At 43.7% G+C, this 72089-nt stretch overlaps 2 protein-coding genes across 2 annotated transcripts; both read left to right on the plus strand.

Moving 5' to 3' along the window:
- The first annotated feature begins 34726 nt into the window (after positions 1-34726).
- Positions 34727-36368, plus strand: LOC125534595 (E3 ubiquitin-protein ligase PUB23-like). Its single transcript, XM_048697778.2, has one exon. The coding sequence runs from the start codon at positions 34965-34967 to the stop codon at positions 36246-36248; it is 1284 nt and encodes a 427-aa protein (XP_048553735.1). The 5' UTR covers positions 34727-34964; the 3' UTR covers positions 36249-36368.
- Positions 36369-53226: 16858 nt separating this feature from the next.
- LOC125534594 (uncharacterized) lies at positions 53227-58220 on the plus strand. Its single transcript, XM_048697777.2, has 2 exons — positions 53227-53484; positions 54851-58220. The coding sequence occupies exon 2, from the start codon at positions 54865-54867 to the stop codon at positions 57733-57735; it is 2871 nt and encodes a 956-aa protein (XP_048553734.1). The 5' UTR covers positions 53227-53484; positions 54851-54864; the 3' UTR covers positions 57736-58220.
- The last annotated feature ends 13869 nt before the right edge of the window (positions 58221-72089 follow it).

The raw sequence follows: 72089 nt of genomic DNA on the forward strand, positions 1-72089 counted from the left end.
GCGGTTATGCCTCTAAGTCATGCTTCGACACGTGGGAGATATAGCCGCATCGAGGGCGTTACAAGTTGGTAATCAGAGCCTTCCCCGACCTTAGGAGCCCCCACTGTTTGATCGAATTAGCTGTCGTTGTTGAGTCTAGAAAAATGTTTTGAGTCATTTAGGAATTATATATCGGAGAGTTTAGGAATTCTTTTTACTCCCCAGTCCCTTCATCGCTCTGGTAAGGCATCCTGACGTAGAGTTTTGACTCTTCTCTTCTCAAATTTCACTAAAAAAATATTTTAGGATCACACGGGTATCTTGGAATCGTTCCGATGGTTTTGTGACGAGAACATTGTCTTGGTGCCTCCTGTCAGGGGTTTTGTGGATGTGTCCCGGGGAGTTGAGCTCTGAGGTGTTGTCGTCATAATTTTATCGTTGCAGTTCTGGAATACCTGAGTTTAGTACGCCGACATTGAAAATCTCTTTTATGCAGTTCGTTGGTGAGATAACCTCGACGCCACCCAGTACTGGGGCGGGAGTTCGGGAGTATTGCCATAACTTGTATAACGGATGATTTTCGAAGGTTGAGGTAGATGATTTCCGAAGGTTTCTTGGTTATGTGTTGAAGGATGGATACAGCTGGATGTAGGATTTGCTAGTTTTGGGTGAGATATTATGCTTCCCCTGTATCCCCAACACCTGATTGCATAACTGGGAAAATTTCTGGAGTTTATAAGTGGGAATTCAAGTAGCTCTTAGGATATCTTTCCGACAGATGTATGATATGAAATTGGGGTTCGACGTCTAGTGGTCCGCCTATTCACGGTCGGTTTTACAGTGGTCTCGTTGTGTCTTAAAGAGTCCTTGGCTATGCCGACTCGGGGACGCTTCGTATGTCATGTGCACTGCCTTGTACATGATGGTGCTGTACGATCGAGCCCGTGTAGGCCCCACAACGAAAACTTCGGACGAAATCTCTATCATATGTTTGTTCCGGCTTATTCTGCAAGCCACTCCTTTGTTTTTGTTTTGGTTTGTGGTATTCGAGTTGCTTCGAAGTCAAATGTTGATTCCATACCTTCCCGAAGCGGTGTTCTCATATTCCTATGTGGATACCAATCCTTCTTGATCATCAAGATTGTCTCGTCAATCCTTTTTAACCGGTGTACTCCTCCTCAAGTGGATCCAATCATTTCAACATCCGCAAGATCAATTATCACTTCTTCTCAACAGTGTTTGTTTCATCCGTCTCCAAGTTGCCTTTGTTTTCCCCACCCTCCCTCCCTTTGTTTTTCTCCAAGGATTCAGATCTCTTAATTGAGTATCCTTCTTATTGATGTGAAAACTCTCCATTATTTTCTATCAATATTCTTATCCGGTGATTCTCATGAAGATTCTAACGGAGCTTCAAGTTCGTCACTCTTCACTCGTTTTCTTCTCCGATGGATTCAAATCAAGATTTCGGTGTTGGTCTCATATCCCTTTTTCCTTGTTTCAAATATCTTCTCATGCCAGTGCTCTTCTTTTGTCATTCCATTTCTCGCTATTCATTGGTTCCGGAGTGCTAAAGATATCTCAAGGCTCGTCTTGTCATTCAAGATCCGTTAATCCTATTTTGAGGATGTTTATCTCATTCAAGCCGTTTAATTCAACCGGTGCAATCTCTCTTTTATTCATTTCAACGGTGTTTCATTTCAGTGGGCCCTAACCCACATGTCTTTTTCCGGGATCTTACCTGACTCCTCTTATTTTCCCGGAGGTATTCGCAAATTCTTTTCAAAGTTTGACGTAAGAATGAATCGTCATCAGTCAAATGCCTTTCTCCAAGATCTTTCAAATTCTTTTTATCGTTGGCTCAACTTTTCCATTTTTTTTATTCCGGTGTGCCTCAATAATTCTTGGTGGTTTCTCGTCGTCATTCTCAGAGTTTGAAAACCGAAGAAGAGTTTTACCTCCATATCTTATCCGTTCTCTCAGAGATTCGCGATTCGAGTTCGAGCCCATCCTCTCATAATTGTTTTTGATTGTCAGAATTCTTTTCACCTATCCAGAGCAATTCAAGATTCTGTTCATTTTGATTATCCGAAGCCCATCTTCGAAGATTTATTCATTCCAGCTTTCAGCTCTCATACTCTAAATCATACCGGTGCTTAAATCAAGGATTCTCTAATCAGCTTGTAATCTCTTCGTTCTCATGGATCTAAATTCTCTCAAGCATCTTCGTTTATTTGCTAATCCTTCCTGGTGTTTCTTCATGTTTTATTCATTTTTTTTCAATTCTTACGGTGGTTCGTTCAAGATTTTTCTTCTTTCTTATCATATCAATTCATTTGTTGTTCCAATCCTACCGGTGGTTCGTTGAAGACGTTCTCAAGTTTTGATATATCTCTTTTAATCCTTTCTACGAGAATAAGTAGTATGCCAAATCCATTGATTGTCATCAATTTAATTGGTGAAGGATAAGCATAATGTAATTCTCATTCTTGTGTCATCGAGTAAATTCAATTCCTTATTCCGGAGCCTCATCAAAACTCTCGGTTTCACTTGTTTAATCTTTCTTTCCGGAGCTGAAAGTTATTTAATTATATCATTCCAAAGATCTATCTAATCATTGCAAGGATTCACCTTGTGTTTCCAACTTCTCTTTCTTTCCGTTTGATCATTCTTTTTGTTTACCGGAGTGCTTCATGAAGGTTCTACATGATGGTTCATCAAGGATTTTATCCCTTCTCGAAGTTTTCATCGAGATTCTTTTCTAACGAGCTCAATCATTCTTCATTTTGTAATCCGGAGTGCAATTCTTCCTTCCGTACCATTGGAGGTGATATTACGTCATTCTTGATAATTTGAGTTCATGTTTCATGATTCACACATTGTTAAGAATGAGGTATTTTAAATCCATCAACCTCTTTGTTGGAGTTATCTTGTGTCATGTTTCACCTAAAGCCTTCCCTAAGGATCGTTGCTACTTGTGGTACTCATAAATGATCCAAGTTCTTCATTTATCCTCCCAGTGAGATACTTTCTCGTCTCCTTGTCCATATCAATTCAATTCTTCTTCCTGTGAGTGGCAGGTTGTCACCTCATAATTTGAGATGTATTCCATAAGACCATATCAAGCTTATTATTTTCGTTGTTGGTTTTCCAACATCTCCGTTCGACCCTTCTCATAAGGATGTCTTCTCAACCTCTTTTGGCAGAAGTTGGCATTTTCTTCTCCATTCTTTTATTTCAATTATCTAACTTCTATTCTTTTCTTCCGGAGGCATTGTGATGTTGCTCTCTTCAACCCATCTTTTCATTTTGTCAAGTTCATATTCTTTTCCTTGCTTATCCCATTTAACCGGAGTGTTGTGCCCTTTTGCTCAAGTTCTTTTCGCCTTATCAAGTCTTGCATAACTTCGCAACCGGAGTGCTACTCAAAGTTGTTCTTCCTTGTCCCTCTTTTCTAACGGAGTGTTTTCAACTTCGTTCGTCTCCGTTGTATTCTTTCTTTCAATTTTTGTAACTTTTGCAACGTTCTTTGGTTTCACTCATTGGTCAAAGGAGCAACTTAGTTTTACCTCTTCTCTTTCTCTTCTGTTTTTTCCCTCCGGTGCCATTCTAGATCTCGGGACGAGATCCTCTCATAGTGGTGGAGTGTTGTGACGCCCCGAGACCGATGTGCCAGGTGTTCTCCAGTTATTCGCCGTCGTTGCCATGTCATTTGCTTGCATGTTGCATCTTATCATGTCATCATGTGCATTGCATCATCATGTTTTCAAAACTTGCATCCGTCCGGGTTCCCCCAGTTCCGTCCGTTGTCCATTCTGAGCCTAGACAGACTTGCACGCACCCGCGGCACGTCCGAAATATTATTTTATAAGTGGCCGGGAAATGTTCTCGGAATGGGTTGAAAGTTGACGTGTGGTCTTATTATAGTGTAGATAGACCGTCTGTCAAGTTTCATCGCATTCGGCGTTCGTTTGATAGCCCAACCGTTAAACTATAGCGGCATTATAGCCGGTCTAACGTCGGACGTTTTCGGTTTCCAAAATCAGTCGCCGGGCCTCCCTCTCTTCTCTTCTCTCAGCTCGAGACCGTCTACACAGCCCACTACCTACCATCAGGCCCAATCCGGGCTCTCTCGTCAGTCCGCGGACCTCCTCGTGCGCGCGTCCGAAAAGTTGTCCCGAACCCGACCCGGACTGTCGTCACCGTTGGATCCGGATCATCCCCAAACGTCTACAAAACATCACCGTTTTCTTATTTGGACTCCCGAGCCTATTTATTCTCGTCCGTCGGATTTCGATCGGATGATCCAGCTTCCCTCTTTTCTTGTATATATAGTCTACCCCTAGTCTATTTTCGGACCAATCCCTAATCCCTAGGGATCCTCCTAGCCGCCGCCACCGCACTGTCTCTTCTCTGTTTTCCGTGTCCGACCAACCTTCGCGCTCCGTTCCTCCATCTCCTCGCCTGACAAACTGCAAGCCGCGGCAGCAGCAGTCCGTGCCCACCTCGCCTTCGCGCTCCCGGAGTCACTCAACGCTCGCAGCTCCTCGCGTCCGCGCACCACAGAGCATCAACATCAATCCTGAGCGCCCCGTCCCCTCGTCTTGTACCTCGATCCGGGATGGATCGGGAGCAGAGATTCTCTCCACTCGTCGTCGGCGGCCCCAACATCTGGATCCGTCGCCTACCCCAGGTCACGCCGCCCAAGCAGTGCAACGCGCCTCCGCTTCTCCTCCTTTCTCCGATGCCCTCCCTCTGCTCTAAGTGCCGCCGCCATTTTCTTGCAGGAGCCAACGCCGAGCTCGTCGCCAGCCTCCTCGGCCTCGTCCTTCGCCGGATCTGGGTTCCCCACGCGCGGATACCTCGTTCCTGTCCTTCCCTGCCTTGCCTCGTCATCGTCCCCACCGAATCACCTTCGCCGGCGCGGCCGTTTCGTCGCGAGCCGCCACCGTCCTCACATCGGCCTCGCTCGACCTCCTGTGCGGGGGAGAGGACCGAGCCGCTGCCTCCCTGGGCCGGCCCCGCGCTCATGGGCCGCGCCAAGGCCCAGCCTCCCGCTGCTAGCTTCCCCTGCAGGCCTCCCTCTTCGTCCAGTGGGCCGTGGCCCATGTGAGCAGCCTTCCCCAGCGCCTGTTTCGGTTGGGCCAGCCAGATCCGGCCCGCTATGTTTTTTTCCCTGTCCAGTGATTTTAGTAATTATCCAGTTGCTACCTGTTTTGCAGAAAAGTCCCCCTAGATCATGCATATAATTACTCATAAACCGTGCATCGGATTAAAATGTTTTAAATATGTAAAATGTCTAGAATTTAGTCTAGTTTAATAATATGCAACTTTCATCTATGTTTAAAATGCTTAAAATGTTGTTTCGTTAAATTTACTCCTATGCCATGCTAAAATGATTTAATTCATAACTAAATAACCGTAGCTCCAAATTTATTAAACTTTATATGTAAATGGGGTAGAAAAATGCCTAGTTTAACATGGTGTACTTGTTTTGCATGTTTAACAACCCTAAAATTGTGTTTAGGACAGAACAGTACCCAACCTAATGTATGCATATGAGGAGTTTTCAGAATTGTTGTTTGTTGTTTCCGGCCTCATTTAAACTTGCCTAAATAGTTAGTTTACTTTGCTTCACCCTCTTGCCATGTTTAACAACATTTAATATTGTTGGGTACATAAATGGGATCAAACTAAATAACTTATCGTGGTGTTTCGTCAATATGCAACTCGTTGCATATTGAGCTCCATTTAATTTGTAGGATTGCTTGTGCACTTTGCCATGTCATGCTTCATTAAACCGGACATGCATCATACTTGATTGTGCATCATGCCATGATTATGTGGTGGTTGTTTACTATGTTGTTTGCTCTTTTCCGGTGTTGCTTCTTCGGGTTGGTTCCGATAACGTTGCATTGTGAGGATCCGTTCGACTACGTCCGTTTATCTTCTTCATGGACTCGTTCTTCTTCCTTGCGGGATTTCAGGCAAGATGACCATACCCTCGAAATCACTTCTATCTTTGCTTGCTAGATGCTCGCTCTTTTGCTATGCCTATGCTGCGATACCTACCACTTGCTTATCATGCCTCCTATATTATTGAACCAAGCCTCTAACCCACCTTGTCCTAGCAAACCGTTGATTGGCTATGTTACCGCTTTGCTCAGCACCTCTTATAGCGTTGTTAGTTGCAGGTGAAGATTGAAGTTTGTTCCTTGTTGGAACATGGAGATGTTGTTCCTCGTTGAACATGTTTACTTGTTGGGATATCGCAATATATCTTATTTAATTAATGCATCTATATACTTGGTAAAGGGTGGAAGGCTCGGCCTTATGCCTGGTGTTTTGTTCCACTCTTGCCGCCCTAGTTTCCGTCATATCGGTGTTATGTTCCCGGATTTTGCGTTCCTTACGCGGTTGGGTTATAATGGAAACCCCTTGACAGTTGGCCTTGAATAAAACTCCTCCAGCAATGCCCAACATTGGTTTTACCATTTGCCACCTACCCTTTTCTTTCCCTTGGGTTCTGCAGACTCAAGGGTCATCTTATTTTAACCCCTCCGGGCCAGTGCTCCTCTGAGTGTTGGTCCACCTGTCAGCTGCCGGTGGCCACCAGGGGCAACTCTGGGCTGGCCTACCCGTACCTAAGACAATCTGAGTGTGCCCTGAGAAAGAGATATGTGCAGCTCCTATCGGGATTTGTCGGCACATTCGGGCGGTGTTGCTGGACTTGTTTTACCATTGTCGAGGATGTTTGAAGAACCGGGATACCGAGTCTGATCGGAATGTCTCGGGAGGAGGTCTATTCCTTCGTTGACCGTGAGAGCTTGTGATGGGCTAAGTTGGGACACCCGTACAGGGATTTGAACTTTCGAAAGCCGTGCCCGCGGTTATGGGCAGATGGGAATTTTTTAATGTCCGGTTGTAGAAAACCTGAAGTTGACCTTAATTAAAATGAATCAACCGTGTGTGTAACCGTGATGGTCTCTTTTCGGCGGAGTCCGGGAAGTGAACACGGTGTTGGAGTTATGCTTGACGTAGGTTGTTCTAGGATCACTTCTTGATCATAGCTTCTCGATCGTGCTTTGCCTTCTCTTCTCGCTCTCTTTGCGTATGTTAGCCACCATATACGCTAGTCGCTTGCTGCAGCTCCACCTCATACCTTTACCTTACCCATAAGCTTAAATAGTTTTGATCGCGAGGGTGTGAGATTGCTGAGTCCCCGTGACTCACAGATACTTCCAAAACCAGCTTGCAGGTGCCGTTGAACCGTGCAGATGACGCAACCAAGCTCAAGGAGGAGCTTGATGAAGACTTTGTTCGTAGTGTTGTTCCGTTTCCAGTTGATCAGTAGTGGAGCCCAGTTGGGGTCGATCGGGGACCTTTGTCACATTTGGGGTTCTTCTTTTATATTGGTTCCGTAGTCAGACCTTGATTGTATTTGGATGTTGTAATGCTTTATTCATGTAATTGTGTGAAGTGGCGATTGTAAGCCAACTATGTATCTCTTTCCCTTATGTATTACATGGGTTTGTGTGAAGATTACCTCACTTGCGACATTGCTTTCAATGCGGTTATGCCTCTAAGTCGTGCTTCGACACGTGGGAGATATAGCCGCATCGAGGGCGTTACACTACGTCTTGACCTTGCGTTGGTTTTCCCCGAAGAGGAAGGGATGATGCAGCAAAGTAGCGTAAGTATTTCCCTCAGTTTTTGAGAACCAAGGTATCAATCCAGTAGGAGGCCACACTCAAGTCCCTCGTACTTGCACAAAGCGATAGCTAATCGCAACCAACACGATTGGGGTTGTCAATCCCTTCACGGTCACTTACGAGAGTGAGATCTAATAGATATAATATTTTTGGTATTTTTGGTATAAAGATGCAAAGTAAAAAGTGAAAGAAAAGTAAAAGCAAAGCAAGATTAAAGTGATGGAGATTGATATGATGACAATAGACCCGGGGGCCATAGGTTTCACTAGTGGCTTCTCTCAAGAGCATAAGTATTCTACGGTGGGTGAACAAATTTCTGTTGAGCAATTGACATAATTGAGCATAGTTATGAGAATATCTAGGCATGATCATGTATATAGGCATCACGTCCGTGACAAGTAGATCGAATTGATTCTGCATCTACTACTATTACTCCACTCATCGACCGCTATCCAGCATGCATCTAGAGTATTAAGTTAAAAATGGAGTAACGCCTTAAGCAAGATGACATGATGTAGAGAGATAAATTCATGCAATATGAAATAAACCCCATCTTGTTATCCTCGATGGCAACGATACAATACGTGCCTTGATACCCCTTCTGTCACTGGGTAAGGACACCGCAAGATCGAACCCAAAGCTAAGCACTTCTCCCATGGCAAGAACTACCAATCTAGTTGGCCAAACCAAACGGATAATTCGAAGAGACTTGCAAAGATAACCAATCATACATAAAAGAATTCAGAGAAGATTCAAATATTATTCATAGATAGACTTGATCATAAACCCACAATTCATCGGTCTCAACAAACACACCGCAAAAAGAAGATTACATCGAATATTGTATTGAGATTCAAAGAGAGAGAAGAAGCCATCTAGCTACTAACTATGGACCCGAAGGTCTGAGGTAAACTACTCACACTTCATCGGAGGGGCTAGGATGATGTAGAAGCCCTCCGTGATGATGGCCCTCTTCCGGCGGAGCTCCGGAACAGGCGCCAAGATGGGATCTCGTGGATACAGAAAGTTGCGGCGGTGTAATTAGGTTTTTGGCTCCTGTTCTGATCATTTGGGGGTACGTGTGTATATATAGGAGGAAGGAGTACGTCGGTGGAGCACCGAGGGGCCCACGAGCCAGGGGGCGCGCCCTAGGGGGGGGCGCCCCCACCCTCGTGACCTCCTCTTTGACCCCCTGGAGTAGGGTCCAAGTCTCCTGGATCACGTTCAGTGAGAAAATCACGTTCCCGAAGATTTTATCCGTTTGGACTCCGTTTGATATTCTGTTTCTCCGAAACACTGAAATAGGCAAAAAAACAACAATTCTGGGCTGGGCCTCCGGTTAATAGGTTAGTCCCAAAAATAATATAAAAGTGGAAAATAAAGCCCAATATAGTCCAAAACAGTAGATAATATAGCATGGAGCAATTAAAAATTATAGATACGTTGGAGAGGTATCATTGAGCAAATGCCTAAGAGTAGTAGTCATATGATGGAAAAATGATGGCTGCTTAGAGAGGACTGATAACCCACAAGTATAGGGGATCGCAACAGCTTTCGAGGGTAGAGTATTCAACCCAAAATTATTGATTTGACACAAGGGGAGCCAAAGAATATTCTCAAGTATTAGCAGCTGAGTTGTCAATTCAACCACACCTGGAAACTTAGTATCTGCAGCAAAGTGTTTAGTAGCAAAGTAATATGATAGTGGTGGTAGCGGCAACAAAAGTAAAGACATCAAAAGTAATGTTTTTGGTATTTTGTAGTGATTGTAACAGTAGCAGCGGGAAAGTAAATAAGCGTAAACCAGTATATGGAAAACTCGCAGGCACCGGATCAGTGATGGATAATTATGCCGGATGCGGTTCATCATGTAATAGTCATAACATAGGGTGACACAAAACTAGCTCCAATTCATCAATGTAATGTAGGCATGTATTCCGTATATAGTCATACGTGCTTATGGAAAAGAACTTGCATGACATCTTTTGTCCTACCCTCCCGTGGCAGCGGGGTCCTATTGGAAACTAAGGGATATTAAGGCCTCCTTTTAGTAGAGAACCGGAACAAAGCATTAGCACATAGTGAATACATGAACTCCTCAAACTATGGTCATCACCGGGAGTGGTCCCGATTATTGTCACTTCGGGGTTGCCGGATCATAACACATAGTAGGTGACTATAGACTTGCAAGATAGGATCAAGAACTCACATATATTCATGAAAACATAATAGGTTCAGATCTGAAATCATGGCACTCGGGCCCTAGTGACAAGCATTAAGCATAGCAAAGTCATAGCCACATCAATCTCAGAACATAATGGATACTAGGGATCAAACTCTAAGAAAACTAACTCGATTACATGATAAATCTCATCCAACCCATCACCATCCAGCAAGCCTACGATGGAATTACTCACGCACGGCAGTGAGCATCATGAAATTGGTGATGGAGGATGGTTGATGATGATGACGGCGACGAATCCCCCTCTCCAGAGCCCCGAACAGACTCCAGATCAGCCCTCCCGAGAGGTTTTAGGGCTTGGCGGCGGCTCCGTATCGTATAACGCGATGATTTCTTCTATCTGATTTTTTTCTCATCGAAACTCAATATATGGAGGTGGAGTTGGAGTCGGAGACGCAACAGGGGGCCCACGAGGTAGGGGCGCGCCCTAGGGGGGGCGCCCCCACCCTCGTGAGAAGGGTGTGGGCCCCCTGGTCTTCATCTTTGGCAAGGATTTTTATTGTTTTTTCTAAGATGTTCCGTGGAGTTTCAGGTCATTCCGGGAATATTTGTTTTCTGCACATAAAACAACATCATGGCAATTCTGCTGAAAACAACGTCAGTCCGGGTTAGTTCCATTCAAATCATACAAGTTAGAGTCCAAAACAAGGGCAAAAGTGTTTGGAAAAGTAGATACGACGAAGACGTATCAACTCCCCCAAGCTTAAACCCTTGCTTGTCCTCAAGCAATTCAGTTGACAAACTGAAAGAAAGAAAAACTTTTACAAACTCTGTTTGCTCTTGTTATTGTAACTATGTCAAGCGAGCATTCAGGTTTTCAACATAGATCATAACTAACCACATTGGCAATAATTCTCAGGTCTCACAATTACTCATATCAATAGCATAATCAACTAGCAAGTCATAATAATAAATCTCGGATGACAACACTTTCTCAAAACAATCATAATATGATATAACAAGATGGTATCTCGCTAGCCCTTTCTGAGACCGCAAAACATAAATGCAGAGCACCTTTAAAGATCAAGGACTGACTAGACATTGTAATTCATGGCAAAAGAGATCCAATCATAGTCATACCCAATATAAATTAACATTGATGAATGCAAATGACGACTGTGCTCTCTAGCTAGTGCTTTTTAATAAGAGGGTGATGAATCAACATAAAAGTAAATGGATAGGCCCTTCGCCGAGGGAAGCAGGGATTTGTAGAGGTGCCAGAGCTCGGTTTTGAAATAGAGATAAATTGTATTTTGAGTGGTATACTTTCATTGTCAACGTAACAACTAAGAGATGGCGATATCTTCCATGCTAAACACATTATAGGCGGTTCCCAAACAGAATGGTAAAGTTTATACTCCCCCTCCACCAACAAGCATCAATCCATGGCTTGCTCGAAACAACGAGTGCCTCCAACATACATCAGGTCCCAGGGGGAGTTTTGTTTGCAATTAATTTTGATTTAGTTTGCATAAAGCATGGGACTGGGCATCCCGGTGACCAGCCATTTTCTCGTGAGTGAGGAGCGGAGTCTACTCCTCTTGAGAATAACCCGCCTAACATGGAAGATAAGGACAACCTTTGTTGATACATGAGCTATTCGAGCATACAAAATAGAATGTTTATTTGAAGGTTTAGAGTTTGGCACATACAAATTTACTTGGAACGACAGGTAGATACCGCATATAGGAAGGTATGGTGGACTCATCTGGAATAACTTTGGGGTTTAAGGGATTGGATGCACAAGCAGTATTCCCGCTTAGTACAAGTGAAGGCTAGCAAAAGACTGGGAAGCGACCAACTAGAGAGCGACAACAACCATGTACATGCATTAAAATTAATAAACATTGGATGCAAGCATGAATAGGATATAATCCACCATGAATATAAATATCGTGAAGGCTATGTTGATTTTGTTTCAACAACATGCGTGAACATGTGCCAAGTCAAGTCACTTAAATCATTCAAAATAGGATACCACCCCATCATACCACATCATAATCATCTCAATAGCATGTTGGCATACAAGGTAAATCATTATAACTCATAGCTAATCAAGCATGGCACAAGCAACTATGATCTCTAATTGTCATTGCAAACATGTTTATTCATAATAAGCTGAATCAAGAACGAGGGACTCATCATATTTACAAAAGAGGTCGAGTTCATACCAGCTTTTCTCATCTCAGTCAGTCCATCATATATCATTATAATTGCCTTTCACTTGCACGACCGAACGGTGTGAATAATAATAAGAGTGCACGTGCATTGGACTAAGCTGGAATCTGCGAGCATTCAATAAACAGGAGAAGACAAGGCAATATGGGCTCTTGGTTAAATCAACAATAATACATATAAGAGCCACTTCAACAATTTAATTATGGTCTTCTCCTACCGACCCCCAAATAAAAGAAAAGAAATAAAATATTTACATGGGAAAGCTCCCAACAAGCAAAAGAAGAATGGGAAATCTTTTTGGGTTTTCTTTTTAATTATTACTACTACAGCAGAAAAATAAACTACTACTAAATTTTTTTGGTTTTTCTTAAGGTTTAACAAACACACAAGAAGAAAGCAGGAAAAAGAAAATAAACTAGCATGGATATTATAGTGAAAAAGTATGAGCACCGACATTTAGCAATGAGTGTGTGTGAGCATAAATGTAATGTCGGTGAGAAATACGTACTCCCCCAAGCTTAGGCTTCTGGCCTAAGTTGGTCTATGGCCACGGCTGGCCTGGCGGATATCCATAATAATAGTTGTTGGGGTCGTACTGTGATGAGGAAGAATAGTTGGGATCATACTGTGATGAAGAAGAAGACTCTGACTGCCACTGGCTGACAGTCATCTCTGGATCCCAAGAATAAACAGATTGTCGTGGAGGCTCATCTTGTGGCTCCTGTTCCGGGGCTGGTGCAGGATTCTTGTAAGCTTGGACGGCAGCCCACGTAACGAGGTAGGGTCCTACAAAATTAAACAAAGAAGGAGCAGGCAGGGTAATAGTCTCAGGATGATGTTTGTTAAAGAACAATTGATATTTAAGCTCTCCCGCCCTATTCTTAACTATAAAATCATGTGCCACCATACTTTTATGATCTAGATAAACACGGGGCAGCACCTTTTCTTCCTTCTCAGCATGCCTAATAGGTATGTTAAAATGTGCAGCTAGGCATGTGGCATAGACGCCTCCAAAGATGGGGCCCTTAGTACGGTTCATACTTAACCGTCTAGCAATAATACTGCCCATACTAAAAGTGTTATCACTGTATAAACCATGGTACAGAATAATTATATCAGGGATACTCAGGTTTCCACTGTTTCCACGTCCAATTAAACAACGACCAGCAAATAATGCAAAGTAACGTAAAACAGGAAAATGTATGCTGGTGATTCATGCATCGGAAACCTTTCTAGTTTCTCCTAAGTGATAGTATCAATAAACCCAGCCACATCACCATGATGTGGTTCTTCTGTCTTGCCCTCAAAAGGGATTAAACAAATCCGACAGAAATCATAAAGTGACATCTCCTTATGCTCATCATATAAATGAAACTCCACCGTAGGTGGTGAGTTCCTAGAATGAAAATGAAAGTTTTGCACAAAAGTATTTGTGAGTAGGAGATACTGATCGCATTGCTCGTGGAGGAAAGCGGTGAGGCCTGCATTGTGAGCCAATTCATGGAAATCTTCATAGATATCGGCTGCTCTCAAGAAATCTTCAGAAGGCCATTCACACGCCCGAATCTCCACGGTGTGCGGCAAATTATACTTAGGCTTCGGGGACTTTTCCTTCGAGCTTTGGCTCGACGAGCCCCTCAAAAATCTCCCATTATTTTTCTGAAACAATCTGATTTTTTTAGTAACTTCAAACAAAAGTGAACCAACTTCAATAATATTGATAGCAACTACTCCTACAAGTGCCTAGAGCCTATATCAAGCATTAGAACTACTTGGAACCATATAAATTTGACATGCAAGCTCAAGAACATGGTCACCTATGCATCACAAATTTGTAAAGAATAAAGCACTAGAACAAAAACTAATTGGACCAATGGAGGAGTCACATACCAAGGAACAATCTCCCCAAGCAGTTTTGTGAGAGGTGCTTTGAGCAAGGAGATCGAAAATCACAGCAAAAGTGGCTGGAACTCGTGCTTGAGTTGGTTTTTTCAGGTTTGTGTGAGATAGAGGAAGAAGATGGGTGCTCGGATAAGTGGAGGAGGGCCACTGTGGGCCCACGAGGCAGGGGGTGCGCCCTATAGGGGGGGCGCCCACCACCCTCGTGACCAGGTGGCAGCTCCTCCCGCGGTAATTTTTGCACAGTAAATCCTCAAATATTCCTGAAAAATCATATTAAATTGGCATGTCATTCTGAGGACTTTTATTTTCGAGATATTTTTATATTGCACGGATAAGTAAGGAAACAGACAGAAAATACTATTTTTACTTTATTTAATATAAATAACAGAAAGTAAAAGTGGGGTACAGAAGTTTTGTGCTTCTAGTTTCATCCATCTCATGCTCATAAAAAAGAATCCACTAACAAGGTTGATCAAGTCTTGTTAACAAACTCGTTCCGATAATCATGAAACCGGAGAAATTTCGAATAACACTAAGTTACCTCAACGGGGATATGCATATCCCCAATAATAAGAATATCATATTTCTTTTTGACAGTAGGAATAGGAAATTCAAAACCTCCAAATATAATCGATGGAATTTTTCTAATAGAATTGATACTATGAACTTGAGGTTGTTTCCTCGGAAAGTGTACCGTATGCTCATTACCATTAACATGAAAAGAGACATTGCCTTTGTTGCAATCAATAATAGCCCCTGCAGTATTAAGAAAAGGTCTTCCAAGAATAATAGACATACTATCATCCTCGGGAATATCAAGTATAACAAAGTCCGTTAAAATAGTAACGTTTGCAACCACAGCAGGCACATCCTCACAAATACCGACAGGTATAGCAGTTGATTTATCAGCCATTTGCAAAGATATTTCAGTAGGTGTCAGCTTATTCAAGTCAAGTCTATGATATAAAGAGAGAGGCATAACACTAACACCGGCTCCAAGATCACATAAAGCAGTTTTAATATAATTTCTTTTAATGGAGCAAGGTATAGTAGGTACTCCAGGGTCTCCAAGTTTCTTTAGTATTCCACCCTTAAAAGTATAATTAGCAAGCATGGTGGAAATTTCAGCTTCCGGTATCTTTCTTTTATTAGTAATGATATCCTTCATATATTTAGCATAAGGATTTGTTTTGAGCACATCAGTTAATTGCATACGCAAAAAGATAGGCCTAATCATTTCAGCAAAGCGCTCAAAATCCTCATCATCCTTTTTCTTGGATGGTTTCGAAGGAAAAGGCATGGGTTTCTGAACCCAAGCTTCCCTTTCTTTACCATGTTTCCTAGCAACAAAGTCTCTTTTATCATAACATTGATTCTTTGATTGTGGGTTATCAAGATCAACAGCAGGTTCAATTTCTACATCTTTATCATTACTAGGTTGAGCATCATCATGAACATCATCATTAATATTTTTACCAGGTTCATGTTCATTACCAGATTGTGTTTCAGCATCAGACATAGAAATATCATTTGGATTATTAGGTGGTTCAGCAATAGGTTCACTAGAAGTTTGCACAGTTCTATCATTTTTCTTCTTCTTCTTTTTAGAAGAACTAGGAACATCAATATTATTTCTTTGAGAATCTTGCTCGATTCTCTTAGGGTGGCCTTCAGGATACAAAGGTTCCTGAGTCATTCTACCAGTTCTAGTAGCCACTCTAACAGCATAATCATTTTTCTTACTATTCATTTCATTAAGCACTTCTTTTTAAGCCTTAAATACTTGTTCTACTTGAGTGGTAACCATAGAAGCATGTTTGCTAACAAGTTTAAGTTCACCTTTAATATTAGCCATATAATCACCCAAGCGTCTAATCATATAAGCATTTTCTTTTAATTGTCTACCAAAATAAGCATTGAAGTCGTCTTGCTTAAACATAAAGTTATCAAACTCATCCAAGCATTGACTAGCAATTTTAGTAGGAGGGACTTCAACTTTATCATATCTATAGAGAGAATTTACCTTTACTACCTGTGTCAGGATATCGGGATCAGGAGGTTCTTCAGTAAATAAATAATTAAGATCATATGTTGCTTCAACAGGCGGTGAATTAAGACCATGTATTTCTTCAATAGGAGGTAAATTCTTAACGTCTTCAGCTTTAATACCTTTCTCTTTCATAGATTTCTTTGCCTCTTGCATATCTTCGGGACTGAGAAATAGAACACCTCTCTTCTTCGGAGTTGGTTTAAGAATAAGCTCAGTAATTGGAGCAGGAGATGGCTCAGGAGCTGGCTCAGGAGGTGCCCAATTATTTTCATTTGTCAACATATTATTCAATAGAATTTCAGCTTCATCCGGTGTTCTTTCCCTGAAAAGAGAACCAGCACAACTATCCAGGTAATCTCTGGAAGCATCGGTTAGTCCATTATAAAAGATATCAAGTATTTTAGGTTTCTCAAGAGGATGATCAGGCAAAGCATTAAGTAACTTGAGAAGCCTCCCCCAAGGTTGTGGGAGACTCTCTTCTTTAATTTGCACGAAGTTGTATATTTCCCTCAAAGAAGCTTGTTTCTTATGAGCAGGGAAATATTTAGCAGAGAAGTAATAAATCATATATCCTGGGGACTACGCACACAACCAGGATCAAGAGAATTAAACCATATCTTAGCATCACCCTTTAATGAGAACGGAAATATTTTGAGTATATAAAATTAACGCGATCTCTCATCATTAGTGAACAGGGCAGCTATATCATTTAACTTAGTAAGATGTGCCACAACAGTTTCAGATTCATAGCCATAAAACGGATCAGATTCAACCAAAGTAATTATATCAGGATCAACAGAGAATTCATAATCTTTATCAGGAACACATATAGGTGAAGTAGCAAAAGCAGGGTCGGGTCTCATTTTATCTCTAAGTGATTCTTTGTTCCATTTAATTAATAACCTCTTAAGCTCATATCTATCTTTGCAAGCAAAAATAGCGGCAGAAGATTCCATATCAAAAAGACAACCCCCAGGAATAACATGCATATTTTCATCATCACTATCATCATCGTATTCAGATTCAATAATTTCTTTTTCTCTAGCCCTAGCAATTTGTTCATCAAGAAATTCACTAAGGGGCACAGTAGTATCAGGCATAGAAGCAGTTTCATCACAAGTATCATGCATAGCAGAAGTGGCATCATCAATAACATGCGACATATCAGAACGAATAGCAGAAGCAGGTGTAGGTGTCGCAAACTTACTCATAACAGAAGGTGAATCAAGTGCAGAGCTAGATGGCAGTTCCTTACCTCCCCTCGTAGTTGAGGGATAGATCTTGGTTTTTGGATCTCTCAAATTCTTCATAGTGTCCAGCAGATATAAATCCCAAGTGACTCAAAGAATAGAGCTATGCTCCCCGGCAACAGCGCCAGAAATTAGTCTTGATAACCCACAAGTATAGCGGATCGCAACAGCTTTCGAGGGTAGAGTATTCAACCCAAATTTATTGATTCGACACAAGGGGAGCCAAAGAATATTCTCAAGTATTAGCAGCTGAGTTGTCAATTCAACCACACCTGGAAACTTAGTATCTGCAGCAAAGTGTTTAGTAGCAAAGTAATATGATAGTGGTGGTAGCGGCAAAAAAAGTGAAGACAGCAAAAGTAATGTTTTTGGTATTTTATAGTGATTGTAACAGTAGCAGCGGGAAAGTAAATAAGCGTAAACCAGTATATGGAAAACTCGTAGGCACCAGATCAGTGATGGATAATTATGCCGGATGCGGTTCATCATGTAACAGTCATAACATAGGGTGACACAGAACTAGCTCCAATTCATCAATGTAATGTAGGCATGTATTCCATATATAGTCATACGTGCTTATGGAAAAGAACTTGCATGACATCTTTTGTCCTACCCTCCCGTGGCAGCGGGGTCCTATTGGAAACTAAGGGATATTAAGGCCTCCTTTTAATAGAGAACCGGAACAAAGCATTAGCACATAGTGAATACATGAACTCCTCAAACTATGGTCATCACCGGGAGTGGTCCCGATTATTGTCACTTCGGGGTTGCCGGATCATAACACATAGTAGGTGACTATAGACTTGCAAGATAGGATCAAGAACTCACATATATTCATGAAAACATAATAGGTTCAGATCTGAAATCATGGCACTCGGGCCCCAGTGACAAGCATTAAGCAAATCAAAGTCATAGCAACATCAATCTCAGAACATAATGGATACTAGGGATCAAACCCTAACAAAACTAACTCGATTACATGATAAATCTCATCCAACCCATCACCGTCCAGCAAGCCTATGATGGAATTACTCACGCACGGCGGTGAGCATCATGAAATTGGTGATGGAGGATGGTTGATGATGACGACGGCGACGAATCCCCCTCTCCGGAGCCCCGAACGGACTCCAGATCAGCCCTCCCGAGAGGTTTTAGGGCTTAGCGGCGGCTCCGTATCGTAAAACGCAATGATTTCTTCTCTCTCATTTTTTCTCATCAAAACTCAATATATGGAGGTGGAGTTGTAGTCGGAGACGCAACAGGGGGCCCACGAGGTAGGGGTGGCGCCCTAGGGGGGGCGCCCCCCACCCTCGTGAGAAGGGTGTGGGCCCCCTGGTCTTCATCTTTGGCGAGGATTTTTTATTGTTTTTTTCTAAGATGTTCCGTGGAGTTTCAGGTCATTCCGAGAATATTTGTTTTCTGCACATAAAACAACATCATGGCAATTCTGCTGAAAACAGCGTCAGTCCGGGTTAGTTCCATTCAAATCATACAAGTTAGAGTCCAAAACAAGGGCAAAAGTGTTTGGAAAAGTAGATACGATGGAGACGTATCAAGGACTTCTCCAAGCTAATTTCCAAAATTTGGAATGAACCCACCCTTAAGGCCAACCCTTTAGACAATTAGCAGGAGAAGATGAGAAAGCTTAGAAGAGTGACCAAAGGTTGGAGCTCTAATGAAGAGGCCCAACTTAGGAGATATAAGAAGATCCTTTTAGAGGACTATGACAAGCTAGACATCAAATCTGAAACATTAGTGCTCTCTGACTCTGAGGCAGCTAGGCTCAAATTCACACATAGTAAGCTCCAGAAAATTTGGCTCCAAGAGGAGATCAAAGCAAAACAGAGATCCAGGGATAGGGACATTAAAGAAGGAGATAGGAATATTGAGTATTTCCATTCAGTGGCAAACCAAAGGAGGAGGAAAACAGCTATCCACTCCTTGGATGGCCCACTTGGACCAGTCACTGACACTAAGGAAATGCCTGGGATTGCTACCAACTTCTATAAAGATCTCTTCAAGAAAGAGGAAAGGGGTGGGATCCAGTTAGACCCAACCTTTTTATCTGATGAAGAGAGAGTTAACTCTGCTGAAAATGAAGCCCTTGAGGCCCCCTTCTTAGAAGAGGAAATCAAGAAGGCTGTGTTTGAATCATATGCAGATGGTGCCTCTGGCCTAGATGGTATCCCCTTCTTTTTTTACCAGCACTTTTGGGAGCTGATAAAAAAAACCTGATAACCATGTTTGAAGTTTTTTATCAGGGGAGATGGCTATTCATAGACTTAACTTTGCTATGCTGACTTTAATTCCAAAATAAGCTGATGCTTCCATCATGAAAAAGTTTAGGCCCATTAGTTTGCTAAATTGTAGTTTCAAGATCTTCACCAAGGTCCTCACAAATAGCTAGCCATGATCCTACAAAGGCTTATTGCTAGTAACCAGTCAGCCTTCCTTAAAGGTAGATATATCTTAGAAAGTGTGGTTACAGCCCATGAGATTCTGCACTCCATCCACTCTACTAAAAGGCAAGGCCTGGTGCTTAAGCTAGACTATGAAAAAGTTTTTGATAAAGTAGATTAGGAATTCCTTGAAGAGCTGCTTAGAAAGAGAGGCTTTGGAGATAAATGGGTCCATTGGATCCTCCAAGTAACTAGAGGTGGATCAGTGGGTGTTAAGCTTAACAACACTGAGAGTGATTTTTTTCTTACAGGAAAAGGTTTAAGGCAGGGGGACCCCATTTCCCCTGTGCTATTCAACCTAGTAGTTGATATTTTAACTAGAATGTTAATGAAAGTATCAAATCATCAGCTGATACAAGGGTTGTGTGCTGAGATTTGCCCTGGAGGGATAGTATGTCTCCAATATGCTGATGATACCATTTTATTCTTAGATAGTAATCTAGAACATACCAGAAACCTTAAAATGGTTCTCTCCAGTTTTGAGATGATCTCTGGTATGAGAATAAACTATAGTAAAAGTGAGCTCATACCAGTTCACATGGATGCAGCTGAGGTGGGAGAGTTCCTAGAGATACTAGAGTGTAGTATAGGTTCCTTCCCCATTAAGTACCTCGGGATATCTTTGCACTATGATAAACTTAAGAGAGAAGATGTTCAACCACTTATTGATAAGATTATGAAAAGAATTGCTGGATGGAGAGGGAAGCTTCTTTCTTACAAGGGAAGGATAATCCTCATCCAAGCATGTTTAGCTAGTATTCCTATGTACTTGCTTTCTTTCTTTAAATTTCCTAAATGGGCAATAGAACTTATTAATGCCCAAATGGCAAATTGTCTATGGAATGATTTTGAGGGACATAGGAAATTGCATTTAGCTAACTGGAAGACGGTCTGTATGAAGAAAGAATTTGGGGGGCTTGGCATCCCAAATCTTCATGAGGTCAACATCCGCCTCTTAGGATCTTGGGTTAAAAGATACTATGAAGGTGAGGGGAAACCCTGGAAGATGATGATAGACCAGAAATATATGAGAGGCAAAACTAATGTTTTTGCCCCTAGCACCTCCACCAATACCTCTAGGTTCTGGAAAGGAGTGAAATCCATCATCTAAACTTTGAAATTTGGGTATAAATGGAAAATAGGGACAGGAGACAAGATTAGGTTTTGGGAAGATACTTGGTTTGGCACCTCCCCCACTAGCAGTCCAATTCTGGCACATCTATATGATTTGTAATGAGCAAAGCAAAAGTGTCAAAGATGTCTGGGATGGTGAAACGCTGAGGTTGACCTTTAGGAGGATTTTTGATAGTAAGTTGATGGAGAGATGGTACCGGCTAATGGAGATTGCCAAAGAAATCATCTTTCGATGGTGACTCTGATGCTCTGATCTTGGAACTTGAGAATAAGGGTGTCTACTCCTCTAGCTCTTTGTACCACGTGATTAACTTTAGAGGGGTGCAACCCCTATTTTTGCCAGCTGTTTGGAAACTGGCAGTGCCCCCAAAGATTCATGTCTTCCTTTGGTTCTTTTCCCAAAATAAGCTGACAAGAGACAACCTTAGGAAAAGACATATAATCAAACCGCTTGATTGTGTCTTCTGTGCTGAGCAAGAAACAAACCATCATTTATTTTTTGACTGTGTTGTAGCCAAAAATATATGGTCGTTTGTTAATCTCTTTTTCCAAAAGAGCTTGGGTGCAAACTTTGAATCTGTGGCCCGACTTTGGATCTCTAATAAAAATAATTTAGCTTTGAACGTAGTTAGTTCTGTTGTCCTTTGGTGTTTATGAAAATGTAGGAACTCTATGATTTTTAATAACACCATTTGGACATCTATTAATCAGGTGTGGAGACTAATACACAGATGATCAAGTTCTGGGTGATTCTGATCCCAGAAACAAGCAAAGCCCGCGTGGAAGAGTTCTTGAGTGCGCTGGCAAAGCTACTCTAGCAACCCTTGATGATATCATGTGGCTGAAGAAGAACCCTGGATTGGATGCTGAGGTATGCTGGGACAACCTCAAGATCTCTGAAGACAGCGGTTTCTCTTCTCCGGCCAAGAAGCGTGACACCGACGGCAAGACCATGGTGGACAGCCCCGTGTCTACCCTCGCAATCTTCTGGTCGCCCCAGGCGGCCCTGGCGCCACCACTCAAGAGAAGGGGAGCGAGCGGGTTGTGTGGTGTGATCACTGGTTGACAGGCACCTATTTTGTCTTCAGTGTGCTTTCGTTTTGTCCTTCTCGTCGAGCAGGGCTGTAATTTCTTTGTTTTAGTCTGAACTGGTGAACCTTAGTTTCAGTAGTTTTCTCCAAACAAAGACGCTGTATGGTTTCATTCTGGTTAATGAAACCGGGGAGAGGCCTCCATGTTCTTCTACACTGAGCATATGTTATTGAATTCATGCATCAGTCAGTTGTTTCAAAAGTTCTAATTGATGGAGTGAGGCATGCAATATATTTCAACACTTCCCCTAACGTCTAGGCTTGTTTAATCCTTAGACATAGGATCGATGTAGGCCGCAAAATCTTTTTTTAATACCGTGTCGGTAGGATTTTCAACTCAAGACCTTTTGCCTCTGATACCATATTGAATTCATGCACCTTCTAGTTGCTTCAAAAGTCTAAACTTATGAAGAAAGGCGGGCAATATATTTCAACACACATCCCTACTAATGATTCTTCAAACGGACAGTGCCAGAGGTGTATTAGCTTTGAGAAACAAAAAGGTTGATTGGCCCTAACTCCGTCATTTTGTGGAGAAAGTGAAGGAGTTAGTCAGGGGAGATCGGCAACTTAAGCTAGATAAGACTAGTCATACTCGGAATGGGATTGTGGATTTCTTGGCTAAACTTGCAATTAGGAGCGATCATCTAACCATTGTTTGGTTTCAAGATGTCCCAAGTTATGTAGCGGTTGTACTAGCTACAGATTGTAATCTTGTTTTAACTTAATAAAGCTCCCGGTTTCCAGCGCAAAAAAATAGTATGATGGCTCAAGTTTCATGCACTATAATGCTAACATGCTACAAGGAATGTTTTTCCCCTTCCAAATGATTGACTCCCACGGGGCTAGGGTTTCCCCGCCTCCCACCGGCGCCATCGCCAATCTGCTTCCTCCTGCTTTGTTCTAGGTGTTTTCTTAAGTATGTTTAAGGTTTGTGTCATGCTCAGGAAGAGAGGCGATGACGACGGCTTTATGAAGATGGAATAACGTTTTCCTCGCCTAGCACCCGTCCCGACGGTGTGTGTCTTGTCGTTGGAGGGTGTGTGGAGATATGTCTCCGGTGGATCTCACAGGATTCAGTTAATATTTGTATTCGGTGGATCTGGTCTCTGCTCGTCTGCGTTACTGTGTCTATGGATTGGATCCATTTGATCTATGCTTCTCTTCACGGGTGACGTTTTTGTTCTGGCTTGTTGGTCCTTTGGCGCCTTAGCACGACTATTTCTGGGTGGTCTACTATAACATGGTTTGCCTGGCTCCTGTGAGGGAGGAGCGATGACGGCTCCGTGCCTTCAGCTCGCTCCAGTGCTTATAGTCATTACTAGGTGGTCTACAAACATGAATGTATTTTTTTGTTACTTATTGTGTTCTTTGTACTGTCGTGATGTTTCATGACACTACAAGAAATATGTCAACTTATGACCTTCTGTCAGTGACCCTCGAAGAATTGGTCATAAATTTATGACCATTTTAGACCAATTGGTCAAAAGCTGTTCAGGGGGCTTCAAACCCTAAACCATTGCGACCATTTTGGTCAGAAAGGTCGTAATTTCCTTACACGAAATGGTCACAAAGCAAACAGTGCTAGTCCGCTGCCTTATTTCTAGTTGTTAATGACCAATATAGATGGTCATAGTCTTGTAGATTGTGGTGGGTTGTGATGACTAGGCGCCATCTCATCAGTTTTGCCTATGTGTCATGTCCATGTGGCAGTTTTTGCCCTAGGTTGTGAAGCAACCTATATTTCTATCATTCCCAAAATTCCCAAAAAAAGCTCATAAATTCTTTGGGTCATATCTTCATCAAATATGTAAAAATCCTTCCTTGCCTAGTTCAAAACTAATTCAACAATATTCATTTTCCTATTCTGTTCACAACAACACTTTATGAATGAAGTGCTATTTATATATTCTTTATTGCCCTCGGAATTTTTGGGCACTCTTTCCTATCCAAATCATTACCGCATGACAAAATTCAGCTCCATTTTCCTAGCAAATCTTCCTCGGCAAATTTCCAAAGTTTTTGTCCACCTAGAAGCATTGTGAAGGAAGTACCTTTTTTATATCTCTAAATGACATGAAATTTATACAGTTCCTTCATATGCCCAAATTATCACCCTCCTCCAAATTGCAGCTCAGTCAAATCATCTATGTGAGCCCAGGTTCAATTTATATTTTATGGCCAAATTGGCACGTTGCAAAGCAAGTGTTATATAGACCCCTCCTATTACCCTCAAACTTTTCGGGCACTCTTCCATACCCAAATCATTGCCACATGATAATATTCAGCTCAATTTTCCTAGTAAATCTTTCTCAGGAAATTTCCAAAGTTTCTACCTCGAGAGAAGCTTTGTGAAGTAAGTACTAGCTAGGCTTACCCAAATGATCTGACAATTTACCAGAGCATGACCATACCTAAGTAACTTACCTACACCAATTTTGAGCTCATTTCATTCATCCAATCTCTCTCACTAGTTTTCCCAAGTTTCTGTCCATAGAAGAGCATTGTGAAGGAAGTACTACTTTGGCACGTCCAAATGGTATCAATTTTCTACAATGCTTTCCTATGCCCAAATAACCATCATCCACAAAATTTCAGCTCACTCCATTCATTATTTTGAGCCCAGCTTCAACATTCATATTTTGTCCAGCGTGGTACTTTGCAAAGCAAGTACCACCTAGGATCCTCCTTTTGAGCTAAAAATTTGTGAAGACATTCTCCTTAGTAGATGATCATCCTCAGCCAGAACTCACTCCCATTAGCCATGTGCATTTCCCGTACCGCTAATCAAACACTTGGCTGCTAATTCATGTTTGAGCATCGATTGGTCTCCTCATGAGAATCTTATGTTGTAATTTTCTTCCTAGCACCAACCTGGGGAGTGCCCAACCCACTAAACATGCCTAGGCCGCCCAGAACACATGGCAACATTACGGTCACGCGGTGACCACGCGACGGGCATGCGAGTTTACGCGCTCTAGAGTTGGGGCCCTCGGCCACCGCCCAAACCTTGACGTATCGCCACCAAACCATGTATTTATGATTAAATAGGTCCTTATGTAACTATAAATGTTTTTTGGAAAAAATAAATAGCAAACTATGAGGCAGCTGCAGTTCAAATTTGACCCGCTTCCAACTGAATCAGCAGAAATTTGTCTTTTTCATGAGAGGTGGATCAAAACATTTTACACCCAACAATTTTGTCAATTGTGCATTAAATATGGCCTAGTATTTTATAAAAATTATTTGGTCCAATTTTGCAACAATTATTTGGTAGTTCCTTCACAAAAAAACCTCATTTCGGCCACTCGAAAAATGGAAAATGGTTTTTTCGTCCAACGAAAATGAAAACTTCCTTAGGCAACATTGTTTGTCATTCCAATATGCACCCTTGTGCACAATATGAGATCATTTGAACAAACTATGCCATGAATGTGGCCATAAGATTGATCATTTGGCTTGAAAGCCATTGATCTCCACACGTGATAGCTCGTTTCTGAGAACACTTTTTTAAAATAATTGCCGTATTACAAGTTTGTTATTTTTCCTGGGAACTTGGCCACATATAATGACACAATGCGAAGGTTTCCCAATTTTTTGATTTTTTTGAATTTTTTATGCCCGTTTCAAAATGCGGTCAAAATGGCGGGAATGACCGTTCCTAGCTAGTGGTTGAATCTTGGATTTTTTTTGGTGTTTCTCTGATTAAATAGGTACTTATGTACCTAGAAATGATTTTTTTAAAAAATAAATAGCAAACTATGATGCAGCTGCAGTTCAAATTTGACCCGCTTCCTACTAAATCGGCGGAAATTTGTCTTTTTCACGAGAGGTGGATCAAAACTTTGTACACCCAACAATTTTGTCAATTGTGCATTAAATATGGCCTAGTATTTTAGAAAAATGATTTGGTCCAATTTTGCAACAATTATTTGGGAGGTCCTTCACAAAAAAACCTCCTTTTGGGCACTCAAAAAATGGAAAATGGTTTTTTCGTCCAAAGAAAATGAAAACTTCCTTAGGCAACATTGTTTGCCATTCCAATATGCACCCTTGTGCACAATATGAGATTGTTTGAACAAACTATGCCATGAATGTGGCCATAAGATTGATCATTTGGCCTGAAGGCCATTGATCTCCACACGTGATAGCTCGTATCTGAGAACACTTTTTTAAAATAATTGCCGTATTACAAGTTTGTTATTTTTCCTGGGAACTTGGCCACATATAATGACACAATGCGAAGGTTTCCCAATTTTTTGATTTTTTTTGAATTTTTTATGCCCGTTTCAAAATGCGGTCAAAACGGCGGGAATGACCGTTCCTAGCTAGTGGTTGAATCTTGCGATTTTTTTGGTGTTTCTCTGATTAAATAGATACTTATGTACCTAGAAATGATTTTTGCAAAAAATAAAGAGCAAACTACATGGCAGCTACAGTTCAAATTTGACCCGCTTCCAGCTGAATCGGCGGAAATTTGTCTTTTTCACGAGAGGTGGATCAAAACTTTTTACACCCAACCATTTGGTCAATTGTGCATTAAATATGGCCTCATATTTTAGAAAAATGATTTGGTCCAATTTTGCAACAATTATTTGGTAGGTCCGTCACAAAAAACCTCCTTTTGGGCACTCGAAAAATGGAAAATGATTTTTTCGTCCAAAGAAAATGAAAACTTCCTGAGGAAACAATGTTTTCCATTCCAATATGCACCCTTGTGCACAATATGGGATCATTTGAACAAACTATGCCATGAATGTGGCCATAAGATTGATCATTTGGCTTGAAAACCCTGAATCTTCATGCATGGTAGCTCATTTTTGAGAACACTTTTTTAAAATAATTGTCATATTACAAGTTTATTATTTTTCCTGGAAACTTGGTCACATATAATGACACAATGCGAAGGTTTCCCAATTTTTTGAAATTTTTGAATTTTTATGCCCGTTTCAAAATGCGGTCAAAATGGCGGGCATGACCGTTCCTAGTTAGTGGTTGAATCTTGGAATTTTTTTTTGGTGTTTCTCTGATTAAATAGATACTTATGTACCTAGAAATGATTTTTGGAAAAAATAAAGAGCAAACTGTGAGGCAGCTATAGTTCAAATTTGACCCGCTTCCTATTGAATCGACGGGAATTTGTCTTTTTCACCAGAGGTGGATCAAAACTTTTGACACCCAACCATTTGGTCAATTGTGAATCAAATATAGCCTAGTATTTTAGAAAAATGATTTGGTCCAATTTTGTAACAAATATATGGTAGGTCCTTCACAAAAAGAACTCAATTTGGGCACTCGGAAAATGGAAAATGAATTTTCCGTGCAAAGAAAATGAAAACTCCCTTAGGCAACATTGTTTGGAATTCCAAGATGCACCCTTGTGCACAATATGAGATCATTTGAACAAACTATGCCATGAATGTGGCCATAAGATTGATCACTTGGCTTGAAAGCCATGAATCTTCACGCATGACTGCTCATTTCTGTGAACACCTTTTTAAAATAATTGTCGTATTACAAGTTTATTATTTTTCCTGGAAACTTGGTCACATATAATAACACAATGCGAAGGTTTTCCAATTTTTTATTTTTTTTATTTTTTTATGCCCGTTTCAAAATGCGGTCAAAATAGCGGGCTTGAGAGTTCCTAGCTGGTGGTTGAACCTTGAAAAGCTTTTGATGTTTCTCTGATTAAATAGATACTTATGTACCTAAAAATGATTTTGGGAAAAAATAAAGAGCAAACCATAAGGTAGCTGCAGTTCAAATTTGACCCGCTTCCAGCTGAACCGGCGGAAATTTGTCTTTTTCACGAGAGGTGTATAGAACCTTTTGACAACCAACAATTTTGTCAATTGTACTTTAAATATGCATTAGTATTTTCTAAAAATTATGTGGTACAATTTTGCAACAAATACATGTTAGGTTATTCACAAAAAAACCCATTTTGGGCACTTGAAAAATAGAAAATGGCTCTTTGTGCAATGAAAATGAAACCCCCCAAATCAACATTATTTGTCATCCTAAGTACATACATGTGCACAATATTGATTGATTTTAACAAACTATAAGTGGTTAATATGTTGAATGTTTGCCCTGAATAAGAGGATAAAAACTATAAGAAAAACAAAATATTTTTTTACACAACCTTAATTCTGATCGGTTGAATTCGCTATGGCATGGATCGATGACATGGCGGAGATCCGCCCATCCATACAGCCATCCACCGTCCATCCAACCCACTGATCCAGATCCTACCCTACCCTGCGCTTCTTTCCCCGATCCAACCCACCTCCCCCCTCCCCGCCGCCTCCCCTCACCTTCTCTCCCCGATCCAGATCCACACGTCGCCGCCGCCGCCCCTCATCTCCCTCGATGCCTCCCATCCCCACCGACGACCTCGATGCCCTTCTCCCCCACCAGCGCCGCCCCCATCCTCTTCCCTTCCCCGCACCTTCCCTCGCTCTCTTCCCTTGGCCGCCGCACGAGCAGGACTGCGGCGCGGCACCAGCGCCGCCACACTAGATCCAGCGCTGGCTACCCCCTGCCCTACAGACCCGCGGCAGCTCATCTTGGTGCTGCGCCAGCGTGTGCGTCATGCCGCACCGTCGGAAAAGCCTCCTCCGGCGTCCTGCGCCAAGCCTCCTCCGACTCAGGGGCGCCACCGCGAGCCTCCTCCGACTCGGGCGCCGCGAGCCGCCCTACCGGGAGCAATGCCGGTGTCCTTCCGACTCTCCTGCTCGACAACGCCATCGCCTAGGGTATTTTTTTCTTTGCCTGTCTCAATCCTATACCATGCGGTCTGTGAACTTCAGAAGCATATGTGCAGATCAATTAGTGTAATTAGTGTATTCACTGTGGGATCCATGGCCCCCCTCCCCCCAGATCCACCAGGCCACGCTCCTCCCGTGGGATCCATGGCGCGGGTCACCCTACAACAGCTGATCTGTGACAAGCGAGACAGGAAAGAGGTGTTCCTTCTCATGGTCTGCAGTGCATCTCACGTTCCACGACGTCCTTGGCGAGATGTACGTGACATCTTCAGCACATACAACGTCATGTGGCAATGAAGATCAGAAGCTGCGGCTGTACGACCACAGTGGTGGTAAGAGAAGTACGACTCCTTCCCTTCCTTGCTAGCTAGTAGCTGTTTTGATTTTGGTTGGTCCAATCCGATCCAATCTTGCCATGTAGTTTGGTTATAACATAGGAGAGGGACACCTACAGTTGAGTTTCAGTTTGGACAGCATTTGACGCACATGTATTGGGGTATTTGGTTCACTTCTATTTGTATGTGCATTTCTTAAATTGAAAATAAAATTAGTTGGGTATTCAATTCCTACGAACCAATCTGCAACATTTTTTATTCAACATGTACTACATCAGCAACTTAAATTTGTCTGTTTCATTTACCAAATTTTTAGAGGCTTGATAGATATCAATGTCACAAGCGAACAGCTGGCTCGATTTGTTGACGCTTTTATTGCTTTACTAGGTACCAATACAATTCTTCCACAAGTGAAATAAATGTCTGAATTCAATTATACCTTTTGCTGTAGAGTAGTGTTTTGACACCCAGTTAAATTGGCAGGAAGGAATGGAACCTTGGAGGAGTTGCTTGAAGTCATCATGTGGGCAGAACTAGGAATAAACAAGAAGCCGGTAAAAACTACCTTCCCTTTGTTATTGATGCTTATCATACAAAATTCATACAACCCCAATAATCTTGGGATGATGTGTTTGTCTGCAATTACTGACCGGCTAATCAACATGCATGCATCTCCCCTAGGCTTGTGCGGGTCAGACCAGCATTGAACAAATTAAAGTATGTTGCCAAGTGCAAGTGTGCTACTACGTACTAGTCTACTACATATGAGTGATTAGTGCGTGCAAGTGTTGTGCTTACTTATACAGTGCTACAACGTAAAAGCTTGGTGGCCCTGTCCCACAAACTAGTGCGCTACTACAAAATGAACATTAATGCATGCAAGTGTTTGTGCTAGCTTAGAGTAGTACGGTTTGAGTAAATACTGTTTGTACTACAGAACTAGTGCTAGCGTGCTACTACTGTACTATAGTACTAGTGAATGAGCGTTGGTGGTGTTAGTTTTTAGGTTAAAGACAATTTCTTACCTACTCAATTTATCATGTATATATGTTTTTTATGTGAGGCCCCTGTTATTCGCGTCAACTATTGTTTATATGGTATTTACTGAAGTTATACCAAAATAATATGGTATATATTGAAACTGAACCGTATTCATAACTCGTACTGTATTTACTACAACCCCTGATTTTGCTACATCATTTTTATAGTTCAGAAAATCTGGGGCTATACATTATTATGTTCAGAAAAACAAATAAGAAAACTTATGTGAATATACTACACTTGATGTTGATCATCTGGTGCATTAGTATGCAGTTCTCATTGTTAGTTCTTGTTTTCTTGATTCATTTGTACTATATGATTCAGGTTTTATACTTTGGCAGTAGGTAGCTCATACTGCCTGCTTGCTTCTGCTTTCAATATTGTGTTCTGCATGCTTTAGTCACTGTGCCCTTAGTTCTTTTTTGTAGGGAGCTATGCTTATCATCAGAAACTCTTGGTGATGATGTTATTCCTCATTTGGTTCATGTGTTGCAATTATATACCACATAATTCTACACCATGTGGTGGGCTTAAGTATCTTAGTGACTTCATTTGATGTGTGTATTTGTGTTAATTTTAAGCTTATGTTGCTGTGAAAATGTACCTCACTGACCGTCTGTCTATTTATTGTGTACTTCTTGCATGAGGAGGTGACTAGTGATGCGGCACGCCAAGCAGAAGTAGGGGAAGGGGGTCTCCTGATCAAGGAGGCGGAGGAGTAGGGGCGTGCACAGCCGGCAGCCCTGTCCTGCTCGTGGGGGAGGGGCAGGAGGGGTCGGCTCCTCTGCTTCCATTGCGACCACGGCAGGTAGCTCCTCCATCTCCCTCCCCCTCTTCCCGTGCTCACTACTTCTGCTGCTAAGTTGACGAATATGTGATGCACTTGTCCCAAGGAATTTTAGAGGGATCTGTATGAACAAGTCATGTTTTTCTTTTATTTTATTTAGGTTGTTAGTTACCAAACAGAGAGGGAAGATGAGCTCCTGCTCGGATTTTTTTTCTGCCAGCACATGATTTGTATGTATGCAATCATCATCTGATTTGATGCTACCTTGTCGTTCATGCTGTGTGCATTGATTCCCACAAACTATAACCTAATTTGATTCTACCTTGTCTTTTTTTTCAATTGATATTTTTCTCATCCAACACTCTGACTATAAATGTGTTGTTTTAATCCTGATGATGATGTAGTAGTATAAGGTGGACATCATATTCCTCTTTTAACCCAAAATGAATAATTTTGTTTCATCATGTCCTGGTTTACCCAAGTCAGATTGTTTTTGGTTTGTACTTTGGACCCTGTGTGTTTCTCACATGAACTAGTGTTGTTGTAACATGAACTTTAGTAGGTCGCTGCTATCTAAATGTGATCATTGCAAGGAGGAGCCATTGTTTGGCTTCATCCCTTACTCATTTGATCATTTTTATGGCCCATATGCATTCTACGTGTTGCCTAACTTGGCATGACGTGCACGAAAACTATTTGGGCATCCATATTCTAGCTCTTCTTAATTTTCATGCATGTTTCTTTCCAGACTTGATCTTACTACTAAATAGCTCAACTGTTGTTTTCTGTTTTCTTGTTGGCAGATATTTTGAGTAAATTCAAGACGAAAGATGTTGAAAGAAGCTCCAAGACATTCTTATATAGCAAGTTCTGTAATAATAGCTGGGTTATCTGGGAATTTAATGTATCTTCTCTCTGTTTGTGAATGAAATAGTAATTATGTATGTGATTTAATGTATCTTCTCTCTGTTTGTGAATTTCATGTATGTTTTTAGAATTACAATTTCTGTTTCATATGAAATAGTAATTATGTATGTGATTTGAAAATGTGTGCAATGGAAACATGACTAATGCGACCCACTTATCAAAATAATTTGAGCACATTTGAAATTTCTGACGTGTGGGACCAGTGTATGATATTATAATATTTGGGACAAATGTAAACAGTGGAAAATAAAATGGCAAAAAAAATTCATATGCTGTAAAAGGCCGCATCTTGAAATAAAAAGGCTGAATTGCTGGGCCAGGCCCATGTCGCTAGCAAAATTAATAGGAAAAATAAATATTAAAAAGGCCGAATTGTTGGGCTAGGCCCATGTAGAAAATCGAATTGGACCGGGCTGAATCTTGTGCCACATCAGCTTGCCACGCTGGATGCCTACGTGGCCTGGGGAGGTTGCTAGTGACCAAAACGCCACAGTAGACGTATTTTGGTCATAAACGTCTACGATCATTCCAGAAAAAAGGTCGCTATAGTCAGTTTACGACGGCCAGCTTTTGATCTTATGTTTTTGGTCACAAAAAGGTCACAAATGGAAATTTGTGACCATTCAGTGACCAATAGTGGTGGTCACAAGTTGACATATTTCTTGTAGTGTGAATGAATTAGAAGTTAAAAAAAACTGACATGCTACTGTTCTTGGGTCCTTGGGTGTGAGCTTCAAGATAGAAAAACATTGCACGGTCGCAGGGTGCTTCATACTCATGCACTTGCTACCGATCTGCATGCATGGAATTTATCTTCAAACTGGACCGAGCTAAAACAATTCAAACAATTAGCGTGGTCAAAGATGCTTCGTTGGCCACCGGAGACGCGCCATTTCTGTTTGTGCCTGCCTAGCTAGTGCGGTAGTGCCTAGTAATTCACCACGAGAGAAAAACAAACCAGCAACAGGACAAGAGTAAGCACCAGAAATTTCGCGCCAAAATTAAGCTAAGCTAGAGCGCGCGACACCACGTCGGTCTCAGCCTCCTAGACGTCGGAGACTTCATGCATGGTCTCTGCCTGCCCGTTTTGTCTTAATCGAAATTGTTTTTACTCTGCCTAATTCGTCAAACTCTCTGTCCTTTTGCTTGTCTATTGTCTACTCATGTTAATTGCCTGCTTCACAGGCTAGTCCACACAAAACTAATTGGGTACTAAGTAAATACCTAGCCTTTTAAAAACGCGCACAGGCTATATTCAAGTCATTTGATTTTTTTTATGTAAGTCTACTTCGCTTAGGAAGGAAGGAGGGCCATGTCGGAGCTCGAGTCAGCAAACTGCGACGTTGATGGCGAGGCTAAGTCATGACCCTGCCGGAGACGAGGATGATGGTGTGAGCGGCAGCGAGCTGTAAGCCAGCTGTGACATCCTAGTAGGAGGCGAGGAAGCAGGTTGACAAGCACGGATAGGGTGCGGTGGCTTGCCTGAAATATCTGATCGTCGGGGAGGTTTAGAGGGATGGTCATTGGTGGCGGTAGTAGAGCGGTGGGGGGAGGGCGGGGTGGTAGCGGGTGGCAGTGGCAGACGAATTGACTAATATCGGTTGCGTTTTATGAGGAGGAGGATGGAGGTAGAAAACACACCATAGCAGTACAATGAAGATGCAGCGTTAAAAGAAAGTCGACTTGCACCAAAATTTATTGGCCGAACTTACAAATAGCCTGCCCCTTTAAAAAAACGTGTCCATGAAAAACGAGTGCATTGGTTTTTTTTGAGAAAACTTTCAATCTATTCCATCTTCAATCATGATAGTACGGCGAACACTAGAAATGATAAAAATTACATTCAGATCTGTAGACCACCTAACGATGACTACAAGCACTGAAGCAAGCCGAAGACGCGCTACTGTCATCACCCATCCCTCACCAGAGCTGGGCAAAACTTATTGTAGTAGACAATAGGGAAGTCGTCGTGCTAACTGCTAAGGCCCCATAGTACCAACGCAACAAAACATCAACCCCCGCGGATGAAGAGTAGCATAGATCAAAAGGATCCAATCTGACGACACTGGAGCATAGACGAATGACGACCAAATCCGAGCAAATCCATCAAAGACAGATCCGCCGGAGACACATCTCCACATGCTCACCGACGATGCTAGACGCATCACCGGAACGGGGGCTAGGCGGGGAGAAGCTTATTCCATCTTCACGGAGCCACCGCTGTCTCGTCTTCCTGAGTAGGACGCAAATCCTAAAAAACTCGAAGAAAGATGTAAAAATGGAACCCTCCAATCGGCAAGGGCCGGGATCCACTTCGCTCCCATGGCCCTAAGGCCACCAGAGACGAGGCGGCCGACGGTGACGTCGGCAGGAGCTAGAGAAACCCTAGCTGATCAACCAGTGCATTAGTTTCCTGAAAACAATAGGGTACGCTTCGAAACAAGAAACACCCACAAAACATCATGTAATTCGTTGATACTTACATAAATTTTGTCAAAAATCAGAAAATGTTGCACGAATCTCAAAGCAGCTAGGCACCGTGGATGCATCCCGTGCATGCATGGTAGAAAAATCAGACGCAGGCTCTTCACTTTGTCAACTCTCTGTCGGTTCTGCTTGGCGTCTCTGGGCGCCTCATATGCAACTTCCGAGTAGGACAGCACAACGTCAATATTCGGACACGATGCGGCAAAGAAAACAAGACGAAAACATACAAAACACGCTGTTCCGCGTGGATTTATTTAAAAAAGAATTGTTTAATGGTCAGGAAATCAGTCGGTCTCCTTCCAAGAAGAAGGATAGAGATAGAGTGGACTGACCAAACCAAACCATGCAGACCTGCACACGTCCTTGAGTTTGAATCCGATCTCCTCCCCTATCTACATCCATCTCGATCTCACGCGTATACTATAAAAAACTCCATTTTGTCAAGGATTTCTTCCCACTATATCTCCAGCATCAACCGCTCATAGCCATCGATCCGCCATTGCTCTCTCTCATTCTCCTCCTCTTCAGCTCACCAGTCTCACCACCACCATTGCAACAGCTAGAAGAAGGAGGAGGAGAAGAAGGCCCTTGGTTGCTTGAGCGATTGCTTCGGTGTTGTAATGGAGGAGGTGGAGGTTCCGTCCTACTTCGTGTGCCCCATCACGCTGGACGTCATGCGCGACCCCGTCACGCTCCCCACCGGCATCACCTACGACCGCCACGCCATCCACCGCTGGCTCCGCCTCGCCGCCTCCTGCCCGCTCACCAAGCTGCCCGTCGCGCCGGACTGCGAGCCCACGCCCAACCACACGCTCTGCCGCCTCATCCGCTCCTGGTGCGCCCTCCACCGCCCCGACGACGCCGTCGACCATACGATGAAGTCGGCCCCTGCCGACTGCGCCCGCCTCGCCGCGCTGGTGTCGCGTCTCGCCGACGCGAAGAACAAGAGACCGTCGCAAGAGGCCCTCGCTGCGCTCCGCGAGCTTAGGGACGTCGTGGCGGAGGGCGAGCGCGGTAGGGAACTCGTCGCCGCCGTACCCGGCTCGGCGGACGCGCTGCTCGACGTCTTCGTCTCGTCTGCGACGTCCGCGCCAGAGAACTCCGCCGCGGCACTCGACGTCATCTCCTCGCTCCGGCTCCCGGAGCGGTGCCTGGCGCGCGCCGTCGACAGGGATGGCGCGGCGCTGGTCGGCGCGCTCGTCTCCATCCTGCAGGGACACTCCGGCCCCGACGCCGATGCGGCGTCCCGGGCACGCGCAGCCGTGCTCCTGGCGGACGTGATGGCGTGCATGTCGCCGAGCAGGGCGGCGTCGCTCCCGGAGCAGGCGTTCGTCGAGGCTGTGCGGCTGCTCCGCGGCGACGACGGCATGGGCGCCTCGACCTCGATGGCGACCAAGGCGGCGCTGCGGGTGCTTGCAGGCGCGACCGCCCACGGGCGGAACCGAGTGAAGGCAGCGGAGGCCGGCGCGGTGGCTGCGCTCGTGGACATGCTGCTGCTCGTGAACGGCGAGCGGCGGCGTGCGTGGTGCGAGCTGGCGCTGTGCGCGCTGAACCGGCTGTGCGGGTGCGCGGAGGGCCGCGCAGCGCTGGTGGCGCACGGAGCCGGCGTGGCAGCCGTGGGCGCGTGGGTGGCCGGGGCGTCGATGGCGGCTAGCGCGAAGGCGGTGCGGGTGCTCCGATCAATCGCCCGGCACACGGCCACGGTGGCGGTGGTGCAGGAGATGGCAGCGACGGGCGCGGTGGGGAAGCTGTGCCTGGTGGCGGCGTCGGTGCCGGAGGAGGAGTGGCAGTGGTGCGACGAGAGGACGAGGGAGCGGGCACGGGAGACGCTCCGGCTGCACGCCAGGGCGTGGCGGAGCTCGCCGTGCTTGCATCCTACCCTCCAGGCCCTCTACCCTTGCTAATTGCTACATTCTTCTTTTGTAGATGAAACTAATTGGCAGCGTAATTGTAATGTTTAACATGCTAATTGCATGTACTAGCAGCTTTGCATGGTTATTTTGTGATGCCAACTTCAGTTAAGATGTCTCTGCCTTGCTTGCTGCTGATGGTACATTCTGAGAGCATCTTCAACAGGCGCCGAACGTGCCGCGCGCAAAAAACTACTTTGCTGCGCGCGCATCGTTTGGTTTGGCGCGGCGCGCAGCGCTGGTTCCAGCAGCCACGTTAAAATGTAGCGCGCGCTGCTCCAGCAGCGCGCAAAAAATACAGCGCGCGCAACTCGCCGGTGCATTGCATATATGTCATTTTAAACACAAAATGAAGTTGAAACATTCAAAATGCAATGAACATGACATATAAAATTTCACACAAACAAGTTGATGAAGAAAAGTTCATGCCCACAAGTTCAAAATCATGTCCATAAGTTCATCCAACCAAGTTCAAAATGCAAATCAAGTTCAATACACAAATGAAAGACACATCATTCCTCGTCCCCATCTTCGTCCTCGTCATCTTCGGAAGACGATTCTTCCGCCTCCGAAGATGAATCTTCCTCGCTCTCCTCATCGCGCACCGCATCACGTGAAACTCCGACGGTGTTGGCAAGATCTTCAACGGCATCTTCATGAGAATGTGTGCGAGGAGGCACATAAAAAGACATTCCGCCCATGGCGGCCGGAGGTGCACCCATGCCTCCCATGAGAGAAGCAAAACTCATGCCTCCCATGGTGGCCATAGCATCGGGGGTGCTCCAAAATCAGCCATGCCTCCCATTGCACCGCCCACAGTACCTCCAAAGCCACCCATGGCGCCGATGCCACCGCCACCCATGGTGCCGAGGCCACCGCCACCCATTGCACGAACCATGGCTCTCTTTTTGGATCAAGACTTCTTCACGGGCAAGATTGGCATACTCCTTTTGCATCACATTGAGGTTAGATGTGTCCAAGAAGAACAAGTGCTTCTCACATTCCAACAATCTTGTTCGCTCCTCATTGCTCATCTTTCTCTCCTCCAAAGCCACCTTCCTCTCCTCGGCCGCCACCCTCCTCTCCTCAGCCGCCAACCTCCTCTCCTCGGCCGCGACATCTTGGTTCCTTGTCATTTTCCTCACCTCGTTGTCTTATTTTCTTGCCTTCACAATAGCTTCCATAGCATTTTTGAGGCCATCATCTCCTTTCCTCTTCTTCTTTTCGGTTTTGTCTTTCTTGCACCCATCCGGTCGCTTTGGCTTTGAGTATGAAACCGAGTTGGGTGTGGGGCTTCTCTTGCCGTCATCACTTGATGCATCCTCCTCCTCCTCATCATCATCCAACTTAATTGTTCGCTTGCATTTGTTGCTCAAATGCAAATCATCCAAATCTTCACGCTTCTTCCATTTCTCATCATCCTTCAACACGTTATAGCAATGGGGCAAGGTAAAGACCCTTCCTTTCTTGATCTTCCCCTTCTTGGTTGTCCTCTCCTCTTCTTTGAACAAGTTTTGCGCAATGTTGTACTACATGAAAACAAAGCAAGTTAGCACCAACAACAAGTATGATGAACATGTATGAATTGCCACTTACTATATCGTCCTCATTTGTGCCACTTGGGTTCAACTTGTCAACCGCCTTTTGACAGGCCGCCCACCTTTGACAATCCGAGTTGATGGTCGACCATCGGGACCGTAGTGATCTCTCGGAGCGGTCAATTCCACTCAAGTTGTGAACATCAAAGTGTTCTTTCATCCGCCCCCAATAAGCATCTCTACTTTGATCACCTCCAACAGATGGATCCCTCGACACTTGCAACCAAGTATTGCATAGTAAGATGTCATCGACGTTGGTGTAATTGCCCGCTCTTCCTTTCGGTGCGTCGACAATGCCCTCACCCTCCTCGTCCACCTCGAACTCATGGTCTTTGAAGTGCATGTCATTGGTTTGAGACCAATGCGAATTGTTGGAGCTAACACCCATCGTTGACATGTATGCATCATCACTGAGACTACAAAGTTTTTCGAATAGTGCAAATAAGCTATCTATATGTGAATGCATTGAAAAAATAACAAAAAATGACAAGTTGGATTTTTTTTAATTTGGGGGCATTTTCTCAAACATGTTGTGCGCGTCGGCCGCCGGCTCAACGAGTGAGCTCGCCGGCGCTTCGGTAGCCGCCGCGCCCATCGCACACCCTGCAAGCTTCTTCCTCCTTGCCTTGGAGGTGCCGGAGCCGTCCGCCGCCTTGTTTTTCTTCGCCGATGTCTTGTCCTTATTTTGACGCGCCGCATTGGGGAGCTTTGATGAGGAGGGGACGGCGGCTCGGGCCGGCGCCGGCGCGACGCCACCCGCCGCCGAGGTCATCCGCGGCGGCATGAAGAGGCCGCGCGCGAGGCCGATGGTCGGAGGAGCTCCGACGGAGGCGAGGCCAACGCCACTCGGGCTAGAGTTTGCGGCGGCGGCGGTGGAGGGGTCGCGGCTATAGGATGGGGTGAGCGGGGTGCCGGCGCGCGCGTCCATGGGTGCAGTTCGCCGGCACCGGCGCGCGCGAGGCGTAGGAGGTGGAGAAGACAGAGTGCAGCGCGAGCACTCGACTGTGCTGCGCGCGGAAGCGGGCGCCCCAAATACACCGCGCGAGATAGCGATTCCGACCGCGCGCCCAACTCCTTATACTGCGCGCGCGGTTATTGCACGCCCGCTGGAGCCATCCGCCGGGTTGCGCGCGTGCTAAACTGAAGGAAATATGCCCTAGAGGCAATAATAATGTTATTAATTTATTTCCTTATATCATGATAAATGTTTATTATTCATACTAGAATTGTATTATCCGGAAACATAATACTTGTGTGAATACACAGACAAACTAAACGTCACTAGTATGCCTCTACTTGACTAGCTCGTTAATCAAAGATGGTCATGTTTCCTAACCATAGACATGTGTTGTCATTTGATTAACGGGATCACATTATTAGGAGAATGATGTGATTGACATGACCCATTCCATTAGCTTAGCACCCGATCGTTTAGTATGTTGCTATTGCTTTCTTCATGACTTATACATGTTCCTATGACTATGAGATTATCCAACTCCCGTTTGCCGGAGGAACACTTTATGTGCTACCAAATGTCACAACGTAACTGGGTGATTATAAAGGAGCTCCACAGGTGTCTCCAAAGGTAAATGTTGGGTTGGCGTATTTCGAGATTAGGATTTGTCACTTCGATTGTCGGAGAGGTATCTCTGGGCCCTCTCGGTAATACACATCACATAAGCCTTGCAAGCATTGCAACTAATGAGTTAGTTGCGAGATGATGTATTATGAAACGAGTAAAGAGACTTGCCGGTAACGAGATTGAACTAGGTATTGAGATACCGACGATTGAATCTCGGGCAAGTAACATACCGATGACAAAGGGAACAACATATGTTGTTATGCGGTCTGACCGATAAATATCTTCGTAGAATATGTGGGAGCCAATATGAGCATCCAGGTTCTGCTATTGGTTATTGACCGGACACATGTCTCGGTCATGTCTACATTGTTCTCGAACCCGTAGGGTTCGCACGCTTAAGGTTTCGATGACAGTTATATTATGAGTTTATGAGTTTTGATGTACCAAAGTTAGTTTGGAGTTCCGGATGTGATCACGGACATAACGAGGAGTCTCGAAATAGCCGAGACATAAAGATTGATATATTGGACGGCTATATTCGGACACCGGAAGTGTTCCGGGTGATTTCGGAGAAAACCGGAGTGCCGGAGGGTTACCGGAACCCTCCGGGAGAAGTAATGGGCCATATGCGCCTTAGTGGAGAGAGAGAAGGGCAGCCAGGGTGGGCCGCGCGCCTCCTCCCCCCTGGTCCGAATTGGACTAGGAGAGGGGGGGGGGCGCCCCCCTTTCCTTCTCCCTCCCCACTTCCTTTCCCCCTCCTAGTAGGAGTAGGACTCCTACTAGGAGGAGGACTCCTCCTTGGCGCGCCAATAGGGCCGGCCGGCCTCCTCCCCTTGCTCCTTTATATACGAGGGTAGGGGGCACCCCTAGACACACAAGTTGATCCACGTGATCGTTTTCTTAGCCGTGTGCGGTGCCCCCTTCCACCATAATCCTCGATAATATTGTAGCGGTGCTTAGGCGAAGCCCTGCGACGGTAGAACATCAAGATCGTCACCACGCCGTCGTGCTGACGGAACTCTTCCCCGACACTTTGCTGGATCGGAGTCCGGGGATCGTCATCGAGCTGAACGTGTGCTAAAACTCGGAGGTGTCGTAGTTTCGGTGCTTGATCGGTCGGGCCGTGAAGACGTACGACTACATCAACCGCGTTGTGCTAACGCTTCCGCTGTCTGTCTACAAGGGTACGTAGATCACACTCTCCCCTCTCGTTGCTATGCATCACCATGATCTTGCGTGTGCGTAGGAAAATTTTGAAATTACTACGTTCCCCAACAGTGGCATCCGAGCCTAGGTTTTATGTGTTGATGTTATATGCACGAGTAGAACACAAGTGAGTTGTGGGCGATATAAGTCATACTGCTTACCAGCATGTCATACTTTGGTTCGGCGGTATTGTTGGACGAAGCGGCCCGGACCAACAATACGCGTACGCTTACGCGAGACCGGTTCTCCCGACGTGCTTTGCACAAAGGTGGCTAGCGGGTGTCAGTTTCTCCAACTTTAGTTGAACCGAGTGTGGCTACGCCCGGTCCTTACGAAGGTTAAAACAGCACCAACTTGACAAACTATCGTTGTGGTTTTGATGCGTAGGTAAGATTGGTTCTTACTTAGGCCCGTAGCAACCACGTAAAACTTGCAACAACAAAGTAGAGGACGTCTAACTTGTTTTTGCAGGGCATGTTGTGATGTGATATGGTCAAGACATGATGCTAAATTTTATTGTATGAGATGATCATGTTTTGTAACCAAGTTATTGGCAACTGGCAGGAGCCATATGGTTGTCGCTTTATTGTATGCAATGCAATTGTGCTGTAATGCTTTACTTTATCACTAAGTGGTAGCGATAGTCGTGTAAGAATAAGATTAGCGAGACGACAACGATGCTACGATGGTGATCAAGGTGTCGCGCCGGTGACGATGGTGATCATGACAGTGCTTCGAAGATGGAGATCACAAGCACAAGATGATGATGGCCATATCATATCACTTATATTGATTGCATGTGATGTTTATCTTTTATGCATCTTATCTTGCTTTGTTTGACGGTAGCATTTTAAGATGATCTCTCACTAATTATCAAGAAGTGTTCTCCCTGACTATGCACCGTTGCAAAAGTTCTTCGTGCTGAGACACCACGTGATGATCGGGTGTGATAGGCTCAACGTTCAAATACAATGGGTGCAAAACAGTTGCACACACGGAATACTCAGGTTATACTTGATGAGTCAAGCATATACAGATATGGCCTCGGAACACGGAGACCGAAAGGTCGAGCGTGAATCATATAGTAGATATGATCAACATAGTGATGTTCACCAATGAAACTACTCCATCTCACGTGATGATCGGACATGGTTTAGTTGATTTGGATCACGTAATCACTTAGAGGATTAGAGGGATGTCTATCTAAGTGGGAGCTCTTTAGTAATATGATTAATTGAACCTAAATTTATCATGAACTTAGTACCTGATAGTATCTTGCTTGTTTATGTTTGATTGTAGATAGATGGCCCGTGCTGTTGTTCCGTTGAATTTTAATGCGTTCCTTGAGAAAGCAAAGTTGAAAGATGATGGTAGCAATTACACGGACTGGGTCCGTAACTTGAGGATTATCCTCATTGCTGCACAAAAGAATTACGTCCTGGAAGCACCGCTGGGTGCCAGGCCTGCTGCTGGAGCAACACCAGATGTTATGAACGTCTGGCAGAGCAAAGCTGATGACTACTCGATAGTTCAGTGTACCATGCTTTACGGCTTAGAATCGGGACTTCAGCGACGTTTTGAACGTCATGGAGCATATGAGATGTTCTAGGAGTTGAAGTTAATATTTCAAGCAAATGCCCGGATTGAGAGATATGAAGTCTCCAATAAGTTCTATAGCTGCAAGATGGAGGAGAACAGTTCTGTCAGTGAGCATATACTCAAAATGTCTGGGTATAATAATCACTTGATTCAATTGGGAGTTAATCTTTCAGATGATTGCGTCATTGACAGAATTCTCCAATCACTGCCACCAAGCTACAAGAGCTTCGTGATGAACTATAATATGCAAGGGATGAACAAGACTATTCCCGAGCTCTTCGCAATGCTGAAAGCTGCGGAGGTAGAAATCAAGAAGGAGCATCAAGTGTTGATGGTCAACAAGACCACTAGTTTCAAGAAAAAGGGCAAAGGGAAGAAGAAGGGAAACTTCGAAAAGAACAGCAAGCAAGTTGCTACTCAAGAGAAGAAACCCAAACCTGGACCTAAGCCTGAAACTGAGTGCTTCTACTGCAAGCAGACTGGTCACTGGAAGCGGAACTGCCCCAAGTATTTGGTGGATAAGAAGGATGGCAAGGTGAACAAAGGTATATGTGATATACATGTTATTGATGTGTACCTTACTAATGCTCGCAGTAGCACCTGGGTATTTGATACTGGTTCTGTTGCTAACATTTGCAACTCGAAACAGGGACTACGGATTAAGCGAAGATTGGCTAAGGACGAGGTGACGATGCACGTGGGAAATTGTTCCAAAGTCGATGTGATCGCGGTCGGCACGCTACCTCTACATCTACCTTCGGGATTAGTATTAGACCTAAATAATTGTTATTTGGTGCCAGCGTTAAGCATGAACATTATATCTGGATCTTGTTTGATGCGAGACGGTTATTCATTTAAATCAGAGAATAATGGTTGTTCTATTTATATGAGTAATATCTTTTATGGTCATGCACCCTTAAAGAGTGGTCTATTCTTATTAAATCTCGATAGTAGTGACACACATATTCATAATGTTGAAGCCAAAAGATGCAGAGTTGATAATGATAGTGCAACTTATTTGTGGCACTGCCGTTTGGGTCATATCGGTGTAAAGCACATGAAGAAACTCCATACTGATGGACTTTTGGAACCACTTGATTATGAATCACTTGGTACTTGCGAACCGTGCCTTATGGGTAAGATGACAAAAACACCGTTCTCCGGTACTATGGAGAGAGCAACAGATTTGTTGGAAATCATACATACAGATGTATGTGGTTCGATGAATGTTGAGGCTCGTGGTGGATATCGTTATTTTCTCACCTTCACAGATGACTTAAGCAGATATGGGTATCTCTACTTAATGAAACATAAGTCTGAAACGTTTGAAAAGTTCAAAGAATTTCAGAGTGAAGTTGAAAATCATCGTAACAAGAAAATAAAATTCCTACGATCTGATCGTGGAGGAGAATATTTGAGTTACGAGTTTGGTGTACATTTGAAACAATGCGGAATAGTTTCGCAACTTACGCCACCCGGAACACCACAGCGTAATGGTGTGTCCGAACGTCGTAATCGTACTTTACTTGATATGGTGCGATCTTTGATGTCTCTTACTGATTTACCGCTATTGTTTTGGGGTTATGCTCTAGAGACGGCCGCATTCACATTAAATAGGGCACCATCAAAATCCGTTGAGACGACGCCTTATAAACTGTGGTTTGGCAAGAAACCAAAGTTGTCGTTTCTAAAAGTTTGGGGTTGCGATGCTTATGTGAAAAAGCTTCAACCTGATAAGCTCGAACCCAAATCGGAGAAATGTGTCTTCATAGGATATCCAAAGGAAACTATTGGATACACCTTCTATCACAGATCCGAAGGCAAGACTTTTGTTGCTAAATTCGGAAAATTTCTAGAAAAGGAGTTTCTCTCGAAAGAAGTGAGTGGGAGAAAAGTAGAACTTGATGAGGTAACTGTACCTGCTCCCCTTATTGGAAAGTAGTACATCACAGAAACCAGTTTCTGTGACACCTACACCAATTAGTGAGGAAGCTAATGATGATGATCATGAAACTTCAGAACAAGATACTACTGAACCTCGTAGATCAACCAGAGTAAGATCTGCACCAGAGCGGTACGGTAATCCTGTTCTGGAAGTCATGCTACTAGATCATGATGAACCTACGAACTATGGAGAAGCGATGGTGAGCCCAGATTCTGCAAATGGCTTGAAGCCATGAAATCCGAGATGGGATCCATGTATGAGAACAAAGTATGGACTTTGGTTGACTTGCCCAATGATCGGCAAGCAATTGAGAATAAATGGATCTTCAATAAGAAGACTGACGCTGACGGTAATGTTACTGTCTACAAAGCTCAACTTGTCGCAAAAGGTTTTTGACAAGTTCAGGGGATTGACTACAATGAGACCTTCTCACCCGTAGCGATGCTTAAGTCTGTCCGAATCATGTTAGCAATTGCCGCATTTTATGATTATGAAATTTGGCAGATGGATGTCAAAACTGCATTCCTGAATGGATTTCTGGAAGAAGAGTTTTATATGATGCAACCGAAAGGTTTTGTTGATCCAAAGGGAGCTAACAAAGTGTGCAAGCTCCAGCGATCCATTTATGGACTGGTGCAAGCTTCTCGGAGTTGGAATAAAGGCTTTGATAGTGTGATCAAAGCATTTTGTTTTGTACAGGCTTTTGGAGAAGCCTGTATTTACAAGAGTGAGTGGGAGCTCTGTAGCATTTCTGATATTATATGTAGATGACATATTACTAATCGGAAATGATATAGAATTTCTGGATAGCATAAAGGGATACTTGAATAAGAGTTTTTCAATGAAAGACCTCGGTGAAGCTGCTTACATATTGGGCATTAAGATCTATAGAGATAGATCAAGACGCTTAATTGGACTTTCACAAAGCACATACCTTGACAAAATTTTGAAGAAGTTCAAAATGGATCAAGCAAAGAAAGGATTCTTGCCTGTGTTACAAGGTGTGAAATTGAGTAAGACTCAATGCCCGACCAATGCAGAAGATAGAGAGAAAATAAAAGATGTTCCCTATGCTTCAGTCATATGATCTATCATGTATGCAATGCTGTGTACCAGACCTGATGTGTGTCTTGCTATAAGTCTAGCAGGGAGGTACCAAAGTAATCCAGGAGTGGATCACTGGACAACGGTCAAGAACATCCTGAAATACCTGAAAAGGACTAAGGATATGTTTCTCATATATGGAGGTGACAAAGAGCTCATCGTAAATGGTTACGTTGATGCAAGCTTTGACACTGATCCGGACGATTCTAAATCGCAAACCGGATACATGTTTACATTAAACGGTGGAGCTGTCAGTTGGTGCAGTTCTAAACAAAGCGTTGTGGCGGGATCTACATGTGAAACGGAGTACATAGCTGCTTCGGAAGCAGCAAACGAAGGAGTCTGGATGAAGGAGTTCATATCCGATCTAGGTGTCATACCTAGTGCATCGGGTCCAATGAAAATCTTTTGTGACAATACTGGTGCAATTGCCTTGGCAAAGGAATCCAGATTTCACAAGAGAACCAAGCACATTAAGAGACGCTTCAATTCCATCCGGGATCTAGTCTAGGTGAGAGACATAGAGATTTGCAAGATACACACGGATCTGAATGTTGCAGACCCGTTAACTAAGCCTCTTCCACGAGCAAAACATGATCAGCACCAAAATTCCATGGGTGTTAGAATCATTACCGTGTAATCTAGATTATTGACTCTAGTGCAAGTGGGAGACTGAAGGAAATATGCCCTAGAGGCAATAATAATGTTATTATTTTATTTCCTTATATCATGATAAATGTTTATTATTCATGCTAGAATTGTATTATCTGGAAACATAATACTTGTGTGAATACATAGACAAACTAAACGTCACTAGTATGCCTCTACTTGACTAGCTCGTTAATCAAAGATGGTCATGTTTCCTAACCACAGACATATGTTGTCATTTGATTAACGGGATCACATTATTAGGAGAATGATGTGATTGACATGACCCATTCCATTAGCTTAGCACCCGATCGTTTAGTATGTTGCTATTGCTTTCTTCATGACTTATACATGTTCCTATGACTATGAGATTATGCAACTCCCGTTTGCCGGAGGAACACTTTGTGTGCTACCAAACGTCACAACGTAACTGGGTGATTATAAAGGAGCTCTACAGGTGTCTCCAAAGGTAAATGTTGGGTTGGCGTATTTCGAGATTAGGATTTGTCACTCCGATTGTCGGAGAGGTATCTCTGGGCCCTCTCGGTAATACACATCACATAAGCCTTGCAAGCATTGCAACTAATGAGTTAGTTGCGAGATGATGTATTACGAAACGAGTAAAGAGACTTGCCGGTAACGAGATTGAACTAGGTATTGAGATACCGACGATCGAATCTCGGGCAAGTAACATACCGATGACAAAGGGAACAACGTATGTTGTTACGCGGTCTGACCAATAAAGATCTTCGTAGAATATGTGGGAGCCAATATGAGCATCCAGGTTCGGCTATTGGTTATTGACCGGAGACATGTTTCGATCATGTCTACATTGTTCTCGAACCCGTAGGGTCCGCACGCTTAAGGTTTCGATGACAGTTATATTATGAGTTTATGAGTTTTGATGTACCGAAGTTAGTTCGGAGTCCCGGATGTGATCATGGACATAACGAGGAGTCTCGAAATAGTCGAGACATAAAGATTGATATATTGGACGGCTATATTCGGACACCGGAAGTGTTCCGGGTGATTTCGGAGAAAACCGGAGTGCCGAAGGGTTACCGGAACCCCCGGGAGAAGTAATGGGCCATATGGGCCTTAGTGGAGAGAGAGAAGGGCAGCCAGGGTGGGCCACGCGCCGCCTCCCCCTGTCCGAATTGGACTAGGAGAGGGGGGGGGGGGCGGCGGCCCCTTTCCTTCTCCCTCCCCATTTCCTTTCCCCCTCCTAGTAGGAGTCCTACTCCTACTAGGAGGAGGACTCCTCCTTGGTGCGCCAATAGGGCCGGCCGGCTTCCTCACCTTGCTCCTTTATATACAGGGGCAGGAGGCACCCCTAGACACACAAGTTGATCCACGTGATCGTTTTCTTAGCCGTGTGCGGTGCCCCCTTCCACCATAATCCTCGATAATATTGTAGCGGTGCTTAGGCGAAGCCCTGCGACGGTAGAACATCAAGATCGTCACCACGCCGTCGTGCTGACGGAACTCCTCCCCGACACTTTGCTGGATCGGAGTCCGGGGATCGTCATCGAGCTGAACGTGTGCTAAAACTCGGAGGTGCCGTAGTTTCGGCGCTTGATCGGCCGGGCCGTGAAGACGTACGACTATATCAACCGCGTTGTGCTAACGCTTCCGCTGTCGGTCTACAAGAGTACATAGATCATACTCCCCCCTCTCATTGCTATGCATCACCATGATCTTGCGTGTGCGTAGGAAAATTTTGAAATTACTACGTTCCCAACATAAACTGGCTAAATTTGCGGCGCGGCGCTTGTTTAGCGCGCCTGTTGGAGATGCTCTGAAATGTTCAGTTAGGGCATCTACAGTCAGTCTGAACAATTTTGGTCCCTCAAACATCCACGGACTGTCTGGTCAGTGTATGGCGTGTCCGCTTTAATTCCGTATTTATTTGTCCACGTAGCCATGTGCCTCTTTTTTTCCATATACACCTGGTTACATGCATGTGATTGATAGGGAAAGAATAAAAATAATAAAAAAAGAAAAAAGATGTTTTGTGATTGGTTCAATCCTATGTGTACAGGACCGCCGACCGACACGCCCGGGCACTCGTCATACTCATCTAGTGAGAATTGCACAAATCACTACTTATTGGGGCTAGTGTTGTGCAAAACACGTACTATATAGGTTTACTATGCAAAACACTTACTATACGGATTTGTTGCAGAAAACACCACATATTGATTTAATACATTACAGATAGATCTAATTTAGTGTTTAGATAGATTGACATAATTTTAGATAAATGGACAATTCCCAACCGACACGTCCGGGCCGCATTTTTTTTCTCACCCCTGATACGTAGTACATCTAAGATGGCTCGTTTCTCACACGCCTATGAACAATATCACATGATTTAAACATGGCCATTTCTCACACCCCACTGCGAACAATATCACAACAATTCACGATAGGATATTTCTCACGGGAGCAACTAGTTAACGAGCGCTTCTTCGTGAGCCTCGCAACGATCAGCGCCACTTGGCGCGCTCTCAGCCATTCATCACGTGTCGCGCTCTGGACGCTTCCTTTGGATTTTGTTTTTTATTTTTCCACACGCGTTTTCGGCTTTTTAAACGGGTTTTCCCGGTATTTTTTGACGTTTTGGTTTTCCCTCAGTCTTTCTTAGCTTTTCGATCAAAACAAAGTTTCAAAAAAAATTTTGCGTGAAAAAACGCGTTTTCTTTTTTTTTTTCCTTTCGCAAGTCATGGTTTTTCTTCCGCGAGAGGCACGGTTGTGCTTTATCGAGAGTCACGGCCGTGCCTTTCGGAAACGAAAAAAACGCGTTTTCTGTTTTTTTTCGAGAGTCACGGTTTTTCTTCCGCGAGAGGCACGGTTGTGCTTTTGCGAGAGGCACGGTTGTGCTTTTGCGAGAGTCACGGTCGTGCCTCTCGGAAAGGGAAAAACAAAACGCGTTTTTTGTTTTTTTCTTTCGTGAGAGTCACGGTTTTGCTTCCGCGAGAGGCATGGTTGTGCTTACGCGAAAGTCACGGCCGTGCCTCTCGGAAAGGGAAAAAATACGCGTTTTCTTTTTTTTTTCTTTCACGAGAGTCATGGTTTTGCTTCCGGGAGAGGCATGGTTGTGCTTTCGCGAGAGTCACGGTCGTGCCTCTCGAAAATGGAAAAAAACGCGTTTTCTGTTTTTTTTCCTTCCACGAGAGTCACGGTTTTGCTTCCACGAGAGGCACGGTTGTGATTTCGCGAGAGGTACAGGCGTGCCTCTTTCGGAAAGGGAAAAAACCGTGCTCCCGGTTCGGTTTTTTCGCCCGGTTTTTTTCGTTCGGTTTTTTCGTGGAAAAAAAAGTTCGTCAAAAGCTACCAACATGGGATCTAGTTTTGAAGATCTCGACGCGAGGAATCCAATGGTGAAAAGGGTTCGAGATTTGGACGCACGGTTTAAGAGATAAAACATTCTAAATAAACGGACGTACGAAAAAAGGGAAAACTCTCAGGTTGCGATAAGTGGCGCGCTGCATGTGCGCCACTTGTCGCGACATGGGAAAGTGAAGTGTTCTTTGGAACGAGTACTCCTTAATTAGTGATTTCGTGTTTCTCACAACCGCCTTGAGAAAGAAACACAACGGTTCAAGATAGGTTCTTTTCTACACCAGCCTCAGCCTCAAGACAAATTGGCCCATAGGCCCAATAAGATTTCCATATATATAATTACTTAAGAATACCTATTAACTGGTTTCTCCAAAAAAAGAATACCTATTAACTAAGTCCGTCACATATCATAGCCACCGCCCCTATCGCCCTCCCTCTGTGGTAGTTCACGGTGTTAGGATTGCACCATAACCAAGGACAAGCACCTCCACCATCACCCGCCAACAAACAGTAGGCGCGACGCAATCCCTCGACTGAAGTCTCAAAGATTGGGTGCCCTTTTCGATGTAACGTTCTATTGTTTGCTTGGAATCTCATCATACACCTCTCACGTCGTCTTGAGGAGGTCATTGGTAGGAGAAACTCTTCTAGGTTCTTTGTGCCTCGTTGCTAGGTTCATTACGCCTATCAAAACTTGCCATAGATACATAGCGCCTAGCTATGTTGCTCCCTAACTTGGTCGAAGAAGAATCTTCTAGCAAGTACATTACGTGGTTCCACTATAAGAGAAGCAGCCAACCCGTGTCCTCTACCAAGTGGCCGGTGGACCGCACTCGTCCGTCCATGCTACATGCCACTCCCCGACAAAACGGTGATGGCCTCCGCTCGCAACCGTGTGGAGTGGCGGTTCCGAACAATTTACTCGTTTGTTTATCTAAAATGATGTCAGCAAGAAAAAAATTAAGTATGATGCCACTTGGGAGTCACACAAGGTCTACGGATCTGGATGTAATTTTTAGAACACCGATAAGTGCCAACCGTTTGGCCTGGGATACTCCCAAGCCGAACGACTGGTTCGTGCTGGAGTGGAGAAGGATCGAACAAATTCGTTCGGTGGAAAAGAACCTCCAGCCCGAACGCCTCACCTCCCGTAACGATCAAACTTGTCGTTACACAAAGCACACGATCCAGTAGATAAAGTGGGCCTACAGGCCTTTTTCCTGTGAAAAGAAAAACAAAAAATAAAGCCCATATTAAGTTATGACTACTAAAAAACTCAGTTTTTCTGTGACTAATAAACACTGGTATTTTGCACGATAAAAATGTCATTGACTATTGCCATTCTATGAAATAAATTGCCATGTTCAACTTTATGTTTTTAAAAATGGCACAAAAAATGAAGAAGTTCATGGCAATCTGCATCTCTACACTATGAAAAGTTGCCATCACTATGAAATTTACAAAAAAAAAACTTTCCATGAAGTGATATGGTGAAAAAGGTTCCCTCTAGACACAGAATTTAATTAGAAAAAAAATAAAGAAAACATCTTAAGTTGTAATGATATCGTTCATGTAATCCCCATGGCAAAACAAATTTCAAAGGATCAAACCTTTTTGCCATGTTCTCAAACTTGAAAGAACTTGCCGTGTTCTCAAACTAATTTGTAAAATGGCCATGACAAACATTCTTCGGACGGACATGGCAAAAAATGCATTTAGTTGCCATGGAAAATTTCACATCTATAAACAAATACGGATTTTAGTTGCCATGGCAAGTTTACCATGGGTTTGAACATCTTAGCTTGCCATGTTTTTTAACATCTTTAGTTACCATAGCAAGTTTGTCATGTTCATGTTTGCCATATATTTGTACAAACTTAATTAAAAAAGAAGTTTGACATGTTTTTGCACATCTTAAGTTTGCCATGGCAAGTTTGCAAATGTTTTTGACATCTTAAATTGCTATCTTTTTGAACATCTTTTGTTTCCATGGAAAGTTTGCATATTTGTGAACATGTTAATTAAAAAAAATTGCCATGTTTTTGAACAAACTTAATTAAAAGAAGTTACCATGTTTTTGCACACATTAAAGTTTGCGGTGTTTTTGACCATTTTCAAATGCCACGGCAAATTTGCCATATTTTTGAACATCTACAAAGTTTGCCATGTTTTTGAACATCTAAAGTTACCATGGCAAAGTTTGCCATGTATTTGAAAATCTATAACTTTTCCATGGCAAGTTTGCATGTTTTTTAACATGTTAATTAAAGAAGTTTGCCATGGCATAAAATGGAGTCAAATTTGCCATGGAAAAAATGTAGTACTTTGCCATGGAAATAACTAAAAAAATATCATGGCTACACAATTATACATAGTAAAAGTTGCCATAATATTTAAATAAAAATTGCCATGCTCTTTACAATAAATTTGCCATGGCAACTTAGAAGAAAATTTGCCACGGCGACTTAATCCAAAATTTGCCATGTGAAATAAAAGTATTTTTCCATGGCAAAAAATTGAGTTAAATTTGCCATGGCAAAAATGGAGTAAAAATTTGCCATGGCAACTTAAAATAAAATTTTCCATGTGAAATACAAGTATTTTTGCCATGGCAATATTGATGTTTGCGAAGCGCAAAACATGACAAATTTGCAGTGTAGGTGCATATCAACTTGCCAGCACTCGAAACAAATTTGCCATCATTTTTAGGGGGAGGGGGGACATTTTAATTTGTAACTTGCCATGTGCTCCTGAACAAAACCATAAAAATGGCAGCCTACAACAAAATGTTGCAGCAAATGTGCCATGGCAACATCTACCCACATTTGTGCAAATTAGCAGGACACAAATTCTAGAGGATTCATCTCCTGCAGCTAATACATACGTTCCAGTCCCCAAAGAACTACCCTAAGCAACGACTCCTGTTGATTATCTTCTAAAAATCCAACAATCAGCAGGACGGCAACTCGTCTCGAGAAAACTCACATTAGTTAGTAGAAGAACTGGAATGGGAGAGGCGTGGGCACGATTCATACCTCAGACACGAGCTGCACAATTTGTAGAAAACACGGCGAGATGTAGAACCTTTAGAACAGACTCCATTCCTCTAGAACAGACTCCCCATGGTCCGATTGTTTTGAGTAAGCTCTCCATGTCTTCTACCTCCATTTTGTTCTACTCATAATTTTTCCAGAACTGGCATGAATGCAAGATGACAAGAAAATCGATGTGAAAAGAAGCCTCACAATTGCTGGAATCCTATGAGTCATTCTCATGGAGCTCTACATTGAGTACCCAAGGCGATTACATATATCAGCAGCAGCATAACTTGATAGAGAGAGTAGGTCCTTGGTCCAACAGTAAGATAAATAGCCGAATGCCCACTAAATTCGTCACCTAATTAAGAGCAAATCGCAGTCTGAGACAAAACAAGGCAAAAAGTAGTGCCAGGATTTCCGCCACAAACAACCCAACAGATCATCCAAAATCAGACCAAGAGTAGCACCAACAAGGGGAGATTACAGATTGTTGTCACCAAGAAATGAGGGTCGGGCGGTGTGTGCTCACCGGCGATCTTGGGATTACCCGAGAGGGGCGGCTCAATGTAGGTCGTCTTCCGCTTCCTCCTGCTCGCCTTCGCCTTCAGTTGTACGTTCGGCAGTTATCGTTACCGAATTTTTATTATTTCTAGTGTTTGCTGTACTAGTATGATTGAAGATGAATAGATTGAAACTTTTTCCCGTATTTTATTTTATTTTTTTGCCTCTCACACACTCACAAATGCACGCGAAAGGAGTGATCTTGTAGTTTTTGTTCTTGGTGTGGTTGAGCGATTGCACGAAAGATAGATGAACAAAAATCCTCCGTGCCTTTTCCCTACAACACCCCCGGCGCACCCACGAATTACCCGCTCCCCCAGTCAGGGACTTTCCTGCGATTTCCCCATCCTTATTCTTTCCCTCTGCCGCAACGAACAGCCTTCTTCCCCTTTCTTTCCATTCCTCTGCTCTGCTCTGCCATTCTTCGCACGCCGCACCTCCAGCACCACCTCCCCCTTCCGCAAGCTCGCCTCATCCATCCACCCCGCGTCCCCCCCTCACCCTCCGCCTCCGGGGCCGCATTGCCGACGGAAACCTCGACCACGCCGCCAGGCCGCTCCCTCGGCCGGCAGGCTCCGTCCCCGTCTCCGGCGGCAGAGGAAGGTACATGTACTTCTCCCCCTTCCCCTCCTCCGATGGCTGGTTCTTCCCCGGCAGAGCCTGGGTGTGATCTTTCCTAGTTTCTGCGGCCGATCCTCGTGGCTAGCGATGCAGGCAGAGACGAGGGTTTTCGGCCGCGTCCCGTACGCTACCCTGTTTCGGCCCAAGCTTCCGATTTTAGGTGGGGGAGGCTCGGCCAGACAGGGGGGTTTCGGTTACTGCTATTTTTGCTGGGTCAATTTTGCTTGCTGGTTTGTAGCATGGACGAAAACCACCATCTTCTGAAGAAAGTACAGATATACTAGTAGTAGGCACGATGGTTGCTGCGGAAATGCTGGAATGTGGAGCCCATCTGGCCTCGGATCGTTCTTAGAATCTTAGTGTTACAAATAATTACAGATTTGGTGCGTTGGGGTACATAATTAGTACTACTATCTAGGATGTGGTTTTTAATCAGTAGGATGCAGCTCTTGATCTGCACCATATCCCCTCTGCTCTGCTGCAGATTGTGTACAGATATATATGGTGCAGATAGCACCTTCTGAAATCACTTTAAGCCACAAGGAGACTACTTGCGTCTCTGCAGTCATACCGATTGTTCCTTTTGGTTTTGCGACAATCGAATTGTGCAACTTGGTATGGGTCATTGCTTATTATTATTATTAGTGTAGACAGCACATTGTGCAGTGCAGTTTGATGTGGATAAGTGTGTAGACAGCACTTTGTGCAACTTACACTAGCTAGAATTCGAAGTCTCTACTGGGAGCACATTTCTCCTTTTCTTTTACAAGGCGCCGGTGCTTTAGGTTTGCTGCTCGTTCGTTACCCGTGTTAAGAACTGATGCCATTTCATAGTTGCACTAGTACCAAATCAAACAAGGCCACCACTGGAAGAGGTGGGTGCTCCACATTTTTTGCAATCTATTTGCAGCTGTGGTATATGCACGTGCGTGAGTGCCAACTGTTTAGGTATTTTTTGGATAGTGGAAGGGGCAGCTCTCCTGGGCTCTGCATCTCTCGACGCACACGGCCACACCGATTGATTATGCAAGTTCCTTTTGGTTTTTGTGACTATCAATATTGCAACCTGATATGGGTCCAGTGATTACTTACTAGTGTAAGGTATGCAACACATTGTGTGACTCAAATGCGGATTAAGAGTGTACACAACATGTCGTGCAGCTTACATGAGATCTCAAGGTCTCTACTAGAAGTACATTTCTCATATTTTTTACAAGGTCTGGGTGCTATACGTGTGCTGATCATTTGATGCTCTTGCTATCATTTTCTGTTCATTCAATACTTGTGTTAAGAACTGATGCCATATCATGTATTTCTTTGCTAAATAATCTTCTCATCTGTGAAACAGTTGCTGTCACAAGAATGGGATGCAAAAGTGACCTGGCTGACCAGCCACAGGAGGATGGCATGGGTGCTGTCCCTGCTGAATATGAAGAAGGCAGTGAAGAAGAAGAGCCATTTGAACGTGAATTCTATGATGATGATGATGATGACGACAATGATAGTGAGTCAGAAACACAGGCTGTGGATTCTTGTGAAGATCCTTTGGCAGAAGAGGAAGAGGTTAGTGGTGAGGAACCTTGCGATGTTGCGGCTCCACTTGAAGACGAGGATGCCAGTTACGAGGAACCTTTTGTTTCAGAACTCTGTTATGAGGAAGAAGACAGTGGCGAGCAGGACCAGGACTCGTATTATCCGGAGCCTCTCACTGATTCATACAGGAAGCAGCTCTATGAAGTGGAGCCATGTGATGATCAAGTGGATCATGAGTACGGATTTGTGAAGAAGAAGTCCAGTACCGTGCAGACTATCAACACGGAACAAAATATGAAAGTGGTCCTAAAACGGGCACTGAGAAAGGGCAGCAGCAATGAGCACAAGGCAGTACCAGTGATTGATGATATGGAAATGAAGCCGTTGAAGAAACCTTTATCTGTCAGGTTTGCTACCGATGTATCTTGTTACACATATAGTACTGAAAGTTTTGGTCCTGCCAAGTTAGAGAAAAGGAAAGCTCAGTTTGATGACCAGGACAGCCACTTGCGTAAGAAGCAAGAACACATACTCCCCTCACTTAAGGATTGTGGCAAGCTGAAAGAAGTGGATGACACTAACCTGTATGTGGGTAACCTCCCAGCTTCTGTGTCTTCTCACAAGCTCATCGAGCTATTTCTACCTTTCGGACGAATTGTCCGATCAAAAGTGGCGGATGATCGTTTCACTGGTGTAAGCCAAGGATATGGCTTTGTGAAGTATGCTGAACCTCGTAGTGCCACAGCAGCTATTGAACGCATGAATGGCCGCCTGGTTGATGGGAAGACATTAGAGGTTAGAGTAGCTGGACCTCCAACATCAGTATCCAATCCATCCAAGCAATCTGTGTCAGAAACTTGCAGTCTGCCCTCAAAGGAAATCGACGCGAGCTACTTGTATGTCAGCCACCTCCCCTTATCCATGGACACGCTAAAGCTACTCAACCATTTTCGGCCGTTTGGGAAAGTAACTGAGATAAAGGTACCCAAAGATCACACCACAGGTTTAAGCAAAGGATATGGTCATGTGAAGTACGCTGATTCTCGTGATGCAGCTCAGGCCGTCATCCATTTGAATGGAGTTCTTGTTGAGGGTAAAAGGATAGAGGTTCGGTTGTCTGACATCTCTCCAACACTGTCAAATTCAGCTGTGGGATCACACACCAATACCAGAACCATCAAGGAAATCGACATGGCAAATCTATATGTCTGCAACATTCCTGCATCCATTGATACAAATAAGCTGATTGAGCTTTTCTTGCCATTTGGTAAGATCACCCATGCGAGAGTGGCGGCAGACCAAGAAGGTGCTCATTCCGGTAAAGGATATGGCTTTGTCAAATTTGCTGATTCTCAATGTGCTGCCGAGGCTATTGCACTAATGAATGGAGCACTGGTTCAAGGGGAGACATTAATTGTCAGAGTTGCAGGCCTTTCATCATCAGCATCCTCCAGCTCAGTTGTACAAGGCTCACCAATTGCCTCTCCAGAAATCAATAAATCTAGACTGTACATCACTAACCTTCCACAGACCATGAATGCAGATAAGCTGGTTGAACTTTTCGTGCCCTTCGGTCGGATCAGCAAAGTCGTGATCAATCCGGAGTATAGCCTAGTGTTCTATGCAGATGTAGCGTCAGCGATCACGGCTGCCGAACGCATGGATGGGTACCTTATTGGTGGAAAGAGGCTAGTTGTTAGGGGATCAGACTCTTGTCAAACCAATGCAGCAGAGCAAGCTTTATCACAGCCAGCTGGCAAGCCCATGAAAGAAATTGATATGGCCAATGTGTATGTTGGCAGCATCCCGCCAACGGTAACCGGCGATCAGTTGGTCGAGCTTTTCCGACCATTTGGACAAATTGTGCAATCTAGGCTGTTTCATGGGTATGGCATGGTTAGGTACAGCTACCCTTCATGTGCTACTGCTGCAATTGATCATATGGATGGTTACCAAATTGGAGGACGTACCCTGGTTGTGAGAGTAGCAGGCCTTCCTAATCCCCGGGATTGTCTAACACTACCGGCGCCTGGGAATGAGCAGAGGCAAATTGACATGACCAACCTATATGTCTTCCATCTCCCGCTCCATGTAACCACTGAAAAGCTGATTGAAATCTTTCTGCCATGCGGCCAAATCACTCAAGCAAAGGTGGTCATCGACTGGCACACTGGTGCGAGCAGGGGGTTCGGGTTTGTCAAATTTGCTGATGCTTATGGTGCTGCTGTGGCTCTCACTCACATGAACGGTTGCCCGCTGGAGGGGCACATCTTGGGGGTTAGAATAGCCGGTGTCCATCCGAGTGATATGGACAGCTACATGATGCGTCTCTACTCCCAGTTCACATTGCCTGACCCCTCAATGATGGCGGTTGGAATACCAACATCGTCGTACTGGCCGTACTATTGTGCTGAATCGGCATACGCGGAGCGGCGGGGAGGTGATGCTGCTTCTCAAACATCTCAGGAGGAATCCGTATCGGCCGGTTCATTTGCTGAGAAGGGTTGTTCTTCCGTGTCAAGCCATGTCGCCGACCGTTCTCAGCAACATTCTTCAGCAGGTTGGGCTGGTCCGCCTGGCTTCAGTCCCCATGCTGCCCCCAAGAAGAATACCGCCACTATGATGAAACCTTCCCAGCCTTGCTCCAAGGTCCATTTGGCACAGTCAGGAGGCAGCCAGAAAAGACGCTCACTCGTCTAGCGCCGTCTGCTTCCGATCATGCTTCAGTGCATTTTATATTGCTTCTGAGCAAAAACCATATGCTAACATACTTTGGTTTTAGCTAGGTACTTAAGTGGTAGACTTTGATAGTTTGGGCAAGCTGACTGGTGAAATTTGCTATGTGCTATTAGTTCAGTTCAAGTATCAGTTCAGTTCTGTTTCAGATAAAGAGAGAGTTTACAGTTTGTTTTTACATTGTGCTCTTGGCCAGACATCTTTGAACAGGATTCATGCCATTGTTACTCATTAAAAAAACTGAGTATGTTTACAGTTTGTTGTACTGCAGTTTTAATTTTTCAACTGAGTTTCATTTATTTTTCTTCAGCTATGGATGTGTGCCTTGTTCATTGAGCATTGCCATTCCAGCCCTCGTAAGTTTCTCTAGCATGTAGGCAAACAATCTTTTTCCCTTTACTTAATCTCTTGAAAAATGTCTTCTCAAACCAACGAAACATGCATCCATACTGTTATGTCGCATCACCACCATGTGTGAGCGAAGAACTGTGTAAATTCTTATCATCTAGGAGCACTGTGAAGGTTCATATCATCTAGGGGAAAGTGGAGTGCAACACATATTGCCAATATGAACAGCAGTAGAGAGGACTCAGTACAACCACAGACTTTTCTAACAAAGATTGTGTTATTGCTTCAGGTGGTCTTCTTCTGAAGGCAGGCAAAACTGATTGCAGTAGAACCCCATTCTGCCCTGCCAATCAATAAAGCATAACCAAGGAAGGAAAGGATGATTCAGACATCATATTTTGAGTCAAGCAGCAAGATTTCCCATGATGAAGGCATAGCAATCTACTTGATTTCACCGTCACTGTCCTCCACAAGTTCCCGTGATACCGGGAAGCAAGCAACCCGAATGCCATGTCAAAAAGGCCACAACCCCACTGTCTTTGACGACACCTACACCCAAGATGGTGGCCTGCATCGAACCTAGAAATTGCTCCAAGCGTAACCCGGTCATTCAGACATCATAGTTTGGCGTTGGCGGTATGAATCGGTGATCAACGGCCTGTCCCGGGACTTGACGCTGCCTTTCGCCATAAGCTGGACCTCATAGTTAACATGGGCCTTGAACATAATGGCACGAGAGGGGCTGAGCAGGCGAAGAAAAGGATCCTGCGTGCAAAAACTTCACCATATCAACAAGGGAGGACGTTAGAGAAATGCAGCAAGATCTCCAAAAGAGAATGAAGAGCAAATTAATACACTAGTAGGCTAGTAGCCATACGTACGTCTTGAGTGAATTTTTGGGAGTTGCTGCTATCGCAAAAGAAGAGGAGGTTGCGGTTGTAGTCCACCGCATCGCGAGCAGCGTCCATGCCATACACGGACAATGGAAGTTTGAAGCTGCCTTTCATCTCCGTGAGCTTCAAGGAGAAGATCTACACGTCAGATTCTATCCTGGTACCATATGGGGTGCACCCAGGTGCCAAGTGTGTAAACTGCATTGAACTCACACTCGCTGCACCCAGGTGAAGCATGTGTTAGAAATCTAAGTAGCAGGTAAATTCCTTAATCCTTATTCCCTTACAGAAATATAGAAAGACGACCTTAGAAGGTAAACTTGTTAGGGCATCTCCAATGCGGACCCCTAAAACAAACACAGTATGTTCACGGACACTGATACGGGAGGCGGCCCTCCAATAGTGTAACTCAAACGTTCGGACACAATTCAAACGGAATCTGAACAAACTGGACTGTTTTCATGCAAACCAGACCAATTTCATGACATATTCAACACAATTCACTAAAAAAAATTACTCCCTTCGTTGCTAAATATATGGCGTTTGGTAATTTAATTTGAACTACCAAAACATCTTATATTTAGAAACTGAGGGAATAGATATGTGAATTTCAAGGATTAACGTGGAGCAACTTTCATGACAGTTAATAAAGAGATCGGACACACAATTTTCTTAGTTTCCAAGGATTATCGTGGAGCCTCGTTTGGTCCCTCCAATTAGTAAATACTCCTACAAAACAGTATAAGATACTCATCTGTCAACATGCAAGCAACAACTGTAGGAGATGTACCACGTTTCTCATATTTGGCAGTTAAAATTGCATTGGAGGCAAAGCAGATCGTGCATGTTCCTAACAATGATGCAGTACCACCTTAATTATATAGAAAGATACAACCGCAGTCAACAATCGAGGACATCTATTCTTTATTCAGCCTAACAGAAGAATTGATATGAATTTCACCATCACGTCCAATGGTCCAAGGAATCAACAAATCTCTTAAATGTAGTTTCTTGATATATTACCACAAACCCAACAACGATATCAAATGACCACTGCCCACACTCGTATGCGACTAAAACCAAAATCATCTGCAAATTAACACATACTTTCAAAACAACGACCCACTCTGAAACTAGCTAACTAGTCTTAAATGTATCGAGCTTAAATGTATCCGACTTGGTTTTTAAAATAGTCTTAAAATTAATCTAGTATCGAGCTTAGATTGCATTTTTAGCAAGCTTTGCCACTGTATACAGTAGTTTACACCCAAATCCTTAGTGAAACCATTGGCCAAATTTCTCGCTCCGCCCCTGCGCGTGCATAGGGGGAGACGCGGACATGTTGGGAGACCCGAACAAGGTGGCACGCGGGACAATCTCCGCACACTAGCTGAGGAGACTGCCTGGGTCACTTTTATTTTTGACCGGCCAATGACCGAGCCGTCAATCTGGACGTATAAGGTAGGTATATGAGGCATCCGACTGTTAAACATGGGTACATGTATTCTCTTTTGTATCCTGTTGTAAAGGTCATCCTCCTGTTCCTTTTGGCACGTAGTCTAAGGGATATCATGCACCTGCGTGCACCACTGCTATTGCTCACCTTGTGCATTTCAAAACCGAACCGAAAAACCCTACCGAACCGATTTTACGGTTTTTATGGTTTCTGGTTTCGGTATGGTTTGAACTTTTTATACCGATTTGAACTTTGGTTTTTATGGTATATACCGAAAAACCGAACGGTTAACCGAATAAACCGAAGTAAAAATAAATTTATATTTCTTGAGATGAATAACCATACAAGTTGTCATTTTTCTTGTACATGAGTCAAATTCACTAATAAGCATGTAAAATTTTCTTGTAACATAGTCATTTTTCTCTTTTTAAAATGCTAAGCACGTCCATAACCATCATAAGATGAATTAATGCATGCATATATACTTATATATATAGTCATATACTATTTGTGTAAAATAGTATGTGTTTTGAGTCATAAATTTGTAAATTATTATTACGTCATTTTCAAATTTCGCGTCAACTTTGGTTTTTATGGTATATACCGAAACCATACCGAAATAATTTGGTATATACCGAAACCGAACCGTATTTTAATTTCATACCGTATTTACCGAAGTATTAATACCGTACAAACCGAAAAACCGTATAAACCGAACCATGTAAACCGAATAAACCGAACGCACAGGGTGAGCTATTGCTACATCATCTCCCTCTTCTCTGTTACTCCCTTCATTTCTTATAAGACACTTAGATATTTCAATACGGACTACACACACGCATGCACTAGTAGAAAAAGGGCCATTTGTCTCGGTTCATAAGGCCCATCTGTCCCGGTTGCGGAACCGGGACTAAAGGGTCGTTACTGATGCCCTTGGCCTTTAGTCCCGGTTCTTATACGAACCGGGATAGATGGGCCTCCACGTGGCCGCTGTAGCGAGCCCAGGCAGGAGGGCCTTTAGTCCCGGTTGGTGGCACCAACCGGGACCAATAGGCATCCACGCGTCAGCTGTTCAGGGGCTAGGGTTTTTGTTTTTTTCTTCTGAAAGGGGGGTGGATTTGGAGGTTTTGTATGGTTAATTAAGGTGTTTCATATATTATGTTAGGTAGCTAATTAATTAATAGAGAGAAGTGTCCTCTATTATCTCCGTGCTTGGTCGACGCTACATACTATACGTATAGAGAGGCCCTCGACACGCTAGCTAGTAAGAAAATGAAGGAAACCATTAAGTACAGAAGTTCGTCATGCATACCGAGAGAAGTGATCGACCTCTCCTTCTCCGAGAGATTGATCGAACAACAAGTTTTCGTATTATCTATCCGACGCTACTGGCTACATACATATACAATATGTAAGATCTGTTACAATCCCCTAGCATCTGAAATCAAGTTCCACATGGTATTCTCCGGCTTTATTAATGACGTGGTCAAGAAAGAATCCCGCTAATTCCTCTTGAATTGCTTTCATGCGATCTTATGGTAGGAGTTCATTCCGCATCTCCCACGTCTAATTTGAAGAAGGGGGTTAATACATATATATGAATGAAACTCAACAGAAATGATGGTGTAATAAAATGAAATTGTGAATATTATTGCTTACGCACATCAAATTGTCTTCTAGAGTAGCCTCGCTTATCTTTGCAAGTCGCGTTGTAGATGAACTCGCACACGTAGTATCCACAGAAATCATTCCCTTATTCCTGCCACAAGCACTTTACGAGAAATAGAGGTCAATCAAACTGATAATGAAGCATTATAAATGGCATTGATGAAAGTATCTAGAATCAACGGGATCGAGATGCGCGAAACTAGCTAGCTAGTACTACTTACTTTCCGGTATGTCCATCGCAGCTCCCCCGGCAGTCCCGGAGCTTGTGCGGTGAATTCTTTCCAAACCCTGCGAGACAAAGAAAACAATTACTTGATATCAGGAAATGAACAAAAAGTTGCCGATATGGTGCGATAATGATCGATTGAACTTACTTATCGAGAATTTTAGTCATGTCCGCATAGGTCTCGGGAGATTTTCGTCTCGAGTCTAAGACGGTTACTAGTCCCTGCTCAAGCTTAATCTCCATGAGAATATAGTGGAAGCTGCACACGCATGCATAACTCATCAATTACATTACTATAACCTCGCTCGAGTAATAAGGGAAACCGAATATGCACAAGACAGTAACACCCACTCGAAGTTGTAAGGAAAGAGCATTTTATCTTTGTTTTGATTTACTATCAATGATTTGAGCAAGTTGGCCTCAACATCATCGGCGTTCTTTTCAACCTCAAATTTATCTATGAGATTTGTATTAATGAACCCAATATCATACATTTCTGCTTTTCTGCACTCGACGATCTTCGATCTGCATAATATAGTGAGGATAATCATATATACATGCAATGAAAGAGCTGAGCTATATATAGAGACTTAATGACAGAAGTAGTACTTACAGATAGTAGCAAGTGACCGTTAATTTATCGAGGGCCTTTTGATTGAACCACTGGAAGAACTCCTCAAATGGAACAGTCAACAAATCAATTCCAACGAGGTCGTGCTCCTCTTTAACTCTCAGATACAAAGTATTCGTCCCCCAGACTCTCTGCAGGTTTTCATGTACCACTCATGAAATCTTCGCATCATGTTGTTAGAGATTTTTCATCTTTTACAAGAGGCTCCCCGTAATGGTATTGGTGTTCTTCCACCTCCAAGAAATCATAATGTACATCATCGGGCAGGTAATCTTCAAGATTGCTATAACCGGGCACCATCCCCGAATCATTAGCGACGATATCGCTAGACACCTTGAGAGGGGGGCACGATTGGTCTGTTTGTTCGCCGAGCTCGGCAATTTTTTTCCCAACTCGTCGTTCTGCTAACCTTCGATCACTGATAGTATTTCCCGACCGCTCCGCTTTGATATATACCTTTGCAGTAATGCGCTCATAGTTGGTTTTCGGCGGAGACTTTGGTGGTTTCCTTAGGGCATCGAGTGTGCGCTTTGCTTTCACCCGGTCTACCTTCTCCTCCGGAGGTGGATGTCTCTTTACTTTCACCCCTTCAAAGAAGTCATTCACTTCTTTTTCCACGATCTTCGCGTTTTCTTCCACGGTCCTCTCATCTGATAACTTCTCTAGAGGCTTGAGAGGTGGACCGAATCTGTATTGCCTGCCTCTGGCTGTACTGCTAGACGCTGGAGCAGACGGAGCGGCTGCGGCTGTCTTCTTTTATGCTTGCTTACGAGGCGGAGGAGAAGGACTACGACGTGCCAGAGCAGCCGGGGCGGCGGCGGGTCTCTTCCGCCCTTGCTGGCGAGGCGGAGAAGGAGGAGTCCGGTGGCTGCTCGGGCGCGCCGGCGCAGGCGGAGAAGGAGGCGAAGTGCCATCACGCGCCGGAGAAGGAGGAGGCTGGTGGCTGCTCGGGCGCGCCAGTGCAGGCGGAGAAGGAGGCGAAGTGCCGCCACACGCCGGAGAAGGAGGCTGAGTGCCCTGATCACTCGCCGGAGGAGGAGGCGGAGTGCCCTGACTCGCCGGAGGAGGAGGAGGAGGCAGAGGCGTCCAGTTCGGAAGGTTGATGAGCTCCTTCCGCCATAGGCATGGAGTCTTCAGAGCAGAACCCAGCCGAGTCTCCCCTTCACCGGTAGGGTGGTGAAGCTCGAGCTCCTCAAATCCCTCCGTTATTTCGTCTACCATCACCCTAGCATATCCTTCTGGAATCGGCCGGTAGTGAAAAGTTGCGCCAGGTTTAGGACGTGCAACAGAGCCAACAACCGCCTTGACTTTCATATTAATCTATTGCATCATAAGGTGGAAATTGTGAGACTCCGTGATTAAGTCCACGGGGTAGCTAGCAGGAGCCATGAAGATAGGCTCCTGAAGCAGCTTCGTGGAACCCACACCGCTTCTCCGCTGAGATGGCGGTGTAGCTTCGGGTGTAGCAGCTTCGGCAGGTCGGGTGCTGCGGGCCTCGTCTCGTTCCTCTAGCGCTTGTACCCTTGCGTACAACGCCTGTAGTTGGGTCAACTCCTTTTTCTTCTTCCTCTCCCGGCGTTTGTAACCGCCTGCGTCAAGAAATCCAGCCTTCCACGAAAGGGAGCCTGGCGTGCCTCGTGTCCGTCCGGGGTGCTCAGGATTCTCGAGGGCCTCTATGAGCTCGTCGTTCTCTCTGTCCGGAACGAACGTCCCTTGCTGCGCCTTTTCGATATACTCCTGAAGCTTCTCGATGGGTGTGTTCAGCTGCTCGTTGGTCCAAATGCACTTCCCTATTACAGGGTCCAATTTTCCCCCAACCCCGAAGAACCAAGTCTTGCAACGTACTGGCCAGCGTCGCGTCTCTGGTTCGATCCCTTTAGCAATGAGGTCATTCTCAGCCTTGTGCCACAACGGCCGGGCTTTCAGGTAGCAACCTGACCCCATGCGATGGTGATGCTTCTTCTTTACAACATTTTCCTTGTTTGTCGCTGACATCTTCGCTGCTCTCTTAGATCTCTTTTTGGTGACAAATGCGGGCCACTGATCTTTGATCTTCTCAAATCGGCCGATGAATTCCGAGTCTTGTCTTGGTCGACAAACGATGATTTCAGCTCATTCTTCCACCTCCTGAATAGCTCAGCCATCTTCTTAAGAGCATAAGCCTTGATCATTGGCTTTTTAACTGGATTCTCCGGATCCTCCTCTGGCGGGAAGGTGAAATTTTCCTGCAGCGCGGTCCAAAGATCAGCTTTCTGCCTATCGCTGACATAAGACACCTGAGAGTCTTTGTCCTTAGGCTTCAACCATTGCTTGATGCTGATCGGGATCATGTCCCTAACTAGAACCCCGCACTGAGCATTAAATTTTTGCTTGGTCCGAAGGGGTTCAATCGGTTGGCCAGCGCGATCAATTCGATGATCGTGTACCTTCCATCCGTGCGCAACTTTCTCTTCGGGCCTCGTCTCGTTACCGAAGTGTTGCTCGATCCGGAGGGCTAGAAAAGAAGAAAAAGAAGAGAGTTAATATGTGTACATACCAAAAACAATTAATGCATCAATTAGCTATAGTCAGCACATGCTTAATTAATTAATATATATATACCTGGCCGGACTCCGTTCGGTCACCGGAGCCGTCATCATGGTGTCCTTGCCCCTCCATTCGGTCACCGAAGCCGTCATCACGATGTCCTTCCTCCTCCATTGTTTGATCATCGTCATAGCCTGCTTCTTCATCCTATCTTTCCAGACCATCGCTGCATGTGACGTTGAGAAACGACAAGACGGCATCACTTTCGTGTGCGATTATCTCCCCCAACACCGCTTCTGTTGCTTCGTCTCGGGGGTGCAGATCCATAGTTTCTGCAAATATTTACAACATAGCAATTATTATTCAAACATGACAGATGGATATATTAGTGACAAACATAGAACTAGCTAGCTAAGCACAATAATGAATCATATTAGTGGCCTGGCCTCGACGCTTCTCTAGGGTTTGGGATGGCCTCGGCAATGCTTCAAGGGTTTGGGTTGGCCTCAACAACGCTTCAAGGGTTCGGGGTGGCCTCGACGACAACGCTCTTTTAACTTGGTAAATTTGGGTAGCCTCAAGAGAGTTTGTCGATCGGGTAGGGGCGCGGCGGGAGGGGGTAGGAGACCGACATTGTTTTTTTTCTAGGGTTTGGGTGCCTTCGAGAGTTTTGGTCGAGTGAGAGGGCCGGGGGGTGCTCCCGTGGTATAAGTTATCACGGTCGAGAGGGGGTATACATATCGACCGCCCCTTATGTCGAAGTTATCTGGGAGGGAGTTATATATATCGACAACGACATGGGAAAATAATGTTATCGGGGAGGGGGTATATCGACAATGACATACCCGATAAAAAATAAGAAGACGAAGAAGAAATAAAAAGAGGAAAGAAGAAAGGAATAAAGGAGAAGATCGAAGAAAAAAAAGAAAGGGTTCTTTTTTCCTCTATTCCTTTCTTCTTCTCCTCTTCTTATTTATTTCTCCTCTTCTTCCTCTCCTCTTCTTCTCCTTTCTTCCTCTTCTTATTTTCGTTTTTCCTCTCCTTCTTTTTCTTCATCTTCCTTTCCGATATATAAAACTTTTCTTCCTTTTCCTTATTTTACGTTTTCCTCTACACTAACCTAAAATGCACTAACCTTCTTTTTCCACTCTTTTCTTCTTCTAAATATGAACATATACATAAATTGACAAAAAATATGCACAAAAACATATACATAAATTTTCCTATACATACACAATTGTTTTACAAATATGCACATATATATGAACATATACATAAATTGACAAAAAAATACATTTATGAAAAAAATGCAATGAACATGTACACACGTATATACACATACACACACATATACAAAAAAATACATTTATGAAAAAAATGCTATGAAATAAAAATGCAGGGCAGGGGCGGCGACACGGCAGGGCAGGGGCGACGTGCGGCGCCAGCGCAGGGCAGGGGCGGTATGCGGCGCCAGCGCAGGGCAGGGGCGGCAGCGCAGGGCAGGGGCGGCGCGCGGCGGTAGCGAAGGGCAGGGGCGGCGGCACGGTGGCAGCGCGCGGCGGCGACGACGGCCAGTACAAGGAGGAGGAGCTCACAGCGAGGTGGCGTCGACGACGAGGAAGGCTCGAGGACAGCGGATGGCGAAGGTGCGCTTGGGGGCGAGGGCAGGGGCGCGCGAGCTCGGGGACGACGTCGGCGACGGCGATGACGAGGCACGGGCGACGGTGACGGCGCGGTCGGGGGCGACGGCAGGGGCGGCGGACGGCGTCAGGGCAGCCTGGCGGCGTCGATGAGCTCGGTGTCATCAGGAGGCAATTGGCGATGAAACTGCCAAATTTTCTAAGTGTGGGCTTATATAGTAGAATCTTTGATCCCGGTTGGTGGCACAAACCGGGATGAATACCCTCCTTTGGTCCCGGTTCGTGCCACCAACCGGGACCAAAGGTCTCTTTTCAGCAGCCCAAAGGGCGGGAAGCGGTGGCCTTTGGTCCCGGTTGGTGGCATCAACCGGGACTAAATGGGTGCATTGGTTCCGGTTCGTGGCACGAACCGGAATCAATGCACCCCTTTAGTCCCGGTTGGTGCCACCGACCGGAACCAAAGGCCTTGCACAGCGGGGTGGTGGTGAGAGTTTAGTCCCACCTCGCTAGTCGAGAGGGGCACGCAGTGGTTTATAAGCCCCACTGTTGCACCACTCTCGAGCTCCTCTCCATTGCAGGCTTACAGGCCTAATTGTGACTGCTATGCCTGATGGGTTTACTGGGTCTTCTGCAGACCTGAATCCTGGCCTATGGATGGGTTTCTAGTCATATTCAGGCCGTGGTGGCCCAGTAGGTGGCAATTTTTTTATTTTTTCCAGGTTTTTTGTTTTTTGTTTCTAATTACAACAAAATACTTATTTATTTTATTTTATTTTGTTTCTAATTACTTATTTGTTTTATTTTATGATAATTCTTTTTGCTACTAAAGTTTCAAACAAAAAAAGTTCTTTATGAAAATTCCTTTTGCTTTTAATGATTTTGAACAGAAAATACTTTGATAATTTTAGTTGCATCAATTTTATATAATTTTAGTTTCATAAATTTTAGAGGTTGCTTATAATGTTTTGAACAGAAAATACTTTGATAATTTTAGTTTCATAAATTTTATTTATGTTATTAAATTTTATTTTATTTTATTTTATTTTGTTTCTACTTATATATTTTATTAAAGTTTATATTATTTTGTTTCAAATTACTTATTTTTTTTTATTTTATGATAATTATTTTTGCTGAAAGACCCTGAAATTCGTAGTATCAGGGTTTCATACGGAAACTCGTCTGTTACAAAGGGATTTCATTGTTTTGAACTTATTTAAACTCCATACTTTTTCTGTGTTCAAAATGCACCATTCAAAGGCACATCATCAATTTTCAACCCTTTCTGACTTCATTTGTTATTTTTCATGCATTTACTGATTATTTTGAGCTATAAGACCCTGAAATTGAGAAGCACTACAAATGAACTCTGAAAAGGTTGAAAGTTGGCATGGTATCATCATTTCACCCACATAGCATGTGCAAGAAAGTAGAGAGGCTTATGACAAAAACTGGATGCACTTCGTGTACAAAACGGACAATCTCTTTCGAAGTATCATGGTTTCATACGGAAACTCGTCTGTTACAAAGGGATTTCATTTTTTTTGAACTTATTTGAACTCCATATTTTTTCTGTGTTCAAAATGCACCATTCAAAGCCACATCATCAATTTTCAACCCTTTCTGACTTTATTTATTATTTTTCATGCATTTGCTGATTATTTTGAGCTATAAGACCCTGAAATTGAAAAGCACTACAAATGAACTCTGAAAAGGTTGAAAGTTGGCATGGTATCATCATTTCACCCACATAGCATATGCAAGAAAGTAGAGAGGGTTACGGCAAAAACTGGATGCACTTCGTGTACAAAATGGACAATCTTTTTCGAAGTATCAGGGCTTCATACGGAAACTCGTCTGTTACAAAGGGATTTCATTTTTATGAACTTATTTTAACTCCAGACTTTTTGTGTGTTCAAAATGCACCATTCAAAGCCACATCATTAATTTTCAACCATTTCTGACTTCATTTGTTATTTTTCATGCATTTATTGTTTTTTTTGAGCTATAAGACCCTGAAATTCAAAAGCATTCCAAATGAACTCTGAAAATGTTGAAAGTTGGCATGGTATCATCATTTCACCCACATAGCATGTGTATAAAAGTTGAGAGGGTTACGACAAAAACTAGATGCACTTCGTGTACAAAACATACAATCTCTTTCGAAGTATAAGGGTTTTGTACGGAAACTTGTCTGTTACAAAGGGATTTCATTTTTTTGAACTTATTTGAACTCCACAAATCTTGCGTGTTCAAAATGCACCATTCAAAGCCGCATCATCAATTTTCAACCCTTTCTGACTTCATTTGTTATTTTTCATGCATTTACTGATTTTTTTAGCTGAATGACCCTGAAATTGAAAGGCACTACAAATGAACTCTAAAAAGGTTGAAAGTTGGCATGGTATCATCATTTCACCCACATAGCATGTACTAATAAGTTGAGAGGGTTATGATAAAAACTGGATGCACTTCATGTACAAAATAGACAATCTCTTTCGAAGTATCAGGGTTTCGGACGAAAACTCATCTGTTACAAAGGAATTTCATTTATTTGAACTTATTTTAACTCCAGACTTTTTCTGTGTTCAAAATGCACCATTCAAAGTCATATGGATAGATAAGTGACCAAAATAATAGAAGTTCATCATCACATTATGTGTGTCAAAAACCATTACAGATTCACATGGATAAACAAGTGACCAAATTAATAGAAGTTCATCATCACATTAAAAACAAAGTACATACGTAGTTCTCATTGAACAACATATAGCTCTCCAGAGCATCTAGTTAAACCATACATTGAAACTATGTGAAACCTTTCAATGCAACAATAAATGCGATCATAATCACAACCAAGATAAAAATTGATCCAACGGCATAATGATACCAAGCCTCGGTATGAATGGCATATTTTCTAATATTTCTCATCTTCAACCGCATTGCATCCATCTTGATCTTGTGATCATCGACGACATCCGCAACATGCAACTCCAATATCATCTTCTCCTCCTCAATTTTTTTATTTTTTCCTTCAAGTAATTGTTTTCTTCTTCAACTAAATTTAACCTTTCGACAATAGGGTCGGTTGGAATTTCTGGTTCAACTACCTCCTACATAAATAAAATATATTTCAACTTGATGGGCATAATTGTCATAAACAATAAATGAACCAAATAGTTATAAAAGATAATATATACCACATCCAAATCATAGCCAGGACGAGGGCCGACGGGGGCGGATACCAAAACCATCGCACTATATAATAACAAGCAATAATAAAAGTAATAAAATTAGACAAGTATCTATCTAAAGTAAGAATTTTTTTCTTTCAGAAGAAGATAAGAGGCTCACCACAGTGGTGCAGGCGACGAGATCAGCGCGGGCGATCGACGGCGGTGAAGACGGGGACGGGGCGTGACGGACCGCTAAACCTAGACAAATCTCGGGGAAAATGGAGCTTGGAGGTCGAGCTTCGAAAGGAGAAAGCTTAACTAGCGTGGCTCGGGCATTTCATCGAACACCTCGTGTGCATAGGAGGTGAGCTAGAGCACCCAAATACCCTCTCCTCGCCGGCCAGAAAAAACAGAGCACTGTGGAGTGCTCTGCTGCGGCCACGGGGTATATATAGGCAAATCATTTGTCCCGGTTCGTGGCTGGAACCGGGACTAAAGCCCAACCTTCTGTCCCGGTTTGAGCCAAGAACCGGGACCAATGTTTGTGGGCCAGGAGCGAGGCCCATTGGACCCGGTTAGTGCCTGGAACCGGGACAAATGAGTCCATACGAACCGGGACCAATGCCCACGAGGCCCCGGCCGGCCCTCTGGGCTCACGAACCGGGATGAATGCATCCATTGGTCCTGGTTCATGGAAGAACCGGGACTAATGGGCTGGCCAGGCCCGAACGAAAGCCCCTTTTCTACTAGTGATGGTAGATAATTGGATGATAGAAACAAATCAAAAAAATATTAAAAAAATAAAAAAAATCCATATTCTTTTGCATGGTAGATAATTGGATGCATGAGGTCCACTCCAATTTTTAGATCATTTGGACATCTGAGCAGCTCTCAGCAAAAAAAACACAAATTTGGAGTATGTAAAGAAGTTTACTGTTCATGTAATGTTTTGATCCGATTTTTTTTTGTTGAGAGCTACTCAGATGTTCAAATGATCTGAAAATTGAAGCGGAGCTCACGCAATAAATTTTCTAGCATGCAAAACAAAATTGGAATTTTTTTTTGAATTTTTTGTGAATTATTTTCTGACTGGGTGAAGACGAGTTTGGGCACCGAATCACCGCAATCCTCTAAACGGTCTTATATTTAGGAACAGAGTGAGTACATATGTAACTGAACTTGTGTGTACAATACAATCATATGGGCTGCGGATTTATTGGCGCACCCATGCACGTCTGTCTCTCAGGATCACAGTCGATGGGGCCATACCTGCTCCTGAATTGGCCAGTTATGATTGTCGTGAAATCGAAACGCATTCCTTGGTAAATTTACAGAGGAGTCCAGATTGTGTAATTGAAGTCATGCTGCTACTCCAATTTCAAGCTCATATCATATCAGTTCACGTTATCATATTGTAGTACTATAAATCTGTAATGCAATTCCTACCTTTATGTCGACCTCAACTAAGTGTGTATTTCGGATCTCCTCATCTTTAAACTATGGATATTGCAGTAAATAGTTCGTGTACATATGTTGCTTCTTGTCATATCTTAGAACTCCGCCTTCCTGGTCTTTTTTACTGCTTTCAGTTCCTGCCAGTAAACCATGCTAACATATGGGAGCGGCATTTCAATCTTGCTACTTGGCAGATGAGCCATGCATTGATAGGGACGAGGTGGGATAGGAACCACTAGGTTTCCAATCGTCAAAATCAAAAGAAAGACGTCCCGGACAAAGAACCAAACAGATCAATCTTG

Source organism: Triticum urartu, chromosome 2A (genome assembly GCF_056163025.1).
Source record: "Triticum urartu cultivar PI428250 chromosome 2A, HENAU_Tu73, whole genome shotgun sequence".
In the NCBI taxonomy this organism is placed as follows: domain Eukaryota; kingdom Viridiplantae; phylum Streptophyta; class Magnoliopsida; order Poales; family Poaceae; genus Triticum; species Triticum urartu.

Coding starts and splice junctions, on each gene's coding strand:
- LOC125534595 (XM_048697778.2), top strand. CDS start 34,965: ATGGAGGAGGTGGAGGTTCCGTCCTACTTCGTGTGCCCCATCACGCTG.
- LOC125534594 (XM_048697777.2), top strand. CDS start 54,865: ATGGGATGCAAAAGTGACCTGGCTGACCAGCCACAGGAGGATGGCATG.